The sequence below is a fragment of the Castanea sativa genome, chromosome 1, assembly GCF_040712315.1.
Source record: "Castanea sativa cultivar Marrone di Chiusa Pesio chromosome 1, ASM4071231v1".
Taxonomy (NCBI): domain Eukaryota; kingdom Viridiplantae; phylum Streptophyta; class Magnoliopsida; order Fagales; family Fagaceae; genus Castanea; species Castanea sativa.
This window is the reverse complement of record NC_134013.1, coordinates 61,782,225-61,843,172: the sequence shown is the minus strand read 5'-3', so window position 1 is coordinate 61,843,172 and position 60,948 is coordinate 61,782,225. Positions and strand designations below refer to the sequence as shown.

General features: G+C 33.5%; 4 protein-coding genes, 1 non-coding gene and 2 pseudogenes across 5 annotated transcripts; 6 read left to right on the top strand and 1 right to left on the bottom strand.

Moving 5' to 3' along the window:
- Positions 1-10,351: 10,351 nt before the first annotated feature.
- LOC142631562 (long chain base biosynthesis protein 2a-like) lies at positions 10,352-13,684 on the top strand (annotated as a pseudogene).
- A 1,047-nt stretch (positions 13,685-14,731) lies between these two features.
- LOC142622244 (long chain base biosynthesis protein 2a-like) lies at positions 14,732-19,688 on the top strand. Its single transcript, XM_075795690.1, has 11 exons — positions 14,732-15,062; positions 15,150-15,238; positions 15,354-15,499; positions 15,590-15,714; positions 15,813-15,906; positions 16,655-16,818; positions 16,938-17,099; positions 17,958-18,084; positions 18,197-18,363; positions 18,446-18,553; positions 19,242-19,688. Exons 1-11 carry the CDS (start codon positions 14,871-14,873, stop codon positions 19,335-19,337), a joined length of 1,470 nt encoding a protein of 489 aa, XP_075651805.1. The 5' UTR covers positions 14,732-14,870; the 3' UTR covers positions 19,338-19,688.
- Positions 19,689-29,311: 9,623 nt separating this feature from the next.
- On the top strand, positions 29,312-30,502 carry LOC142631557 (putative F-box protein At5g15660). The gene has a single exon (XM_075805738.1). It carries the CDS (start codon positions 29,312-29,314, stop codon positions 30,500-30,502), a length of 1,191 nt encoding a protein of 396 aa, XP_075661853.1.
- Positions 30,503-33,281: 2,779 nt separating this feature from the next.
- Positions 33,282-36,829, top strand: LOC142642894 (B3 domain-containing transcription factor FUS3). The gene is made up of 6 exons (XM_075817336.1): positions 33,282-33,611; positions 34,655-34,744; positions 34,960-35,060; positions 36,237-36,283; positions 36,367-36,443; positions 36,542-36,829. Exons 1-6 carry the CDS (start codon positions 33,282-33,284, stop codon positions 36,827-36,829), a joined length of 933 nt encoding a protein of 310 aa, XP_075673451.1.
- Positions 36,830-38,072: 1,243 nt separating this feature from the next.
- Positions 38,073-38,145, top strand: TRNAK-CUU (transfer RNA lysine (anticodon CUU)). Its single transcript has one exon. It is a non-coding gene; the product is annotated as a tRNA-Lys (tRNA).
- Positions 38,146-41,321: 3,176 nt separating this feature from the next.
- Positions 41,322-47,878, top strand: LOC142622219 (V-type proton ATPase subunit C-like; annotated as a pseudogene).
- A 683-nt stretch (positions 47,879-48,561) lies between these two features.
- Positions 48,562-54,733, bottom strand: LOC142621881 (mitochondrial phosphate carrier protein 3, mitochondrial-like). The gene is made up of 6 exons (XM_075795253.1): positions 54,198-54,733; positions 50,624-50,985; positions 50,495-50,538; positions 49,350-49,564; positions 49,140-49,264; positions 48,562-49,052 (listed from the first exon to the last, which is right to left on the bottom strand). The coding sequence occupies exons 1-6, from the start codon at positions 54,525-54,527 to the stop codon at positions 48,989-48,991; spliced, it is 1,140 nt and encodes a 379-aa protein (XP_075651368.1). The 5' UTR covers positions 54,528-54,733; the 3' UTR covers positions 48,562-48,988.
- Between the last annotated feature and the right edge of the window lie 6,215 nt (positions 54,734-60,948).

Here is a 60,948-nt window from a genome sequence, read left to right as displayed (position 1 = left end):
GATGGGCTTTGGCCCAACGGCCTTTGGGTGGTAATAATGCACACTATTTTCGACATTTTCACAAAAGGATGTGTTCGGATTCAAATCTTAATCGTCCATACCTATTTTTTAGGGATTTCTGATCTCTATAAATAGAGGTTGAACCTCATAATTCAGCACCTTTTTTGCTACGCTATGAGAGGTATACATTTTAGGCTCTCAAATCACCTATATTTTCTGATCATTTCTCTGAGTGTTGCTGCCTAAATTAGGGTTTTTAGGTTTCAAAGAGAATTGAACAAATTTATTTGAACCCTAAAACATCACTTCAAGAACAAAGTGTGCTCATGCAAGAGGTTGTTCTCTAACCCTTTTGTTCTTATATTTCTCTAATCATGATGATGTATGCTCTTTTTTTTTTAAACATTCATATTCTGACTTGTTAATGTAGATTGTGAAAATATGATCTTGTTTTTGTTGTTACTATAATCTGTTTCTTAGTTTTAAAGATTTTCATGCAATTAACTCTTTCTTTCTTTCTTTTTTTCAAAACAAAACAGATCTACATCTTTCTTGGATGTAGATTTGAATTCTTCTTCAAAATAAAATGGATCTACATCTTCCTTAGATGTAGATCTGAATTTCTTTTCCCTTAAAACAAAAATGGATTTTGTATCTTTTTAGATATAGATTTGACTTTTTTAATACACGTAGATTTTTGAAATAAAGAAGGAGATCATATATTGTTGTTTGTTTTGTTTGAATCATATAGCATGAAATAATTTTATGAATGAGATCCTCTCCATAAAAAAATATATCTTTTTCAAGTATAAAAACAAATCTGATTTTTCTGTTATAAAAACTATTTTTTTTTTATCATCATCAAAACAGATCTGATCTTTTACAAAACTCAAAACCACTTTTTTTTTATCTCTTAAAAAATAGATCTGAATTTTCTCTTCAAAAATCATTCTTTTTACATATACAAAAGCATATCTTAATTTTCTCTTCAAAAACCATTCATTTTACATATACAAAACAGATATGATTTTTTATATAAACCAAAATCAATTTTTTCCTTAATCATTAAAACAGATCTAAATTTTTAAACAAAAGAGGATACATCCATAAATGGTTTTGTGTTGTTTATTTTATTTCACATGTTCAACATATCATACATGACATGCAAAAAATAGTACATTGGTCATAAGAGTTTAGAAGACCAAATTTTGTCTGGGCGGAATGGGTGTCTAACACCTTCCCATTTCATAACCTAACTTCCAGATTTAGATTTTTAGTTAAGTAGACTTAGCTTTATCTTTTGTTTTTATTTTGGGTAGATTATAACTAGGATAAAAAAATCCATGTATATTTGATAGATTGTAACTAGGACCCAAAGCTATGTAGAGTTCAAATTTTTGAACTTTTATTTTTATTTATTCAATCAATGAATGAAACATTCAGTCATGAAAATTTATATTTAGTTTTTCTTATTTTTTGTACATAAAAAATAAGTGGCGACTCCACTTACCCAAAAAGAGAGGTGCCCTAAAAAGCACACAAAAATCTCTCTTTTTTGAGAGGCAATTTCCCTGGTCTCTCACAATATTAGCATTTTTTTTATTCCTATGCAACAAATCACATTTTAATAAAAATATTCCACCAATAAAAAAAATTCATTTAATTAATTTTAATTATTAACCAATCAAAATTAATTTCAATTAATCATATGTGATAGGTTTCACCAAAATGAATGCATGTAGGGCATTAAAACTTGATCTTGCAATATCTTTCGATCCGGCTGATTTGGAAATTGGATGTATCATTGTAATTGATGAAACCTAAATATCATTTTCATGATATGTGATGAATGACTTAATGACTAAAATGCAACCATGATTTTTGGGTACATAAAATGACCTTTTTGTCATCTCTCAAGGTTAAATTATGAATGCAAAATTGAGTGTCTACAATTCCAATGCAAATTACAAGGTTGCTGTTGATATTCATTGAAGGAGATTAATTTTCAAGAGAGGGGACCTTGTATGGGTGATTTTGACTAAAGAAATGTGTCCTCATGGCTCTTATTCCAAGTTGGGAGTAAGGAAAATAGGTTCATGCAAACTAAAATCAATGACATTGCCTGCACAGTCCAGCTACTCCCTCATTTAAACATTTCTAATGCCTTCAATGTGAAGCATTTGAAGCCTTATTTTCCAGCTGAAACCTAATGACAAGTTTCCTTTATAGAGGGGAGAATGATGTAGCCCCCCTTTACCCTTAAGGCAGCCAACCAACCCCTCATCTATTATTAGCTACTTTATTTCCTAGTAGTTAAAGATTATAAATAGGCTTGCCGTGTAAGAGTTGAATTAGTTTTTTGATGTAACTTTAACTTATTTCAGACTTTGACAAAAACTTTGTTTCTTTGTTTCTTTCGTCTTTCTCTGTAATTCCAATTTTGATTATTAACTCTAAGGCAATTCTAGTTCAAATTCTCAGTTATTTTATCTTGATTTTCACTAGGATTTTCTGATCCTTTCTCTCTCTCATCTGCAACTGCAATTGCAACTACAAAGCTTAAAGTTCCTAATTCCTTATACCCTGTTTTAGTAGAAGTTGGTCGAAAATGATAACTATTCCTTATGTACCTGCGTTGACCACATACTTATGCTATAGTTTGTTGTTCGTTTTTGGGAAAATTAGAGACCTCTTCTGAAAAATCATTGACTATTTTAGCTCCAACAACCTTCAGGTTAGACTTCGCTTAAAACTATTTTACCTATTACTATTTTTGTGTTCTTCCTTTTAGATTTGTGTGTGTGTGTGGGGGGGGGGGGGGGTTAATAGGCCATTCTATGTGATAGTGAAATGCTTTTGTGGATTAGGATTACGCTCCAATATGCTTAGGATTCGAGGATTTCTATTCACGTAGGTTATATCAACGAGTTTGGGTATGTTGATTTCTTACTCAACTACCTATACTCTGGCATTTGCGTTGCGTACTTTTTAGATTGCTTCACATTCACCTTGGATATATATTGTTCTCATCTAGCTGGGAGTGGGAGTCTTTTGGCTAAATATTGCTGAAATTTGAGTTTATTTTTGTAGATGCTCATTTTTTCTTAGAAGCCCAACAGGAGAAAAAGCCCAAAGACATGGGCAAAAGAGAGTGTGATGGAAATACCATTAAGCCCAAGTGGCAGGAATAATAGATCATGAGTCCATAAAGAAAATAAATGGGTCCTGAAGAAGTAAATGGGCCTAAGAAAGCCTGGAAGAAAGAAATAGCAAACCCATGGGTAGTATTGATGTAGAAAAATGAGAATGGGCCACAACTGTCACAGCAGGCCCAAAACAATGTAAGTAAAGAGAGTAAGGGGCAATGGAGAATCCATGAGCACCAAAGAGGAAGTATGAAGTACTTGGGTCAGGGAAGCCCAAGGAGTTAGTAAAGGCCCATGGGAAGCATAAGAATTGGAAAGGGCCAAGGATGCCCCAAGAAAGTAATCGGGCCAAGCATGCCCAAAGGAAAGTATGTGGGACGAGGGAGCTCGCAAGTAGTAGAGGGCCCAATGAGTTTATTGGGCTTTCAGAGAAGGAATGAACAAAAAAGCCTGAAGAGGCCCAGCAACCCTGGGTCAAGTAAAATTCATGGCAGGCATAACAGAATGATGTGGCAGGAAAGCAAATAACAAGGCTAGGAATAAAGCACGAAAAGCCCACGATTGGGCAAGACCCAGCCCGTAAAGAAGCAGGTCATAAATGAGAAGTTAGGGAAAGCAGCCCATGCCATTAGAAGTAAAAAACGAACGGCAGAATGGGCAGAGGGACCTTCAGACCGCAGCAAACACGTGAGCAGCGAGTAGAATTTGAACAAGCATGGAGGTAAGGCACGCGCAAGCAAGGAAGTCAATACCATACCAGAGGCTGTACTGACCAGAGGTACGATATATTTCAAATACCGGTCAATACTGGTGTACCATTTCGGATTTATCACTTTTTTTTTTATAGTATTTTATACAATATACAAAGTTATATTTCTAATAACTCAATATATCACTTTGGTAACTTTTTTTTTTTTTTTTTATGGAGTTATCAACATATAAATATATAATAATGAGAAGACACTTACCTCAAATAAAATAAAATATTTAAATCATCTAATAATTTAAAAATTAAAATATTTATTTAATAATTTATAATTATAAGTATAAGTATATCTATTTCCAAAAAAAAAAAAAACTTTAAATATTATAGCAATATTAGTATTATAATATTTCAAACAACTTTTACTACAACTTGTTATATGATAAGTTGTGAGAGGTGAAAAAATTGTGGGTGTATGTGGGTTCACATTTTCATCACTCACAATTCCTCACACGACAAATTATGACAAAAATTGTTTAAAATATTGTAACATTAGCATTGTTATAAATATAATTTTGTTGAAATACAAAGGCAATCCGGCAATACATGTTAATTATATCACATCACATTGGGCTGCCAAAGCTGAAAAGAAGTAATTTATGTCACATCACATTCGGTTGCCAAAGCTGAAAAGAAGTAATGGAATCAGCTCATCTTCTATTCAAAAATTAATAGTTTCCAATGCTTGTGTCAGTAGTCAATGGGGAGAGCTTAGGAAACTTAAAAAAGAAATACAAATTTTTTTAAAAAATATTTCTTTATCTCTCTTTTTTTTCATCCACATTTTTCTTTTCTTTTTTTTTTCCCTCTTTTTTCTCCTCCACAGCTTTCCCCTTATCTCTATCTTCACATCTTTACGTCTAGAGCTCTCTAGTCTTTTCATTTTTTTTTTCTTGTCTTCTCTAGCACTTCTTCTGAACTCTTTTCAATTCTCTTTTTCCGTTTATTCTCTAGCACTTCGTCTACTCCTAAGCATTGAAGAAGCTTTCTCTTCTTTTCACTTTCTCACATTGTTGGCAGATGACAAAGGCTAGAGGACAACATTTTTTTCCCCTCCCACTACTGCAGGTCCTCCTCCCCATCGAGGCTCCGATGGGTCAGTTTTGCTCTTTTATTTTTTTTTTCTTGTTCTTTTTGTTCTAATTTGATTAGTTTTAAAATTGTGATTTGAGTTTGTATTTTGATTGAGAGGTGCTTCATTGTTGTTTTCAGATGAGAAGCAAATAGAGAGTTTTGTTCTTCCTTTTCTCCTTTTTCTCTGTTTTCTTTCCTTACAAATGAGTTTTGTGTTTTGGCCGGTATCCATTTACTAGCTGAAACAGCCGGATTTCACTAGTATGACCGGTACGCAGTAGGTATTTTTTCCGATACGAAACAGGGGTGTACCTGTACCGGTGCCTTGGCCGGCACGGTATATTTCGGCCATACCAGCCGGTACGGTACGGTATCACCCACACTACGCGCAAGGCCCAAACCCCACTAGCTTGTACCCAGCCAATACAGGAAGTGATGGGTCATGTGTCAGAGGTAAGAGGGCATGGTGTGGCAGTGGGGAAGGGGAAAAACTCATTTTTGTGTTTCCTGCTCAAGCTCTTTTAGAGGCAATGTCCTTCTAGGATGACATACCACCAAAAAGAGGCAAAACTGAGTTGGAATCACTAGGTGCATGCCATGAGAGACGAAGAGAAGGAGAGTACTTACACCGTGGCAGGCAGGATTGCCACGGCAAGCAAACAGACAAAAGAGCATTCTTTGTTTGGTGAGGTGGAATGGTGCAGCCAGCGTAGATTAGTGGCACTGGCTGGGTGACTAGCCAGTCAGTAATGGTCAGCAAGGACACCTGCACCAGACAAAAATGGTTAAGGACTAAAATGGTAAAAGCACGCCATGACAAACACTATATAAGGAGCCTTTGTTGTGCACGAAGGGGAAGGAACCTCTGGGTGGATAATCGCAAGAATTAAAAACGACAGTAAGAGTAAAAAAAAAGCCAAGGGAAAAGAGAGAAAGAATTAGAGAGAATAGAAGGAAGAGTAAGAATGAAGAAGAAGAAAGAACTACGGAATAGAGAGAGGATAAAAGAAAGACAGAGAGAACAGAATGGTAGGCATGCACCAAATGAGTCGATCTCCCTCTCCCTTTCTAACCCATGTTCTCTGGTAATGGAAAAGGACCTCACTGAATACAAGTCATTCAGGCCCGCCCCTTCATAGCAATTAATTTCTCAATCAGAGAGGTTAATCGCGTTGAAGAAGTGATTCCCCTTCTTGACTTAGACTTGGCAACGTAGCTTATGCGGCAGACTAACATTTGTTTTCTTTTAATAAGCTTATTGTTGTTCATTCAATACGTACCATTTTGTTATTATTTCATAAAGCGGACATTCCTTATCAAAGCCTATTATTCACTTCTATCTGAATCGTAAAGGAATTCTCATTATTATCTTTATCGTATCTATCTGCCGTAGTTAATGTAACAGTCCTGCCTACCATGGGCATGTGACTAAAACCTGATAACTAGGGGTATCGTTTGCGCACAAGCCAGACCAAGGGGGGTTGCTCTTGGACCGGTCTCAACTCCATGATCCAGAAACCTTTGGGCCTAGTGTAGCAGCAGGCGGCCCAGCCCAACATTTGCAAAAAAGGCCCACACAATTTTCTTTAAGTGTATTGTGCAAAGTTTTTTTAGCTAAATAAGGAGAGATGAGAAATTGAGTACTAATATTGCTGAAATTCAAGAAAAAGGAAGAAAGAGAAACAGACAAGTTTTGAAATTTTGGTAACAGTATTGCCGAAATACGTTTCCTTGACACACAACTATTGTTAATTTCTTTTTAATTTTCGATAACAATATTGTCGAAATACACTTCGGCTAGCCCACAAAAATAGCTGCCCAACCCGTAAAGTTATTATGAAAAATTAAGAAAAAAAAAGTTGGCTGCCTCCAGGGATCAAATCCTTAGAAGGAAGGTCTTCACCTTGAGAACTGACCGATAAACTATTGCTTTGCACATAAAGTAGACTAGCCATGAACTCATGCAGTTGATAATTATTTTTATGGTGGTTTTATTATTATTATTTTTACAATTTAAACTAATTTAATAATGAGTAATGTATTTTGTAATCATATTTTTATTTATTATAAAAATAATCATAAATGTAATATAGGAACAATCATAAATCATAAATATAAATTTTATCGTACCAAAATGAAAATAATATAATTTTTTTCAGAAATTCAGAAAGCAAGTTAACGAAAATATTCATTTTTGAATAAAAGTTATTTATAACATTTTGTAAATCATTAAAAAATATATAAAATTTAGAAATTATTCTTTTAGTTTTAAATAAACTTTCTCAAACCTTTTTTTTTTTTTTGCCTACAATCCAAAACACTAAAAGACGTAACTAAAAAAATTAATAAAACTTAAAAATGATTAACTGGACCAATTAGGATAAAAATTTGTTGTTGATAATCTATTAAAGTTATTTTCTTTGCAGATATTGTAATTTTGTCCTCCTAATACATATTATCAAATAAAAAATTATTAGCATAATCTAAGAATTAAATTTCTATACATGCATTGTTATAAAATAATAATAATAATTAAAATACAATTGTAAAAGCTAAAATTTGTCACCCATCCGATTATTTTCATTTGGCTAACCTTTGGTTTTCTCTAGATAAATGACATTATAGGGTATTTCTAAAACAACTGTTAAGAGTACTTTGTCCACCACAAAGGATTTCAAAATAAACAAAAATTAGTAAAGTCTCATAGTTTAACATCTAAATTGAGCACTATAACAAATCATGCTATGTAATAGAATAAATATCAAATTATTCAAATCATGCTATGTAATAGAATAATATTATATTTTTATATGCTATATTTAATTCTTAAGAATGCAATAGGATAACATTTAACAATCAAAGAGGAAAAAAAAAAAAAAAAACAACAACAACAACAATTTAAAAAAAAAAATAAATTGCATTAACCCAAAGTAGAGTTTTAAAGAATATAAAAAATTATCAACCTAAAGCAGAGATGCAAGAAAATTTTTAAAAATCCACCAAAAAATTGAGAGAGAGAGAGAGAGAGAGAGAGAGAGAGAGAGAGAGAGAGAGAGAACCTTTTTTTGTGAAGGAAAATTATGCATAAAATGGAAAAGATAATGACAATTTTATAGTAAGAGTGTGTGAATAAGAAGAGTAAAAACTAAAGGAAAATGAAGGGAAAGAGGAAGAATGATATTAATATAGAGGGCAATGGGGAGATGAAAAGGTAAGGAAGAGAGAAAGGTAAGGAAGGGAGAAAGGTTGAAGAAGTAGTAAGGAGATGAGAAGGTGAGGGAGAGAGAAAAGTTGAGAAGTGTAAATATTAAAAAAATAAATGTTAAAAACAATTATAGGAGAATTGAAAAGAAAAAAAATAATGACGTGAACGTTGATGTGGCTCAACTAGAGTGTAGCAACAATAAATGCTACGTCTCAGCTTTTAGATATATATATATAGATGAGAAACTAAATCTATTTATTTTAAAACTAGTAGATATTTTAGGTTTTCCAAAGATATATAAAAAAACATACATTTTCTTTTATACTTTCCAAAAGTTGATAGCTATGACAATGAGGATGGTGGATTTGAACATTAGGCATCTTCTTTAGAAACATCATAAAGTGCTAATTAGCATAAATCAATAAAAGAAATTTTTTTTTAATTATAATTAATATATTTATAGATTTTTTATATGAGGTTTTTTTTTTTTTTTTCAAAAAGTATTTTTTTCATTAGTTAATTACATACTTAACGACAATTTTTAATAGAATTATACAAAAAGTCTGAATTGAATCAATTTTAATACTTAAAGAATTCAATTGAATGAAAGTAATGTTAGAGGACTAAAATGAATATTAGTCAAACTTAAAGAGTGTAACTTATTTTTCAGCCCAATATTAACAAAGTAAAAAAGATTAATTCTGTAAAAATTGTAACCTTAATTGAAAAAGTATCAACAAAAAAATTTGAATATGCTACAAAAATATTACATGAATTAAAAAAAGAAGAGATAATGTAGTTAATCTTTTATGTACATGTCATAAACAAAAGATAATTTCAAAATTTTGGGAAAAATATATTTTATTTTGAGAGTAGACTATTTACATTAAAAAAAAACTATAAATATATTAATTATAATTATAATAAACATTAAAAAAATCATATATATATATATATATATATATATATATATATTTCCTTTTATTGATTATGCTAGTTGTGGGCTAGGGAAAAGTATTTCGGTCATGGTTTTAAAAACCTGACAATGATAAATACCATTTTTGCCTCCGGTTCTTAGTTTAAGCCAGTTTTTGACCGATTTTGGAGAGTTTTTACTAGATTGAATTGGTGCTTGGTTGAACTAATCGGATTGGCCGGTCCGATCCAATTTTTAAAATCATGATTTTGGACAATATTGTTATCAAAATTTCAGAACTTGTCAGTTTCTCTTTCTTCCTTTTTCTTGTATTTCAACAATGTCAGTACCGAATTATACATCTCTCTTCATTTAGCTAAAAAACTATGCACAGTATACTTACAGCAAATAAACTCAAATTTTAGCAATATTTAGCCAAAGGACTCTGGGGAATGGAGCTTTGGTAACAGTTGTTTTATTTTGTTTTATTTTTATCTTTCTTTTTCTATGCAAATCCAGACCAATGGGTTTTGAACACACAATCGTACCATCACTGTGGGGGGAGGGGAGAAGAGGAGGAAGTGTCATTTGAATTTAGTACCAAATGTCTGATTTCTGTGTACTGTCATTGGTGTAAAGTTTCATATTCACAACGATATTTGACTTGTGAACATGACTGGGTTTATTTTATATGTTGGTGTGATTTATGTGTTTCTTTTGACAGGACTGTTTCGAGCGTCCAAAAGCAAGTGCTCCTGATACTTAGTTTGATGTGGTTGAACGCTACTCCAATGACAATAACAAGACCCTAAAGTAAGACTCCCCTTTTGTATTAAGTGATCCAAGCCTTCTTATATCAGGAGTAAAGAATTTTGGCCATGAGTTTTGTAGCTCAGTAACATAACCCGATTCTTCTATTAAGGATAACTTGGTTCAAATTCCCCTCCTCCACTCCTTGCAAACCAAAAAGGAGTATAGAGTATTGATGTAGTCTAGTTCTCCTGATGCAGACGAACCACAAGGATACGTAGATGCCTTAATTTGGGGTCATACAACTACCTTGGCTTTGCTGCATCAGATGAATACTGCACACACCGGGTAATTGATTCATTGAACAAATATTCACCAAGCACCTGTAGTAGCAGGGTAGATGGAGGTGGGTTATTGTGTCGCAAGATTTTTATTTTTATTTTTTGATTTTTTAGTCTTTCCTTCTTGGGTACTTGTCAATGAGAAGTTTCACTATTATGGTTTTGCCATCAGGCACTACTGTATTACATAAAGAATTGGAGAAGCAGGTTGCAAATTTTCTTGGGAAACAAGATGCAATAGTTTTTGGCATGGGGTATGTAACAATCTCTGCTATCCTCCCAGTCTTGATTGGGAAGGTACGTATGTGCAGTTAAAATAATTTAAACACCTTGTAGAAGAGTGTTTTTAATTTTTCTTGCATGTGGTTTTGAGCTGTTGACAATGTTCATTTGTAAAGAGGTTTGATCATCAGTGATTCTTTGAACCAAAATTCCATTGTCAATGGTGCACGAGGATCTGGAGCAAAAATTCATGTTTTCCAGCAGAACAGTAAGTATATATAGCATCTGTCTGTTTAATAATGTGCATTTTGAAAATAAGAGATGGTCTTTGTCATAGACAATTACTTATAACAGTTGGTAGTTTCATCCATATACATAGCCAAGAGTGTAATGATATAAAAACATAATTTACTTCCAAAAAAACTAAAAATGTTAAGCCAAAATAAATTTATACCAAAATCGTAAGTGAGAGAGAGGACTTGTGATGGGGAATCAAAACACCAAAACATATCAACTAAAAGTAGACCCGCAAGAAAGAAGTAGAAATCCACTGCAAAAAGAAGAAAATCAGAGAGAGAAAAATAGTAATCATCTTTGTTGTTCATAGAACATGAAATCAATGGAAGAAAGTTGTAGAGAGAGTAATAATAAATTTATAGAAATGAAGATAGAGAAAAAGAGTTAACAAAGGGAGAAGAAGGATTGGAGGAAGTGTAATGGTAAGGTGAGGGATTATTGGGAGAAGAAGAGTCAAGAAAGGTTATTGACATGGCACGACAACAGGTTAGCAAAACTCTTGCTAATCCTTCATTATTATAATTGTATAAATCATCAGTATGATGCTTCTTTTGGATGCAAATTATACTTCCAAGAATGTACTTTTGAGTATATTGCTTATGTTTCTCCTTCTCCAACTTGTGTAAAGCACCCTCTCACTTGGAGGAAGTTTTGAGAGAGCAAATTGCTGAGGGACAACCACGGACTCATAGACCCTGGAAGAAGATAAATGTTATTGTTGAGGGGATCTACAGCATGGAAGGGGAGCTCAGCAAACTTCCTGAGATTGTTGCAATCTGCAAAAAATATAAGGTTGTTCAAGCGGGAAGAGGTGTTTGTGAGCTCTTAGGTGTGGATCCTGCTGATGTAGATATAATGATGGGAACTTTTACCAAGTCCTTTGGATCATGCAGCAGCTACATTGCAGGATCCAAGGTTACTTTTGCACCATTTTAAGTATACTTTACATCTGGTGAACAGTGTGGATCACAATCTGGCCAAAATACATAGAAAGCACAATATATACCATCATTTGCAGTTATTGCAATCTTTTGCTTCCTGAATTGATATAAATCAAGGTCAGTTGATGACTTGAGAGACTTGACATTCATTTATACCATCCTTCATATAAATTGTATTTTACTTATATTTCTTGTTTATTGTCCAACAGTAAGTATAGAGCACAAAGTTGATGTATAGGAACCCCTGTTATGTTATTACATCTGTACGACTGACAACAGATTCAGAGAGCACCATCAAACTTAGTTGAGGTTGAGTGGTGTAGACCTTGTGTATTTTTAATGGCTTTCTTGGGTTAGCCAAATTACACATTGAAGGAAATTCAAACTTGAGATCATGTATTTTTTTATCAGTCATAAACTCTACATGAATTATGAGATTGCCCTTTAAGTACTTTACTGGATCCAATATTGAGAAAAATGTAGTAGTGATAGGAAAGCCACTGTATCTGTTAAATATACGATTGTCATGTTTTGGATGTTACATTTAGAACAGGCCTCAAGGAGTAAGCAAAAGTCTGTTATGTTTTCAATAAAATTGAAAACATTGGTGTTCAAATGTCAACTCTAATATAAAATTATTTTCTCTTAGAATTGTCAATATATAGTTGAGTAAAAAAAATTCGAAGTCTGAGTTGCATTTAGTGTAGTTGAAACTCGAATTTTTCTTCAGGAGCTTATTCAATACGTGAAATACACTTGCATGCTCATCTGTATGCAACCTCAATGTCACCACCAGCCGCAGAACAAATAATCTCTGCCATAAAGGTTATTCTTGGAGAGGATGGGAACAGTAGAGGTTTGAACTTTTTTTCTTTGGTATATTTCATTTTAACTTCTACTGCCTGGACTTCATTATTTATATGACTACAATTTAATGATCTTTTGTTTCCTTGTAGGTGCCCAAAAACTTGCTCGAGTACGGGAGAATAGCAACTTTTTCAGGTCGGAACTGCAGAAAATGGGTTTCGAGGTTCTTGGTGATAATGATTCTCCAGTAATGCCAATTATGCTTTACAATCCAGAAAAAATCGTAGCTTTCTCACGAGAGTGCCTTAAGCAGAATGTGAGTCCATCCATCCGGATATGTTCCCTGATTATAAATATATATATTTTAACTGTATTTGTTAAATGATGATGTTGCAGGTGGCTGTTGTGATAGTGGCATTTCCAGCAACCCCGCTGCTGTTGGGAAGAGCTCGTATATGCTTATCTGCTTCTCATACTAAGGAAGAGCTGATCATAGCCTTGGAGGTAAATTATAGTATAGCCTTTTCCTCATTTCTGGCTGTTATTTTGGTCATTTCAGTACTTATCCTCATTGATTCTTATTTCCTACGTGTGTATAGTTTTAAATGCATTCTTTTCCAGTATAGGCTTAGGCTATTAGTACATTCTTCTTGTATATATCCAAGCAAGTAAAGGTGGTGCAGGAACGACTATATATGTTATTAACCTATTAGTACATTCTTGATTTTAAAATTGTTTTCTTTTCCAGGTAATTAGTCAGGTTGGTGATCTGGTGGGTATAAAATACTTTGGTGCTGAACCAAAGAAGCAGCAACAAGAGGAAAAGATGCTGAAGTTGGAATGAGGGAAAGCCTTTTGCCTCAATTGTCAGTTATAAACAATAAGCAACCAGCAAGGGTTAAGGTTGGTGAAGCTGGAGTGTAAAATACAATCTTTTGCCTTGCTTGGTATTTTCCTTTAAGCTTACTTCTGTGGAATCACCTGCCCTTCTGTGTAATTGGTTGTATTTGCTGTAATATGGGTTATACCTTGCTCTAAATGGATCTAACTCTAAGAGATCCTCGTTGTTCACTTGTACAAGAGTAAATTGAGACTCATATTCTGCTAGGACTGAATCTGTTTGTTTAAATTAGATACTACATATATTCCTATAAAAATCTTATAAACTTGAAGTGATCAATTAAAAAAAAAAGATGAAGGTGACACAAATCTTATTTATTGCTATTCATGTTCCTTAAGTTATCCACTTCTGTCTTGTCTTTCAATGATTGATGCAGCTGTGAATGGATTTGGTTTTATGGGAACTTCTATCAATAATAGAAATGGCTAAACATGACAAATAAAAGTTATTCAGCAATCTGGCCCTACCTCTTGTTCAAATGGTCCAGCCTTGTTCTGTTCCCACCCTACCCGCCCAAACCGCACCGCATTCAGCAAAAACCAAAAAGTCTGTAAACCATAGAATTTTAGATCAAAAGAAAGGGAAAGCAATTTTTCTTGCATAGAAGTATAATATATACAAGGTGGTGCCTTTGGAGTTGGGACATTTGTTAATCAAATTTTTTTTTTTAAAATTTGATACCACTTTCATAAAAAATATAAAAAAGTTGCAAAGTCTTTAGACATTTATTAACTTTTCTCATAAATATAGAAAAAAAGTTAACTAATGCCTTAAGAATATTGATTTAGAAAATTTTTTTAAGAAATTATAAGAAAAGATAAAAAAAAATATATATATATATTTATAGCTATTTTTTATACTTTGGCTAAAATGTAAAATTTACTCTCTAATTTTCTTCAAAATTCATTTCAGTTCTTTAACTTTACTTTTGTTTATTTTAATCTTTTAACTTTACTTTCGTTTATCTCAGTCCTCTAAAGTTTTATATTTATTCAATTAAAGAATTGCTATCAATTTTTGTTAAAGTTTTTTGAAAAAAAAAACTAGAAAATACTTTTCAATCTTTAATTTAAAAAAAAAAGAAAAATTTTAAAAATTCAAAACTTAAACCCAACATATAATAAAAGTTAATGAAAAAGCCTAATTAAATAAACTTGAATGTCATAGGGTTGAAATGAATTTTGTTAAAACATAAAATATGAGTAATGCATTCTAACTTTATAATTTTTTTTTAATAAAAATTATATCAAAACTTTTTAAAATCGACCTCTTAACAAATACGCGAAAGTCAACTGTTAAATGGATTCATAATCTCGTCGTTTGCTAAATTAAAATTATCAATAAAGCCAGGTCCGGTAAATTCCGCCCGAGGCCGAGCCGGGCCACTGGTTCCCAAAATTGAGAGGCACCCAAAAACTCAAAGAAACACAAAGATTGGTCTCTCTCTCTCTCTCTCTCCTGAATCTGCAAGCCCAAAGCTCCCAAAACCTGAAAAAAAAAAAAAAAAATGATAGCGGTTCCGTATTTGACAGCATTAACCACATTCTTCAGCTACGTATTGCTGTTCGCTTTCGGCCAAATCAGAGATATCTTCCGCAAAATCGCCGACTGGTATAGCTCTAACAACCTTCAAGGCTATGCTCCAATTTGCTTAGGCCTCGAGGATTTCTATATTCGCAGGTTATATCTTCGAATTCAGGTATTACACGACGGTCGTTAAAGCTGGGAATAGAGCTGTCATATTATTACAACTATAAACTATGTGTTTCTTTGAAAATTTCACCAGGACTGTTTTGGTCGACCGATATCAAGTGCTCCTGATGCTTGGTTTGATGTGGTCGAACGTTACTCCAACGACAACAACAAGACTCTAATGTAAGATTCATGTTATGTTTTTTTTTTTGGTATTAAATGCTCAATCTATAGCCTGCCTGCCTTTGTTTTAATTTTAAGGATGTTGTGTTGAAAATTGTGTATAAACTGAATGCAGACGAACCTCAAAGATAAGTAGATGCCTTAACTTAGGATCATACAACTACCTTGGCTTCGCGGCGTCAGATGAATACTGCACGCCGCGGGTAATTGAGTCGATGAAGAAGTATTCGCCAAGCACTTGTAGTAGCCGCGTAGACGCGGGTGGGTTTTTTTTTTGTTATGTAAAGAATTGTTTAAAAATTAGGTACTTTGTCTACTAGAGTTGTCATTTAATGTGGTTTTTCCTATCAGGCACTACTTTATTGCATGAAGAATTGGAAAAGTATGTTGCAAACTTCGTTGGAAAACCAGCTGCAATAGTTTTCGGCATGGGGTATGTAACAAACTCCGCTATCCTTCCGGTCCTGATGGGAAAGGTATGTGCAGTTAATTGATTAAAAGCACTTTATAGAGATTGATTTTTGTGTTTTTTCTTGTATGTGATCTTGAGCTAGTTACATTGTTTTATTTACAGGGAGGTTTGATCATTAGTGATTCTTTGAATCATAACTCCATTGTCAATGGTGCACGAGGATCTGGAGCTACAGTTCGTGTTTTCCAGCACAATAGTAAGCATTTATAATCTAGGGAAAATTACAATTTATCTGTTGTGGTTTGGTCTTTATCAAACTTTCAGTTGCTACATTTGACCCCCCTAAAGGTTTGGAGTAAAATGAAATCTTTAAGGTTCTGTCCACATTAACAGATTTTGTATTTTGCGGAAAAACTTTCAATTACAACTTATCCCTTGTGATTGGGTCCTATCACAATTCAGTACCATATGCTTTTCACTTGCTTCATTTTGACCTCCTAAAATTTGGATTAAAATGAAATCATTAGCAGGTCTTTGGAGGGAACCATAATGATTTCATTTTCATCCAAATCTTAGGGGTCAAATGTAAAAGTTTGGATTAAATTGTGACAGGGCCAAACTGCCAGTGGATAAATTTTAATTTCCTCTGAAACATATGTAGAAAATTAAGGAAATATGAATGTAGAAAATCTGAAACATATGTAGGATTTCAGATGGTGACATGTCAGCTTTATTGACACTAGAAAAGGAGTAAAGATAGATAACTTATAGTTAATTGCAAGAGGATCACTTTGAAAAGTCTGTAACTGACTCTTGATGCCAGTAATGTACCTTTGTCCTAATCCACCTCCGTAATGTGGGCACACTACTTAGCTACTGCTGACTAGGATAGTGTATTATACATGTATGCTTATTATAATGCTTCCTTTGGATGCAAATTATATTCTCAAGAATATAGGTTTGAGCATTTTAACTCATGTTTCGCCTCACCAACTTGGTTACAGCACCCTCTCACTTGGAGGAAGTTTTGAGAGAGCAAATAGCTGAGGGACAACCACGGACTCATAGACCCTGGAAAAAGATAATCGTTATTGTTGAGGGGATCTACAGCATGGAAGGGGAGCTCTGCAAACTTCCTGAGATTATTGCAATCTGTAAAAAATATAAGGTTGTGCTACATGGTAGCTTTAATGGATGTTAATCAACTCATAATTTTTAAGCAGCTGTAGTGAGGTTAAGCTTTTTCACTTTTCTTGTTATTCTTATGGTCTTCATACTTCATCATAGGCATATACATATTTGGATGAGGCCCACAGTATTGGTGCGGTAGGGAAAACAGGAAGAGGTGTTTGTGAGCTCTTGGGTGTGGATCCTGTTGATGTAGATATAATGATGGGGACTTTTACCAAGTCATTTGGATCATGCGGCGGCTACATTGCAGGATCCAAGGTTGCTTTTGCACCATTTTTTTGAGTATAATTTACATGGTTAACAGTGTGGATGATGATATGGCCAGTATATATATATGAGGCACAATATATGTCGTCCTTTGCAGTTTGTTAATTTTTTTTTTTATCTCCTGCTTTGATAGAAATCAAGTTCAGTTGGCAACTTGAGAAACTTGTTATTCATACTATAGGACTTCCACTAAAATTTAATATGATCTTGATATTCTGCGCCATCTACATTGCAGTATAATCTGTAATCATATCATGAATATAAATTGTGTTCTACTTATATTTCTTGTTTATAGTCCAAGGCTAACTATGGAGCACAAAGTTGATGCATAGGAACCCCTGCTATGTTGACATATATATGGTTGACAAGATTTAATGAGCATCGTCAAATTTAGTTGTTGTTAAGTAGTGTGGCCTTGTGGACTTATGTCGGTTTTCTTGGGTTAGCCAAATTGCACATTGATGGAGCTTTTGAGATCAATGTTTTTGAACAGTGATAAACCCCACATGAATTCTAAGTTTGCTTTCTAAGTACTCTATTAGATCCAGCATTGGGGAGGATTTAGTAATGATAAAGCAGAAAAGCCACTGTATGTGTTACTGTTACAAAACATCATTGTCATGCTGCTGTTATTATGTTTATCATTTGGTTTAGCTTTTCTTCATTTGTAGAGTAGTCTTCAAGGAATAAGCAGCAGTTACATTTTAAATAGGATTAAATCTTTGGCGTATATATATTAATTTTTCTATATAAATTGTTTTCTTTTGGAAGTGTCGATATGTAGTTGAGCAGAACTAATTTTGAAGTCTGAGTTGCATTTAATGTCACTGAAACTTGCATTTATTTCAGGACCTTATTCAATACTTGAAATACACTTGCCCTGCTCATCTTTATGCAACCTCAATATCACCACCAGCTGCAGAACAAATAATATCTGCCATAAAGGTTATTCTCGGAGAGGATGGGACCAGTAGAGGTTTGATTTTTTATTTTTTTAAAAAAACTTTTGGTGTATGTACTTCATCAGTATCCAAAGCTTACTCCTGCTTTATAGGATGACAACTTAATGAGCTTTTGTTTCTTTGCAGGTGCCCAAAAACTTGCTAGGATACGGGAGAATAGTAATTTTTTCAGGTCAGAACTGCAGAAAATGGGTTTTGAGGTTCTTGGTGATAATGATTCTCCAGTAATGCCAATTATGCTTTACAATCCAGCAAAAATCCCTGCCTTCTCACGAGAGTGCCTCAAGCAGAATGTGAGTCCATCCATCCTGGATATGCTCCCTGATTATGGATTTTTCTAACTGTCTATGTTGATATTAAATGATGCTGTTGCAGGTTGCTGTTGTGACAGTGGCATTTCCAGCAACCCCACTACTGTTGGCAAGGGCTCGTATTTGCCTATCTGCTTCTCATACTAAGGAGGACCTCATCCAAGCATTGGAAGTAAATTTTAATATAAGTTTTTCCTCTTTTGTTTTTGTACTAGAGGTTATTTCAGTGTGTATTCTTGTCATTGATCCTCATTTCCTAGGTGTGTCACTTTCATATATGAGAGTTGCAAATGCATTCTTTTCAATGTGTGTGTGTGTGTGTGTGAGAGAGAGAGAGAGAGAGAGAGAGAGTTACATGGATGTGTAGCACCCTAGATGCATATTCAAGCTAAATATTTGGGCATCCTAAAGATTATTTAGACATATTTCAATGCCCAGTATACCACGGTATTAGACTATCAGCACATTCTTCCATGTCTTTACTACTTGCCCCAGGGAGTAAAAGTGATAGAAGAAGGATGATAATTGTTATATTACATAGGTACCTTGTCATTTTGTTCAATGAACTCTCAACCATTTGGACATCCTAAAGATTATTTAAACATAATTCTCTACCCAGTCGACCACAGTATTAGACCATCAGCACATTCTTCCATGTCTTTACTATTTAGTATTTACCCCAGGGAGTAAAAGTGATAGAAGAAGGATGATAACTGCTATATTACATATGAACCTCGTCATTTTTTATAATAGACTCTCCAAATTCAACGGACAACTTCTGTTGTTTATGAGAAATTATGATGCTTTTGTAATTCGTTTGTTGTTAACTCCTGTTGAGACTTTTTTTTTTTCTTTTCCAGGTTATCAGTCAGGTTGGTGATCTGGTGGGTATAAAATACTTCCCTGCTGAGCCCAAGAAGCAGCAGGAAGAGGGGAAGATGCTGAAGTTGGAATGAGAGAAATCTTTTTGCGTAGATTGTCAGCTACAGGCAGCAACAGGAAAGGTTGGTGAAGCTGGAGTGTGAGAAAAAATCTTTTTCCTTGATAATTGTTGTACTGTGAAATTTATTGTGTTTGCTGTAATAGGGTTTATTCCTTGCTCTAATTGTTCATATGTACAAAAGTAAATTGTGCCTCATGTCTTGGGCCTCCTGGCAGGGCTATCTTTTTGTTTAAATTTTCTACTTTGTCTGGTGACTTGTGTTTCAATGATATGTAAACCTTCGGCTGTAAGTTTGTGCTGTGATTCTGTGAAAATTGAATTTTTATTGTTGGTCATTCTATTAGCATGCATATATTTTATACTACTTCCTTATTGGGGTTTGGGGTTAATTTGATTCTTTTAACAGCACTTGATACAGGACTTACATAGACGGTAGGAAATTTTCCCATCCATGTGGTTTACCTTACTACTTTTTGACAGTTGTTTTGCTCCAAGCATTGAAAACTCTTGCCAATAGCAACGAACTCTTAAAGGATACATTCTCCCCTTTAAGTTTAGGTGAAGGATGAAGTCTGGGATTGTTTCCCCTGGTTGGAAAGTCATGGGATTAAAACTTGCTAAATGCTCCACAGGAATAATACTCTCTCTCTCTCTCCCTCTCTCTGGCCATAATTTTCTTTTTCAGTTTTGTTTTTCCCATACATTGTTGACTTCGTCATGCTGTGAGCTTTCCAATCCCTTATCACTGATTTGATTTTCGGCTGGTTCCTGCTTTCCATACCAAGCTGGTTAATCGTTGTCATATCAGCATGGTGGATTAATGCCATCTAATGGCAGGATTCACCATTCCTAACACGAATTCATGGAATCATGGAATGCAGCCTGATTAGATAGCTTTAAACTATATATGCTCTCATGCAAACTGGCGAAAAAAAGTATCTAGGTTGTGTGAAAATAATTCTTTGTGAAGCCCCAAATGGGATAACAGCTCTTGATTTTTCAAAATTGTAATGTGTTGATCTTATTGCCTGCCATGACTTTATTAGACACCTTTTCTTTAGAGGAGATTTACTGAATGAAGTCATGATATATCTTTTCTTTGTCTCGAGAATGATTCTCCCACATCCATTGCAATAAACAAAATGAAGTAATTGTGTTTGATATGGCTCCTTTTAGTGTCCGTTTTGGAATAGCTTATCTAATTTTTTGCTGAGAGCTTTGTTGATGCTCATTTTGACAAAAAGACCTAATAACAAGAAAAAACCCAACAATATAAAAGGAGCAAAAAAAACCTTTAAGCCCAAATGACAGGAATAATGGTCTAGACCTGTAAAATAGTATATATATATATAAAATAAAAAAATAAAAAGGGGCCACAAAGAAAGCAAACAGATTTAAGGGAGCCCAGAGAAGGAAGTAGTAAGCCCATAAGAATTATAAGCAGTGGAAAGCAAGCGAAAATGGGTCTGAGGAGCCCAAATGGGGTTGGTGCAAAGGCCAACAAACCTCGGAAATAAAAGATATCGCAATTGGGCCGAGAAAACCCAAAAGACTTAGCAAAAGCCTATGGAAATGTAAGAATGGAATGGGCCGAAGATGCCCAAAGGAATGAAATGGGTTGAGGATGTCCAAAGGAATAAAATGGGCTAAGGAAGCCCAAGATAGTATGGGAGTTAATACAACATAAATGCTAGACAACGTGAACTAAATAAAGGAAAGGTGCATGGAAGGCCCAAAGGAGGCCCAACAAGCACAAGTCAAGTGATAACATGGCAGAAGTAATGGAGTGATGGGACAGGAATACTAGTTGACCCACAAACTAGAAGGAGACAGTGGCTGAATTGAAGGAGGAAGGGCCTATGCCCAAGCAAAACCTAACCCAGAGAAGAAACGAGATATAAAGAACAAAGACCTAGTGACTGATCCATTCCACAAATGGTTAAAAATGAGCAGCAAAATGTGCAGCAAAGACCAGACAAACCCACAGACAATGGCAAATGCGTAAATAGCAAACAAGCCATGGACTTACATAAAAGTGGAGCACACACAAGACTCAGACACCACCCACTTGTACCTAGCTGTTGACATCCTATTTTTCAACTTGCATTTAACCAACCGGTAGATCTTCAGATTTGTGATACAAAACAAATCTTGATGCTCTAACGATCATAATGGTATGTCATGAGTTTTGATCAGACCACTTGATCAAAAGTTATCACACAATCAATTTTCAATGATCATGGTTCACCTACATGATGGGCCCAATCACGTTCTATCTTAAACACTTAATTTTGATTGGTTCCAATGAGAATTAATTTAAAATTAATTAAGTGTAAATTTTGATTAGATGTCATTTTATTTATTTATTTAAAAAATAAAAAATGTTGTCCTTTATGGCATCTTATCTGTTCTTTTGAAAAACAATTTGGAGAGAGAAAGATATGATCCATGAAAAATTTAAAAAAAAAAAAAAAGAAGAAGAAGAAGAAAAATGCTCAAAAAACGTTATTATCTTCGGCAGAAACTTGAATCGCATTTTTGGCTTGGAAAACATTGAAATTTGATTTTCTCTATTTTTGGAAAAGTTGTAGAAAATTAAATTTTATTTAAAAAAAACACCAATCCCGAATCAATTGGAGTTTTGTGCAGAAAGTTATGGCCAAAATACAAAACAAGTGCAGAAGATAACACAAATTTAGTATTATCTTCAATTTTTTTTCAAAATTTCAAATGAGGATCAACACCCAATCTAATCAAGCTTATCTAATAGGTTTATTCCTTCCTTTAGCTTCAGAAGAAAATTTTTGAAAAACAAGTTGGATAGGAAAACAGATACATTCTTTGAAAATTTTCAAAAAACAGAAAAACGCTCGAAAAACGTTACTATTTTCAGTGGCAACTTAAATCGCTTTTTTAGCTTGGAAAATGTTGAAAATTGGTTCTCTCTATTTCCGGAAAAGTTGTAGAGAATTGAATTTCCTTTTAGAAAACACTAATTTTGAATCAATTGGAATTTTGAGCAGAAAGTTTGAGCTAAAATACAAAACAGTTGCAGAAGATAACACAAGTTCAACATCATCTTCAACTTCCTTTCAAAATTCAAATGGGGATCAACACCAAATCCGTTCCAACTCATTCAAACAGGTTTATCTCCCCCACTAGCTTCAGAAGAAAGCTAATAACTTAGCTTTAAAGTTAAGTCATCCCTTCCCCTATAAATAGAGAAGACCTCTTCCATTTTCTGGACCCCGAATTCCCTCTGAGGAGCTAGTGAGAAAGTAGAAAAGAAAAGCTGTTGTTCAACCGTTGTGCAACCATTGTTCTTACTTTGGTTGTAGTTGAGTACTTCCTTACTTTCTCCCTAGCTCTTTAAGTATCACTTCTCCTTTTTAATTTATGTTCTATGTTGGTAAGTAGTTAATTATGTTCTTAACTTTCTACACATGCTTGAATAAATGTTTAACAAGTCATTGTTTGTTTCTTTCATGATATGCTTGGATGAACATGCCTTTATATCTCATTGATATTCCTTTTAAATGCTTAGATGAACACTTCTGGGCTAATACACAAATTTTCTCTTGAAATGTTTAGATGAACACTTTTAAGCTAAAATACAACTTTCTCTTGAATACTTAGATGAACATGTCTAGATAGTTGTTTTACTTTGTTAAATGCTTGAACAAACATGTTTAAGTATTTTGATTTTCTCTAGATGAACATGTCTAAAGGGATTTTCCTTTACTTCTTTTCATAATTGCTTGGATGATCAAATATGTTTAAATATATATTTTTTCTCTCTTTGCAATTATGTTGATGACAAATAACATGACAACTTTGTTTTTCTTTTTTTCACATGCTTAGATGAACATGTCTAGGTTAGGAATTCTTTATTTATATTAATTTCTTGGATGAACATGTCATTACCTTCAAAACACATATTTGCTTAGAATTCTTGCAAAATAACATGTTTGTATGACATATTGTTTGTATTTGTTTGACATTACATGATGTTGGCCACCTTAACCTAGGAGACCGGTTTTACCGAGTGAGATGGGTGCTTAATCCATTCTCATCTTGTAAATTAGCCTCCGAACCAAGATCAAGGGTTCTAGATCATGATTTTGTATATGCAATTTTACATTTCTTAGAATGTAACTAGGAAATAAAGCAATGTAATTTATTTTTCTTAGATTGTATCTAGGACAAAAATCATTGTAATTTTTTTGTTACACAATTAATGTAAATTGTCATAAATATTAATACAATATAAGCATTTTTATTAAAGGTTTTCTTATTTTTCTATTTAAATTAAATAAGTGGCGACTCCATGTAAAACTCTCGATTTAGGGGGAGTACATTTTACAGTGAATTTGTTCATTTTAAGCATCACAATCCCACCCGTTCACACGGGTTAGGCCCAGTTTGAGAAAAAATTGGCGGGCTAGGGTCGCGGTCTCTCACACCAGCCAATACAGAGGCAGTGGGCCATAGATCAAAAGGTAAGAGATGGTATGATCTGGCGGTGGAAAGAAGGGGAAAGTATATTCTGGGATTCATGCTCAAGCTCTTTTGGGAGGAAATATCCTGCTGGGATGACATACCACCCAAAAGAGGGAAAGCTAAGCTGGAATCACTAGGTGCATGCCATAAAAGTTAGTAAGAGAGAATATTCAACCCTTATCCAGATGGGAATGCCACGGAGAGTAAAAAGATAAAACAAAACTCTTTTGTTTGGAATTGGAACGTGGCGCGGCCAACACAGGGTAGTGGTGCTGGCTGAGCAGCCAACAGACCAGTGGGTGGCCTAGGAAGGACACTCATACCAGGCTAAAAGTAGTTGAGGGGTAAAACAGTAAAACTTATCATGACAGGCAGTACAAAAGGGCCTTAGCTATGCACAATAAAAGATGAGGCAAGCAGTAAGGAAGAACAAGTGAGAAAAAATAGCAAGACAGAAAATAATGGAAAAACAAGGAAGAATAGAGGAAATTTAGGAGTAAGAAAGAAAAAATAGAAAACAAAGAAAAAATAGAGAGGATAAAAAAGGTGAGAGTGTGATAAGACATGCACCAATAGGCTACTCCCTTCTTTCCCTCTCAATAGCCTACCCTCTGGTAAGTTAAAAGACTTAAGATTAAGTCATTTAGGCTCATTCTTCCAAAGTAAGCAATTTTCATGGCAGGATTTCCCTGTGAGATTGCCCATGTTGGAGTCCGGTTCCCTTCTTGGACCTAAATCTGCCAAGGAACCAAGCACAGTAAACTAATCCCCCTTTCCCCTATTTTATTGTGGTTGATTAAGCATTAGTATTACTCTTTTTTTTTTACTGTCGCTAACTTATTTCTGTCATACTCACATTACAGTGGTTTAAATATTATCTTTTGTTGGCAGCAAACATATTTCTCTTATCCTGTTATATTATGTGCCTCCTGCTATAACACTTATGTGAGATCTTCTACCGTGAACACGTGACCAAGATCTTAGCAGAGGGGCCCTAGTTTGAGCACAAGCTGGCTTGAGGTAAGCTTCAATCAAGCCAGCCCCGACTTTCCTACTCTAAACAATTAGACCACAACGTGGCAGGAAGCAGTCTAGCCCAATCCAGTCCAAAAAAAAAGACCCACCACAAGCTTTTTGATAAAAGTGTGCTAAAGTATATATGTTTCTTGAAAAAATTTAAAAAAGAGAGAAAAAGAGGGAAATAAATGACGTTTTAAAAAGTTATACATAAAAGTTAAAAGCTAAAAGCTAAAGCTTAAAATTGATGTCAAACTCACCCTTAAGTGTGTTTGGCTTGAGCTTACAAGTTTAGTTTTTAGCTTTTATTTATGGCTTTTTTAAACCGTTTTTTTTTTTTCCAAAATACAAAATATAATTTAGCATACTTTTAGTAACAAAATTTCAGTAGAAAGATAAGTTATTCTCAGATAAACATAAAACTGTTTCAGTACGATTTTTTGTTGCATATGCAATTGGAACCAGTATTTCAGTCCAGGATCCACTTAAATATATATAATGAAATTGGCTAAATTAGTTAAAATAAGTTAATAACACCTTATATAGGTGAACACACAATTTTTTTTTTTTTTTGTACTTATACAATTTTTATTAAATAAATTAATGTGATGAATTAAGATTACACTAAATGAAAGTGAGCGCATCCATTTTATTTATTGAAAACCTAACTTGTTAGATTAATTAAAATGTTTTAAAAATGTAATTTGTAATTTAATCAAAGTTGTCATTTTACCAATGTGTGCAACATTGTACACATTTTTTTACGTTGTTAGTACAATGTAAACTCATAAAAGTCCTTGATCAAAATGATACCTTATATGCATGAATAAATGCATCATTTATTTTCGTTCTCTAGCTATATAATTCTTGAGAAAAAAAAATGTTATTAACAAGTTTGGTTAAGATTTTTTTATCATAGGATTTAAAAAAAAAAAAAAAGTCAAGGGAGGGGGAATACAAACCATGGATGTCCCCTTTGAAATCACCAGGAGATGCCAATCAATTAAAATACAAGGCTCTTGGCTTTATTTTTATTTATTTTTATCATAGTTAAGGTATGTGTTATGACATATATGAAACTTGTTATGAATATATGTCATTTAGAATTGGCTAATTTTTTGAAAAAACACACTTTACTTGTATTTGGGTAAATCTAGGATGGTTTAAGTCTTCAAGCAATATTGTGTTCAAGTCAAAAGTTAAAGTCATGCAAGTCTATTCAAGAAATAAGTAAAGAAGTGTTGTATTTTAAAACTTGACAGATAACTCGACAAATAACTCGACAGATTGTATTTATCGAGTTTTAAAAGAAGCTTTTTGCCCGAAACTCGACAGCAGCTCGACAGATAGCTTATCTATCGAGAATTACGAAAATTAGATTTTCAAATTTGTTTTTCACGCATATCCAAGCTATTTGTGTAGAGTTTCTTTTCTCACAACCTTAGACATATATAAGGATTATTTTAAGGGCAGTCTAGGATGATGCAACTAGATGCAACTTGATGCAAAGTGATTATTCACTCAAATTGTAACCGGAGACAATTTGCCTTAGTTCATCTATCTCTTGAAAAAGCTGCTGTATTTGTATGTCGTAGAGTTTTGTAACCAATGAACTTCTTGATCTTCGTTGTGTGGATGAACTGAAGAACTTTACAGCCAACATCTTTGTCAAGTTGGTGAGTAAGCCGTGTACTGGGATCCACGCATCGATTAGTAAGTCACGTACTGAGAGCCATGCATTGGAAGGAAAGATTGTCACTACATTGTAAATCCAATTGTATATTGGGGTAAGGGTTCAACAGTAAGTTAGTATAAGGTACTGGGATTCCTTTACTTGTAACTGCTTATTTTGATAATAGTGGATTCTCAGAAAATTCACCTAGTGGGATTTTGTCTCGGTGGTTTTTCCTATTCGTAAACAAATCACATATGTCAAATTTATTTTCCGCTGCATTTAACTTAGTTGGTGATTTGTTTGTGTCATCACGTTTATTGCATGTAATTGAATTTAATTAATTAACTTAGTTAATTAATTGATTAATTTACCAAAGGGGTCAATACATTATTGGCCTATCAGTATGATTATACCTTGCAAAAGTGAATGCATCGTTTATTTATGTATCATAGGGAAAATATTTATTATATTATTTTTTGGACAAACTTTGGCTATAAACAAGTCTGCAGCTAATGACTACAAGTCTACTCAATATCTTTTGACTGAATGTAAATTTTGATAAATCCACAATTTGATTATATTTTCTTTTTATATATTTCATTGTTGCAAAATTTCTAAAAAATCAAAAATCAATAGTTATGTTATAAATCAACTATTTAATTTTTAAGTTTTTTTTTATTATATATATATATATAAGATTATGCATAAAAAATATGTTTATGGATCAAATAGTAATTAATGTCTGGTTTACACAAAACTTGACATGCGTTTTAAGAATATAAAAAACATTTAATTTAAAAATTAGGTTTTCAAAATATGTAACCATGTTAATTTTTGTGTGTTGAGGTTGTAGTCATTCACTACAAATTATCATATTTCTTATCCCTTTATTAAAAAAAATCATCAACTAGTCATCAAATTCAAATTATATCATATCAAAACATTAAGATAGTGAAATTTGCTCAAGACCTAAAATATTAATATTAGCTGAGTGGAACAAAAGAACTTAAAGAAAGATAATACCACAAATCATTAAATTAAACAATTAAAAATAATAATATTACTTTTTGTCATCTATACTTTTAATAAATCCTGATTTAAAATAGGTACTTTCAACCTAAACCTGCTTTTTCTCATTCCAAATTGAAGTGGACCGACTAGACTAAATGGACTAAAGTGACCAAAATGAACTGAAATGGACTGAATGAACCAAACTAGACCAAATCATCAACGAATTTACCACTTTTTTAAAATTAATTTATTCCTTTAATTTTTTGATAATATTAAATATATTAACTGATTGATTATACATTCATCTTGGAAAGTTTTGTTTCTAATAACACTTTGGATGGTTTTAACTACTTTAAATATACTTTATCTTTACATGTTCATCTACCTTAATTTATAAATAACTTCGTGTTCAAAAAAAGAAATTTATAAAGAACTTCTTCCACACTTTTATTTTTCTTCATTACTTTTACTTCAATTTATTACTCTTAATTTTTTTAATCCTATTAAAAAATTAATAAAACAAATCAATAAAAAAAAAATTAACGTTACTAATGGTGTGACTCAACAAGAGTGTAGCAATATTAAATACTATACTTATTATATATATATATTATTTTTTCAATATCCATTTAAAAAAAAATTAAAGTTGTTAAAATTAATTAACATCGCGCACCCTTAACGCGTGACAGTCATTCCTTAAGTATTAGTTCTTGTGAAGTGTGGGGTAGGGGGGACCGAGGGCCAAGGTCTAGTCTTCATGAGAGAATTTTACATACATATATACTTTGATTAAGCTAGAATAAAGTATTTATCTTAGATAAAAAAAATTCTAATTAACATAATAACTTATAAGTGAATGCATTATTTATTCATTAAAAAAATCATTTATTTTCTTCCCTTATCTATCTAGTTCTTAAGATAAGAATAATCTTTTTTTGTGTGTCAAAAATAACTTGATTAACTGATTTAGTTAAGATTTTCTTAGCATAATTAAATGAATATTATGCCTTTAAAAAGTGAATGCATTATTAATCTATTTATTACGGGTCTTCTAAAAAAATGTATTTTTTACAAGGAAAAGTACATAAAACCTCAATTTGGATTTTCCTAAAAGATGGACCTCCCCAAGGTTTTGACTTTAATACTTAATGCCCTTGTGGTATTATTTTATTTATAAATTGTGAGATATGTACAACCTCTTTCCCATATAATTGGTATTGCAACAGTTAAATACATATTTTTATTTTTTGGGAGGAGGAGGAACTACATAAAAGGGTTTTTTTCCCTAAAAAAAAAAAAAAACATAAGAGAGTTTTGAGTGTAACATCCTCCCTCAATATTGCTTTATGTAAAAATATAGTTGTACTTATTGACACATGTCATTACATGAGAAATAGAAGAATTTAGTACTACATTCAAAACTTTTTGGAATTCTGCAAGTAACCCTATTATACGTCCATAACATTTTTACAACAATTTTACAACAAATCATAGGTGGTTAGTTGTTATAGGTTCAAATTTGAATTTAATACTAAGATTACTTTTTTGTCCCAACAATAACAACCAGTAACAACTTGCCACTTAGGATTTGTTGTAAAAATATTGTAAAAATGTTGTAAACATATCATTTCTCATTATAATAATGTTTAATTTCTCCCTCATATTATGGCCGCCTTTCTTACACGTAACCCTAGTATATATATATGAACAAGAAGAGATCGATGGTGCACAATACGAGAGACTCACAACGCAACTAAAGAAAAAAGAAAAAGAAAAAAGCAGTGATGGGCGGAGGAAGCAGCCGCAGCAGTTTTAATTCTATGCCACCTGATATCATCCTCCACATACTCTCTCTGGCTTCGCTTCCATTACATAGTTTACTCAGATTAAGGTTTTTGTGCAAGTCCTTGTATGTGGCAGTCACTGAATTAGCGGAGGCAGACTTGAAGCGCTCAAGGGAAAACTCTCTTGGGATCACTTACTCTCGCAGTATAGGTATTCACATATATTCCTTACAAGAAGGAGGTGGCTTTAAGTCTTTGATGGGGCCTGAATACGTAGGTGCCGACAACATCGAGTTGCTACCACCCATAAATGGTTTGATCTGTTTCACTGCTCTTGTGGATTTTCATGTATGTAATCCCATCACGGGAGAGTTTGTTACTCTCCCACGCTGTCTCCAATGTGCACAAAGATTCATTACTGGGACTGGGTTTGGATATTGTCCTCAAACAAAGCAATATAAAGTGATTGAATCCTTCGAGAAGTTTCCCATGCGAAATTTAGCTTCTAAATTTAAAGCTGCAATAAAAACTATCGGCTCTTCTGATCAATGGAGAATTGTTGATTGCCCTATGCCCATACCTCGTTGGGGAACAATCTATATGGATGGCACTATATACTGGTTGAATGTGTTGAACACAATTACCATCAATATTACAGCGTTTGATGTTGACAGTGAAACATTCCGAAGAATCAATCCACTACCTCCAGATCTTTATAAATTCGATGATTCGAGGCGTTTGGGAGGATATGATTCGATGCGTTTGGGAGAATATGAAGGGAGGTTGTGTTTGGTTGACTACCAGCCTCACTATGAGAACTTTTTTTTAAGGATATATATCATGCTACGGGAACATCAATGGGTATTTGGATATAAAGTCCTTTTGAAGGATTTGCAACCATACTATGCTGTAGACCCATATTCTATCAATTTCTCATGCCTCAACAAAGGGAAATTAATACTGCGTATAATTGGAGAACGAAAACGGGTTCTTTTTTATAACATCAAAAGCAGAGATTTTGAAGCATTAGAAGTTGGTGATCAAGGTCTAAACACCACAGATTTTAAGGTAGCACTTAGTAATTTTGAGGGAAGCTTGACCCTTATGCCTAGGGAACCTGCTAGGGCTAGGTCGCCCGATAAGCAGGGCTGGCTCAGTATATTTTGGAAATATATTTTGGGCAACAACTAGGCCTTTTTTCTTGAATTTAAATATTAACATTTTTTTTTCTTCTTTTGAGACTCAAACATAATTTAAAACTTTCTTTGTAGTATTTTGGTTGCTTAGCCTAATAGATAGTATTTTTTTTAATTGAGTAATATAATGAATTTGCTTTTATTTATGGGTTGAGAATTAGATATTTTTATGGTTAAGCAAAGTTGTATATTTTATAATTTTACTAGTCACTAACCCGTGCTATGCAGGGGAACCTACCTATTTATGAGGTAAACTAAAATAATTTTATAAAATCTTAAATTGATTAAAAAACTACACTATTATATGATTTATTCTTGTATGATTTCAATTTGTGTTATAATTTGATAAAGAAGCTATTGGTTGAACATACAATGGCTTACAAAAAATTTGTTAAATAATTTCAAATACTGCAAAAAATAGCTTAAAAATTTAGATATTAAAACTTTTGAAAGACTAAAATGTATTAAAGAATCAAATGATTCATGACTTAAAAATTATTGAAACAAAACAAAATATATATAACTAAAAAATATTAAAATATTGGGTTACATTTAAAAAAAATAATCTATAGCTATAAGTTTACACTCTATCATAAAATATCATGTTAGTGAAATAGAGAGATAATAATAATAATAATAATAATTATTATTATTATTATTATTATCATCGTTTGAGTTTGAGTTTAATTAATTTTTTTATTATTTTTTATATTTTTCATAAGAATAATATTACAATCACAAATTATTTTATAATATTTTTACAAAATCTTGACGTGACTAATTACTTATTGATTTTTGTCTAAACCTACTATTAACATCACTTTTTCATTTACCAATAATCATTAACTATATCAGTAGTTTGTAAAAAACAAATAATAATAATTATATCTCTAACATTACTCTTCTCATAAAAGTATATTAAAATTTTTCTAAAATAGTTTATTAACAATTGTTATAAGAATACTCACTAACGGAAACCTTTGTTTATATAATATTCTTTCTACTTTCTTCTTTTCTTTTCTTTCTATTATTTTTTTATAAGAAAGAATTTATTAGCTTGCTTTATTATTTGGCCGTAGGGAATTGAATTGATGCCGGTGAAAGCAATTAGCACGTGGTTTTAATTGAGAGTAATTCATCCCTGCATTTATAAGAAAAATGCTATAACTAGTAACAAAACTTTTTACAAATTATAAATGTGGTAAGTAATTATTGTTTGATAAGTGAAAAATAATGTTAATGATAAGTCTAATAAGGATTAGTAGTAAATATGGGTCAAACCAACTATTTATAAATAAATAAATAAATAAAAATGTTGTAAAATGTTTATGACTATAGCCTCACTTTATTTATAATTATCTGCTAAGCAGCTTTGCATGTTTCCCACGTGGCTGTGCAAGCTGAGGTTTGGAATCCATAAAAATGGTAAATTGAACCAACATGGGCAAAAAAGGAAAAAAATTAAGAACCTAAAACCCATGAAGTTATATTCAAACCCGGGCATCACAGCTTTATACAGATCATTTCATCATATTCATACCATAAAAATTATGCAAATCAGAGGACACAGAAACCATCAATCAGATCAAACTTTCTGACCTAGAAGGCTAGAACTTTCGTATTATTTCTTACCCATAGAAAATCATCCACATCTTCAAATCTCCACCGTATACCAAAACTTTCTTCTGTGAGTTGTGAGCACTGAGCACCACACCCAAGATATCCCATAATTTCCTCTACGTAAACCTCTTGTTGTAGCATCAAATAGAACTGTTTCTGCAATTTCTCTTTTGTTCTCAAATTCAAAACTACGCTTCCCTCATAGAATCAAAAGCTTGAACAGAAATGGTAAGTAAGAAAAAAAAAAGGAAATTAAAGAAAGAGAAAGAGAGCCCAAGACGCCATGATTTCTGTTGAAGGTATCAGAACTTTTGCAACACCTGGACCTTCAATATAAACCCAACATTGCAACACCTCCACCGTCCATTCGTCACTCCTCTCTTGGCCATTCTCTAACCACTACTCTCTTTCTCACTTCACTCCACTCCACACTTTTCAACGCTAACCATAACCAACGCCTTAACCCTAACCACAGTTTCTGGTTTTCTGGTCTAGTTTATTATTATCATCATCAACCCCCCATTTTCACCAAAATATTTATAAAACAATAACAAACAAAAGGGTATATAAAATTCAACCATGAATGCATATTGTACATTTGTCACTCACACCTCAGGCCTTGTAATCACTATTACCCTAACCCTAGTTGGTATTCTCTCTGGTTTAGTTTATCATCAAAATCCCACTTCACAAAAAGATACAAAGTATCTAAAACCAAGCATGAATCCAGATTTCACATGTGTCACACATGCAGCAAAACTTTTAACCCTAGTTTGGTGCTTCCAAATCTGAATTAACCCAACACCACCCCTCCATTAATGAAAATAAAAAGGCTGTATTATGTATATAATGAGAACAAAAGATGTAAATGGAAACATGAATGCAGAATGCACAAATGTCACAAAAAACCAGAGGCAGCAATGTTAATCACCAAAATCCCTTGCTAAAAATAGCAAAAATAAGAAAAAGTTAGTGCACCCAATATTGAGAGAGAGATCTTTACTTTACCCACTACTCCTCAGTCTTACCCATTTCGTGATTGCCGAGCGTCCATCAGAAACCCACTGTGTGTTCTTACTCACAGAAACCCAAACCCACAACAACAACTACCAACCAACCAACCAAAAAAAAAAAAAAAAAAGAACCCTAAGAGCATGAATATGATGGACCAACTTCATGAGAAAACCGAGGTGGCCTCTGGTTTTGTGGCAGGTGGAGAGGCTGAGCTTGAGCTTGTCACTGTGCAGGGGGACAAGACCAAGGCCACCACCAATCATGGATCTGGGTCGGACCCGACCGGTATTACCCGTCATGACCTTGTTACTGCTGTTTCGGGTTTCGGTGTACTCCACAGGAAGAAAAGGATGGCTAGACAGAGGCGGTCATCATCTTCCACTATCAAACTTCTGTCCTTTGTTCCTTCTAGCTCTACCTCGCACGTACCATCATCCCCACTCCCTGTCCTTCCCACTCTTCCTGAACGTGTGAGCTTCAAATTTATCTTTTTTTAATTCCTTTCCCTTTTTTATTTTACACAAATTTTTTTTTTATGTGGGTTTTGTTGTAAGTCTTATTATTCTGTCTTTGATATTTGTTGCTCCTTATATATAAAATGGGTTTTTGACTTCTTTGCTTCTCTCTCGGTACTAGATGTTTGTGTTGACCTGACCAGGTGAGATTTGTTGAATTTATATATAATAACTCTATATCGATTTTGGAATTTATAATTTTAAGAAGAGTTTTTATTTTGATTTTGATTTTTATAGATTTATCAGGTGACAACAATTTGCTAGGATGAGCGTATTACTTAATTTTATTGTTTTATTATCTTAACGACGTGAAAAATCAGATCAATCATGCAATCGGTGGGGTTTATAAGGAATTTGTAATTAAAAGACGAAATTGGTAGGGCTGTTTGACTGAAATTTCAAAACTTGTGAATTGAATCTTGTTACCTTAACTTAAATATATATTTTCAGTAATATTACACGTATTTTTATATATTTTTTCACGCACAAGTATATTATTTAAACACGTTTAAACACATGTACCAGTACCAAACGGACCCTAACTATTTTGAAAAAATTACTAGAGTTTTTTTATTTATATTGAAATATTATATGAATTCTAATTTTTGCATACAGTGGATTGGTTTTCAAGTTCCAATCCCATTATTAGTCCAATTAATTAAGTTTTTATTTTTAAATGATAAATTTATGGAAAATAATTCAATTAAATGAAACATTTTTCACAAGGAGTTAGTTATCCTAATTAGTATATATAAAGCTGGATAGTTATTTTGGGTTGCAAGATATTTGCAACGTTAGATGATACACTGACAGTTGTGTTACTTTCAAACTTAAGGTCGTTGTGTTCTCCTCATTAGTCAAAGAGACTTGGTTAATTTTTTGGGTCAATTAAGCTTTTCAATTTTATTATCATTTTGCCTTGAAACATTTTGTTGAATTAGGGCTTTTGTTTAGCATTTCATTTAATAACTCAAACATCAAATGGTGTTATGTTTTAGGAAATTGATCCAAGGAGGTTGAGATTCCTATTCCAAAAGGAGCTTAGGAACAGTGATGTAAGCTCCCTTAGGAGAATGGTACTCCCAAAGGTTTGTGTTTTTACTTCTTTAACATACAATTGGAATTTAGTACTGTAGTGGTGCTAATAAAATCATGCTCTGAATGGACTTTGAACTGGTACTCTTTGTTAACCAATAAGAAAGGTTCACACATAATGCAATCTGTCTTAAAATACCTAAATATGCTAACATTTTGTTCATAAAACTAACCTAATGAATGTTATCATGAGACAACTTAATTTCAGAAAGCAGCAGAGGCTCACCTCCCCGTCCTTGACTCGAAGGAGGGAATTCTTATTAGCATGAACGACCTGGATGGCCTGCATGTATGGAGTTTCAAGTACAGGTCCGACTCCTCTGGCTCTCTTTGACCACCAAGTGCATTGGAACTTGTTGATATTGTATAAAGCATACATGTATTAATATGAATATATAGTATAAAATAATGTCCCTACGTATCTTAGCCTTTTCAATTTTTTACAATTATAAACACAGCAAGCCAAGATATGAGTCTTTTTCTTGAGAGAAGCTTTTTCAATTTAAATGTGTTAAGAGTCATTTGGATGCACTGCAAACAAAAAGTTTGTTATGAAGAAAGAAATCTTTGCAATAATATCAGAGTCATTGTAATAGTTGATACAAGGTATTATAATAAAATATAAAGTAATAGATTTATGTATCAAATAATTTTATTGCAATAAACTCTATATATTTTAATGAAAAAATTGATGCAATCATATATATGTTTTTGCACAAAAAAAAAAAAAAAAAAAAAAAAAACCTACTCCTTCAAATATTTTGTAACAATAGGCTTATTCACAAATTTTATTGCAAATAATTGAAAAAAAAAATTTGAGTTAAGTTATTATAATGATTTTTTTGTAATAAATAATTATTTCATATTTGTCATTGTAATAGATTGTAAAATAATTTATATTTATTATTGCTATGATATATTCATTGTAGTTTTATGTTTATCATTGCGACAAATTGTAAAATAATTGATATCCATTATTACAATGATATATCCATTGTAGTTTTATGTCTATCATTGTAATAGATTGTAAAATAATTGATATCAAATTATTTCAATAAAATCTTCATTGCAATGAGTTATCTATTCGAAATTTTCAAGGTAATAGATTGCAAAATTAATTGTTATCAAGGTATTGCAATAAATTTTTTTTCATTTTAAGTTATTGTAATAACTTTTTCTAATGCAATATGGTAATAAAGTCTCTATTGCAACTGAAAATTATAAATTATTGCAACTAATTATTGTTGATGTAATAATTTACCAATTTTAAGTTACTATTGCAACAATTTTTAACTTGAAAATGCAATATTGTGTTTAATACAACTTTATTAATTTTGTTATATTAAAAGTTGATATAATAGAAGTATTTTTTTTAATAAGCTTGTTGAGAAGTAAATGGTTGCATGTGAAACCAAAATAAAATAAAATATTTTATTTTCTTCTCTAGATATGTAATGGTCATCATCTTGGTTTTTTTCAAAGCAGGTATTGGCCAAATAACAATAGCAGAATGTATGTACTTGAAAATACTGGTATACTTTTTGCCTCTTAATTTTATCTCCTTTCTTTGTTGTTTTAAACCTTGGATCATCACTTATGCATATTGTTTTCTCAGGAGAATTTGTCAATGCACATGGCTTACAACTTGGAGACTTTATTATGATTTACCAAGACAATCAAAATCACAACTATGTATGCTAAACCAATTTACAGCCTTAGATATGTTATAAGTTTTTGGATTGAAATTTTCTTACCAAAAGTTTTTTGTTGACTTTTGGATATTGTTGCAGGTCATTCAAGCAAGAAAGGCCTCTGAACAAGATGTATATAGTGACATAACTAGGAATGATGCTAATGACCTCTTTCTTTATGATTATGAGCCTTACCGACCAAGTTCCTTGTTTGAGAATTATCCCACAGAGGATGCTACAAGCATGTCATTTATCTATGACACTACAACCTTCTCAAATGACTCACCGCTTGATTTTTTGGGTGGTTCAATGACCAGCTATTCAAGAATCGGATCTTTGGAAGGCTTTGGATCTGTAGACAACTTTTCTCTTGATGACTTCTATTAAGTTGATCATACTGGTGGTGTCACATTAAACAAGGAGGCACAATATAGAACCTATAACAATGGGGCTACTTCACTTTGGTACTGAAGCAATGTACTTTTGGGATATGCGCATATATTTGCAATAAAGAGTAGCAAGTGTAAAACTTTTGAAATGTCCTACATTTCATTTACTTGGACAAATTATATTTATAGAACTTCTAATTTCATTTTGCAGGACAAACATGAATGTAAGTTGTTACCACAAAATAAAAATATTGGAATTAGTAAGACAGCTCTAATTCCAAGTTAGAACCTTTAATTTTGGCTCAAATTGTATTATTCAATTGGGTGAGGATCAATTTGAGTTAGGGTTGTTCTTGTTTGTTGACTCATAAGAACTTGAACTTGAACTTGATAATTCTTTCTTTAGGCTCTCTCACCTAAATTCTAAATTCACAATTTACAAAAAGGGCCCACATTATTGTTATAAAAAAGCCCAAAATTGTAAAGTGGTGTTAAGAATATTATAAATTTTATTACATAGACATTACAAATTGATGTAATTATATAAAAATTCACGCATTTATTTATCAAGTAGTTGAAACTTACCAATTACATTCATTGCTGCATCAATTTATGTACTTTATGGAGTAAAATTTGCAATACTTTTAGCATTTTTTAATGTTTGATAATAAGTTGTTTAAAAATATATAAAATAATGGTTGTGTACCATTTTTCTCACCTCCAAAATACTGTACCAATAAAAACTCAACCCAATTGAAAACCATAAACTTTTGGGGGGGGGGGGGGGGATTGTTTCGATACTTTAATTTTTATAAACCAATTCAACACAATAGGTCGTCGACATTACCCATCTTTTTCTTTCTCATTTCCACGCACCTAACAATCTCTATCTATTTCTTAACACCAAAATGCATTCCCTTATCTAAAATAAAGTAAACTTAATTTGTAAAATAATAATAAATTTTATTTTTTTGTTAATTTTTTATTGTTAAACCATGATATTTGATTCTCTAATGAAATTAACTTTGTTTGGAAAGTATTAAAATATTAATTCATCAAATTATATATATATCTTATTAGCCTAATGCGGTCGATAATGGGGGTTGAGAGACAACTAAAGGGGGGAAAAATTAAAATAGTTTAAACAGAAAACATTCTAAAGATATGTCTGTTGTAAGAAAAAAAGGCACATCCAAAATACGTACGTAGATTAAGATTTATAGCGGAGCACATAACGGATAGCCCGTCTAGCTCAGTTGGTAGAGCGCAAGGCTCTTAACCTTGTGGTCGTGGGTTCGAGCCCCACGGTGGGCGTGTTTGTGGTTTCTATTTTTTTTTTGCAGTTTTCTAAATGTTTCATGATGAATTTATGTTGGTGAAGATAAAACAAATTTGGATCCAACTGAATTTTCAAAATTAAACCAAAATTTGGCAACCTTGTAAAAAAGTTAAGGTTACTTGTATAATTTTTCCTTTAATTTTTGTGGTGATTTAAAAAAAAAAAAAATTCTTCAATTTTGAATGGTTTGAAAATTTGAATACACTTTTTAAACGGATCACTATTGATTAAAAACAATAAATATTCACGTAACTTATAGTTAGAACCTATTTAGACATAATATTTCTGTGTCAAATTGCACATAGGGGTGGCAAAATTTGACACGACCCGCGAACCCGACACGACACGACACGAAATTAGTAGGTTATAGGTTGAGGCTTAACGGGTTCGTGTCATATTTGGGTTGACACGGCTAACCCGTTTAATAAATGGGTTGGGTTAGTGTTGAACACATAGAACCCGTTTGACCTGTCTGACCCGTTTAATTAAATGATATTTTACCAATATACCCTTCAAACTCTAGGTATATGAACTTATTAGTTGTTGTGATTTATATTCTTTGACATATTGTGATTGATTATTTGTGATATTGGGATATGCTTTAATTTTGAATGATTATTTGTGATGCAGTTACTCGTTAGTTCTGAATTTTATATTAAAAATATTTATTTGTTTGTTTTTTCATTAATTTTTATTTTTCATTTTGATAAAATCTGATAAACAGGTCGACACGACTGACCCGTTTAATAAATGGGTTGTGTTAGGGTTGATGAATCTTGACCCGTTTAATAAACATGTCGGGTTAGTGTTGACCTATGTAGTCGAATACTCATGACTTGACACGACACGAACCCGACACGCGAACACGAATTCCCACCCCTACTTGCACATGATATTTTACCATAAAAACACCTTATAAAATGACTTGAAAAATCATATCATTTAAATACAATTTAATGAAAATTATATCATTTTGAAGAAGAAAAATACACTAAAATATGACTTGGTGTTTTTATACACCAGGTTTTTTCTAGTGTCTATTCCAATAAGACTTAATTAGGGTTTTAGGACTATGGTTTGAGTGATAGTCCTATAATAATGACATCTTTGTAATACTTCATCTCATATCTATGATTCAAACCTCACATTCTTCACCATTTATCTATGTAAAAAATAATTCCCAAGTTTGATTGATTTTTTGTTATTTTTTGTTGATAGTGATCTAATTGAAATAATGCCCCCCCCCCCCCATTTGAACCCCTTATTTCTTATGCGACAACAATAGATTTTACCAATTAAACTAATTAAAACCCACTTAAAATATATTATTAATAACAACAATAGTATAAGGAAAGACAAAAGGTAAATTGTTAGATTTAAAATTTCCCATCAAATTCTAATCCCACTAACAAACTTACACAAACACACCAATATAAAAAGCACAGAGTTTACCTTTAGGGACAAAGTCAAGATTTTAAGCTAGAGGGGGTCATAGTATAAGGAAAAAAAAATTTTCAAATAGGCATCCATATAGTATTAATTAAATATAAATATACAAAATCGTTGTTTCTTAATATATTAAGATGCAATCATCTATAAAAATAAAATAAAATAAAAATTTAATGCTAGGTTGGCTAGGATTTTTTTTTTGAAGTTAAAGCATTCATGTGGTGCTAAAATTTTAAGTTTTTATGACCTCACTTTACAATACACCCAATATCAAATATTCTATTTTTTTTACCACTTCATTTAAATTAATATAAACAAATTAAAATAATAAAGGAATAGAGAGAATTTGCATTTTTTAATTGAAGAAAGAAAGATAATCTTAATAAAATATTATTTTTTTAACAACTTGCTATAATCAACTAGTATTTATACCAGTTTATCGTAGTTGTAAAAAAATTAGCTGTAGCTTTTCTAATAACACGGGATTTTTTTATTCTTTGGTGGTAAAATAGTTTTTTTTTTTATACAAAAATACAATCATCATTGTGAATGTTTTTATGTTTTTGTTAAGTTTTGGTTTAGATAGTTGCTAGTAGGACTAAGCTAACTAGACTTATTGGGGAGGAGAAGGGCCTAAGATTTTGGAAGGGAATCTAACTACAAAAATAAAATATATAATAAGTTTTTTAAAAAAAAAATTTGGGCCAGGGGTCTGCGCCCCAACTTGGTTTAGTTAAAAAAAATAACTCCTCAAACCTATTTCATGGCAACTAAAATGATCATTCACAAGTACTTTTAGCAGCATGAACTATTTCATAAGTTATATAGTTTGTTTAAATAATTTGATATTTCAAAATTATTGCTCTCTTGGTTTAGGAAGAAAACCACAGATCTTGATCCAAGTCTTTAAAACCCAAAAATCATTATTAATTAATTGAGGAAATCAGGAAATATGAAAGTAGGGCACACAAACAGGTTTGGGTTGGGTAAAACTATTGTGTAATTTTTTAAAATAAAAAATTAGATGTCACATCATTAAAAATATATCACCTCATTTTTCTGTTAGTCATGTACTGACGTACACAAAGAAACAAACAGAACTAGACCAAAAAAAAAGGAAAAACCAATAAACGTGTATTTTTTTTTTAAAAAAAAATTTAGTATGAGTTTACCTAGCACTGAAGTTGCGTTTGTGTTATCTTGACTGGTCTTATGACACTGTTTATAGACTAGCCAATGCACAAAAACACTGATACAATATTCGTGAATAGCTTTTTGGCTTTAAAAATTAATTTTACTACAATATTTTTAGTAATAAATTTTCAATTTTCAACAAATATTCAATATACAAACAAACTTTTAGCGACTAAAATTGCTCATTAGAAATATCAAAGTCTAAAAAGTGCTCTAAATGTAAATTTTAGAAATCAAGAATGTATTTTGGCCAATATTTTACATTGTGGATAAAAATTGCATTCATAAAAAAAATTAAAATTAAAAAAGCAGCAATGCAGCCCTTTATTTTTAAGGGATAAAACAATGCAGACCTTAGTGACACTGCGTGAGCTCATTGGTTTTTATTATGTCCATTGCCAGATATGATCTGCATTACCATACACAAACTTTCTATAATTTTGTGAAGCTTCGTCTCTCCACCATTTTGTAGAGCCTGCATAAATCTCTCTCTCTCTCTCTCTCTCTCTCTCTCTCTGTGTTTTTGTTATATTCACTTTTGGAAAGTGAAGGTTGAATGGCAACGAGATACTGGGTGGTCTCTCTTCCGGTTCAGAACTCCGCGTCTTCTCTGTGGAACCGATTACAAGACCAACTCTCTAAGCATTCTTTCGACACTCCTCTCTATAGAGTACTCACTCTCTCTCTCTCTTTCTCTCATTTCCTTGCAAGATCTGTTTTTCTTTGCTTCAATTTCATCTACTTACACGCACTATCTCACTCTCTCTTTTTGATAAATGATAAATCAGCAGATATTCTTGTTATTGAAAGCCAAAAAGTAGTTACAACCTGATCATGATTACACCATATCAACCTGGTCATGAATACAACAAATTAAACACCATTAGACACTGCAAAATTATAAACTTTTGAATGAAAACTGCTTCTCCTAATACTAACAGACATGGTTAATGAACTAGCTCACTCACTACAGTGTCGGGGATTGTATAATCATACAAACAAGGATATTCCCATTCCCCAATTCCAAGAAATCAAAGAACCCTCGTAAGAATTGACCAGTACTCACCAGTTACCACCAATGTTAGAGCTTACACATCCATGTTTATGCTATTAACTATTTGGGTCTTCATTTTTCAGTTCTTCTTAGCATTTCTTTGCAACCAAAGATGACAGAAAGAAACCCATCAAGCTAGTTTACAGAGAGTAGGCGAGTAGCTCTCAAATTTATTCATTTAAGATTCATGGTACCACAGCTTACAAGATCTGCCCAATTAGAAGGAGGGTTTGAAATCAGACATAGACTCATGATCTCATTCTAACTCTCTTATTCATTCAGCATTCAAAGAAAATATGCTCTTTAGTGCCAGCCAACCAATAAAAGAATGCTTTGAGATTGCTCCTCTTCTTGCTTTGTGTGCTGCACAACTAAAGTTTCCTGATTTTGAAGCAGAGCAGAGGGCTCTATTAGCTTCTTTCAGCTCCACCAAACACCAAATCCTCTGATCTTGCTGGTTTCCAGAACCAAGACTTATATTTTTAGGACGCTTTCCAACTTTGCATTAAAGCCACATAAATGGCCCCATAAGCATATTTCATCTACATAGAATTTCTCTTTTTTAAAATTTAATTTAATTTAATTTTTGCAGTTCAATATTCCTAATCTTCGTGTTGGAACCCTAGACTCACTCCTGTCTCTCAGCGATGATCTCTTGAAGGTAATTCCGCCAACATCAGAATCCAATTTCAAAAACTTTTTATTTATTCATGGATTGTTTTCCTTTAAAAAAAAAAAATACAAATTTATCATTTTTTTAATCAATATTTTACATATTATTTTGAATTATAGAATCCGCAATTTCTCAACTTAGTTCTATGGCAAATTGGCAATTCAATCACAAAATTTAGCATTCATCTGAATCCAATTTCGAAACTTTTTGATTCACAGAGTGTATTCCTGTTAATTTAAATTTGTATATGATAGTGACGTTTTTTACAAGCTATCAGTATATTAAGAAGGCTGACGAGAATATACAATCCGTCAGCCATTGTCATTGACGCCTTCTTTTGACGTTTGAGGCCACACCCCTTACGTGGCGACGTTAGGCTAAATGATCAAGCTAACGAAGTCAAGGCTGACGACCTTGATTGTGAAGGTCCTTAGCTGACGTTCTTTTTGGAGACGTACATAGGCTGACGACAGTGTAGGAGGCGCACGTTGGCTGACGACCTTGGCAGGTAAAAGCTGAAGGAGTAATCCAACCTTCATTCTTAGTCTATGCAAAGATCCACAAATTACTCTTCTAAAAGGAAAGTACTTCCTCACCAAGACGTTTATTTCGGCTCCATACCACTATATAAACCCCAAAAACCCTTATGACACAAAGGTACGCACAACTATCCCAACTCTGGCACTTTAGGGTTGTTTAAGACTCTAACTTGACCTTCGGAGGGTTTTTGGCTGGCACCACACCGGTGCTCTCTTTTAGGTCACTTTGTTTTCTCTTTGCAGGTGTTGACTCGAGTTGGAGAGTACTTGCAACTTACTGGTGATTTTTTCGACATCATCAGTATATTTTCTGTTTTTATCAATATTTTATGGAATTTTATGATTCATGGAACCTGTACTTTCATATGCACTGTAGTTTTGTTGCAATTTGATTGCAATGTTGACATTGATATGTTATTTCAGGGAATTTTTTAACAAAAAAATTTAAATTTTGGAGTTTTATTGTGGAAATGTGTAGTCAAACAGCTTTGTGGAAGGAGTGTCGCACAAGATCAGGCGTCAGATTGAGGAATTGGAGAGGGTATCAGGCGTGGAGAGCAATGCTCTCTCCGTTGATGGAGTACCAGTTGATTCATATCTCACTAGGTAAATGGCAATTCTATAAATCAATTAAGGTTTTTTGGACTTAGGATTTTGGTTTTTTTCCCCCTTAATTATTATTGCGAGTGATCAAGGTGTTATTAACAGAAAATTTTCTTTTCGTCTTTGTAATGGAAAAGGTTTGTTTGGGATGAAGCCAAGTACCCAACTATGTCGCCCTTGAGAGAGATTGTAGATGGCATTCAAAGTCAAATATCAAAGATTGAGGATGATCTTAAGGTAATACATGTTAAGGTTCTCTTGATTTTATTTGTTGGTTATTTGTTATTTGAAGGCAGATACAAGTAACAATTGCTTGTTAGTAAACCAGACATTGACAACAATGTATAGTTAAGCTTATTTGAGATTAGTGGAGAGAGAATTTCATGGACATATAAGTTGCTTTACAATGAGCTTTGCGATATGGTTAGGTGTTAATAATAAATCATCAGTTCACTGCACTGGACTACTGTATGTATTTTGTTTTCTGTTTAGCTTATGATATATGATTTGTGGCTTGTGGATATCTTTAGTGTGGGGTCTCCTTAGCTGGATGTATCACTACTTGTTCGTGATAAAGGAGGAGAAGAATGAACAATAAGGTGCCAAAAATTGGAAGGATAGATGTCTGTGAATGAAGCACAGGGATTTACAATTGTAAAACCAAGGATACATTAGAGAATAATGGGTATGATGAAATCCTGTAGTGTACATTGACATTAAAATTAAAAAAAGAAAAAAAAAAACCTCTACCTGAATTCTTCTAAAGTGTATTTTAGGGGGGGGGGGGGAGGGGTGGTAAGTTACTCACTCATCATGGGTCTTGAAGCACAGTTCAGCTTCCACTCTGTTCTTATTGGGGAAATTTCATTTGAGTTAAGAGCTTATTGGCTTTAGTGTGTAGGATCTTGCAGACATGGTTATGAAACTTAAGCGTGTATAAAATCTGCTTAAATGAAATGGTGGTGGTGGTGTCTAAGTGTTTGGCTAAATGGAGTTTATAGATGGATGGGAAAATAACTGACTTATTCGAGGATTCACCTCCAGAAATGAAGAAAAGAAATTGAAAGAGAATTGAGGAGACTTTGCATTTTTTTCATATATCCCCTGTTACAAGAGTGTCTAAGTATTATAGGAAGGCAAATACAACTCTTAATACATTGCCTCAGCCAAGAATGGCTTAGAGACTCCCAACCAACTAGTAACTACTCTTAACAGCCTCTAACTAACTGTAATACATGGACATCCTATCATTACACAACTAATCATGCACTAACTTCTGATCACTAATAACTAGAGATCAGGTGCATGACAAGGTGTTTTTATCACCTGCGTTCCTCAGGCTATGACAGTTATGCAATTAACTCAGCAATTGATTAGTGTTGCACAGACTTGGTCATGACTTGGAGGTAACAAAAAAGGAGCATAGAAATGTTGTTTCCCTGAAACCTTGTGATAAGTAGAGTGGAGTAAATTGCTGGATGAGTATTTATGTTTTTTTAATTTGATTATTATGAGAATAGTGTTTACTTTACTGTCCTCATGGTTTTCTATGCATGTATGTATTTTGCTTTTAACATGACTGGCTGCCACCTTATAATGAGGCAAAAGAATTTTTAAAACTTGTTCATATTGAATTAAATATTTTTGGCTTTTAAAGCTTTGTCTTTAATATTAGGTTCGTGTTGCTGAATACAACAACGTGCGCAGTCAGCTTAATGCTATAAACCGAAAGCAAAGTGGTAGGTATTAGTTTTTCTTTTTCTTCTTCGTAATCCTATTTTTTTCCAAGTCTAATTGCAGCATATGCTCAAAATATTCTAGTATCTTAGCTGACCTACCTTTCTGCATATTTCAGTATAGCTGTGCGGGATCTCTCAAATCTAGTGAAACCAGAGGATATAATTACCTCAGAACATCTAGTGACTCTACTTGCAATTGTTCCCAAGTATTCACAGAGAGACTGGTTGGCCAGCTATGAGACTTTAACTAGCTATGTGGTATTGATTTTTATTTCTGGTTATATATTCTATTTCCTGTTGTTTTGTCCTCGATGATATTGTGGTGGGTGGTGATCTTTAGTACGCTTCCTTTCTGACAATGTGATATGGGTGCACTACTGCACATTAATTGATCAACTTATCCATCACACATTTTAAATATGTGGAATAGATGTACTCATGTTGTTATATTTTTTTTTTATTGTAATCTTACTCAAAGTTTGATTAATCTAGCTATGTTCTTTCAGGTCCCCAGGTCATCCAAGAAGTTGTATGAGGATAATGAATATGCTCTTCATACTGTGACACTCTTTGGTCGTGTTGCAGACGATTTTAGAACAGCTGCACGCGAAAGAGGTTTTCAAGTGAGTATATTGTTCAAGTTGCATATGCTTCCTGAAGTGTTAATTAGATCCAGGGATGTTACAGTAGTGAATCTCCCTCATGCCATTTAAAATATATATCCTGGCATGTTCATGTGAACTATCTGCAAAGCAGAAATGCATATCAGCATATAGAAATTGTTGTACTAATTTCAGCAATTGACAAGGTGGAAGATATCTAATTAGTGATTTTGTTATTTTAATATGTGATTCAGATTTGTGATTTTAAAAATATAGTCCGGAAGCACAAGAGAGTCGGAAGCAGGAGTTAGAATAATTACTGCAAGATCAGGGAAGTTTGAGAAGTTCTCTTTTGCAGTGGTGTTATAACAGTTATGGGGAGGTATATTTCTTTTTTCTTTTTTTCAAATCTTTAATATTTTCTAAATTATGTGTCCATTACTGTAGTCTACCTGCCTCTTGCTCCTCATTTTTACTCACAATATTCCAAATTGCACTTTTGAATTACAATTTTTTAGTTTTGCTGTTATTTCAATTATAATTACTATTATTCTCATTGTATACATTGTTGCTGTACTTGTTCTCATAGGTGTTGTCTTGCCCGCTGCAATATTTCTTATATTTCTTTTATACTGAATAGATTTCCTTCCTGTAGCTGTAGGTTTTCAGTTCCTGGATGCACTTTTGTGCTGTACGTGTTTTTGCAGAGAGCATTCTGAGATATGGTCTGCCGCCGTCTTTCTTGGTATATTGGCTCTTATGTTTGTTTGTGGTTTTTCAATCAAGCATTTGCGTTTTTGACTGAGCATGGGTTGTTGAAATGATTTCAGGCATGTGTTTTAGCTCCATCAGTTAAAAGTGAGAAGAAAGTACGCTCAATCGTTGAAGGGTTGTGTGACAGTGCAAACAGGCAAGTCCATAAACCTTTGTGTATCTTTTATGGCATAGAATGAGTAATCTCAATAATCAACTAATGATGACGTAGTCTTCTTAGCCTGGGCCATTTGTCCTCGATGTAGATGCAGATGAACTCAAGATCCATTGTTTAATTAACTAATGAGATCATTTTATATGAAATGGTCACCTGTTTCAGTGTACCTAGGAGGTTCATTATACTGTATGGTCAAGGAAAATATGAAGGCTGTGAAGATGTTTAAAATTTAGTACTTCAGGAACTTTTTGTTGATAAAGCTAAACTCTAAACTCTCTTTGCAAGCACTTTATCATATTCTCCAATCTTCTATATGAACTTCCAACACTTCAGTCCTTTATGCTTTTTAAGTTCAAAAAATTGGGAGCACATCTGGCAACTCAATTATGATGTGTATGGTTTTTGTGCCCCCTGAACCTGGGATCTCACCAAATGCACCTATATAATAATACATAGGATGATACTGAATGCAATGTTGTATATCTGGAAGTCGGTTAATTTTGTTCATTTGTATATCTTAGTGGTAGTTGTTTAATCTGATTAATATTTCCTGAGATTTTTCCTTTAATGTTTGCGTGCAGCGGATATTGGAAAACTGAAGATGAAGCCGGAGGAGGGGTGGCTGGTCTGGCAGGTGATGCTGATGCCCATCCATATGTCTCCTTCACAATAAATCTCATATGATTAGTGCTGAATCTGAGTTTCTCGTCTATTTCAAAGTCCTAGTCCAAGCATTCCTTTAGGCAGCTATAACAATGCAAGTGTTCAGTGATACTGTAGAGTATATTAAATTTAGTTACAGAATTCTTTAATTGTTCATTTACAAAGCTTGACAATAATGCTCTTGGTGTATTATATAATCATATTGTATTAATGATTTGAAAATGCAATGCATTTATTTAACGTAATGCTGTTTTTTTTTTTTTTTTTCTCCTGAGCAAATGTACTACATTCACTTGCCTTTGAATTGTTTTGCTCACAGAACTACTCTATATGGTTGATTACCGTCACATATCTTCAGGGTGGAACTACTCAAGGGCTGAGGGGGCCATGGCGCCCTCCTGAGCAAATGTACTACATTCACTTGCCTTTGAATTGTTTTGCTCACAGAACTACTCTATATGGTTGATTACCGTCACATATCTTCAGGGTGGAACTACTCAAGGGCTGAGGGGGCCATGGCGCCCCCCCCCCCCCCACAATCTTTGAAAAAAAGAATACTAGCATGTATGTTAAAAAAAAGAATTTTAATTCTGGCTCTTAAATTTATACACTTGCCCCCCTTCCCAAAAAATTTACAAATTGTACCAAGAAATCCAACAAATAGATAACAAGAAAAAAGTGCACATATTTGGATAATAAGAAAATCTTTGGACAAATCATAAATTCGATCTAAGCAAAAACAATAACAACAAATCAATTACAAATCTTAGCAAAAAAAATCACAAAAACCCAATAAATTTTACCCAATTTCTTCCTCTCACTTGGAAACTCTATGCCCCTCTCAAATGACTCCACCCTCATAGCCATAGAGACAACTCTTATGCCACATATTGATCGCTCCATCCACAAATTAATTAGACCTTGAAAATATTAAAACATGTCAATTGACTTACAAAACTCTTGATTATAAAATCCTACTATTAAATTTTTTTTTCAAAAGAAATAATACAAATAATAATTAATAAATTAATGCTAATAAAGCAACTTTGTCAACCTCTAGTATTAATATTCCTTTTTTTTTTTTTTTTAATCTTTGAACAAAGAACTTTGACCCCCTAAGTTTGAATCCTGGTTCTGTCCCTGCATCTCTCGACCGTTTAGTTGTTTCGTATGGAGTATGGACCATGACAATGCGAGCTGGAGCTTGGCAAGGTTTGGTGAAGACTAGTGAGATAGGTCTGGATTCAGAGCCATCCACCAAACAACTTCAACAATCCTATTGTTTATTTAAAGAATTTAAAATTTAAACCCAATAATAATCTTTCCTACGTTCAACAAAATGACAAAAAGTTGTGCTGATCATCTGAAATTCTATGCCTCTGCAAGCTCAGTAGCAGCAGGGGAAGCAGCAGGAGCAACACCACCAGTTGTTGGACTGAAGATAAAACCAAATCCCATTAGCAATTAAACTCAATAACATGAAAAATCATATTTACTCAAAACACCTATAAGAAGGACTTACAATCCCACAAAAACTTTGAAGGAATCATAGATTCCCCACTGAGCTGCTGTAAGAGTTCCAATCATGAAAATACGGAGAGGAAGCCCACGGGTAAAGAGACCCATAACACCTAGCTTATTCACGGCCTGAACAAACCAAAACAAGTAGGGTCAAAGATATTGTAAAGAAGTAGAAAGGCAAATGCGAACCATGCTAAGGAGAACCACTCACATCACTAACAGTTGCCCCCTTGGCATTGTTGAGGAAAGAAACAAGATTGTCAGCAGGATGAGACACAAGGGCACAGAATACACCAGCCACATATCCACCAGCAAAACTCACACCAAGCTGCAGAGTATTGCTACACTGGTCCTTCGGTATGGGGATGACATGCGTATAGATTTTCTCCACAATTGTCTCAAAAGATGTAAACTTCATCATTGTGTCTGCAAGAATGAACATGATCTTTCAAAACTGAGTGAAAATTTATGAAGATAAGAAGGCATAAATAATAACTTAAAGGGAACTGAGCACTTGCCATATTCTTTTATCAAACCCTGGAGAAAGTTTTTGAAGTCAATTAATAGATATAGCACCATTGAACAAATTTAGAGAGAGATTTTTCTTTTATAGGTAAACAATTTCATTAAAAATCGCAAGAGATGAAGCCAAAGAACATCATCCGAACATTAGAAAAGGAAAATGTGCATTGTTTTAAAAATCGGACCAGACTGGCCGGTTGAACTAGGAACTGAACATGGAACCGGTCCAATAAACCTGGCTATTCAACTGGAAAAACAGAGAACCGGACCCATTTTTAGTTCTTTGACCATTCCAATTTTTAAAACCATGGAAATGTGGACTATTTCATGGGATGAAGGGAGCATAGACTTCATTTTGCTTCTACAATAGATGTTCACAATTGAAGAATGAGAACCAATGTAACTTAGGGGGTGTTTGGTTTGTATTTTCAAACAACAATTTTCAGTTTTTAAACACGTACCAAACGGGCTCTTAGTTTGTGGAGGTAAAAAACAGGTACTCACAATATAATCACATGTTCAGTACTATTAATGTGGATTGCATTCTTGACAGCCTCTTGAAAAACAGAAAATGAACATAGTATTCACCAGAATGCAATTTTCTTTACAGGAAATTTATTACTTATAAAAATGAAAACAAATATGGTTTAATAGAGATTCATCTCAAAACATTAATCTTGTTGTGCAATTTTGGGAGGTATGTTCTGGCATTTGAAATTATGTTACTTTTATTTATTTGTATATTGTTTTTTGGTGCTCCAAAACCACTGGATTGCATTTTTTTTGTTAGTAACAGAGTATTAACACTCGAATTCTCTCCCCACCCCAACTTACATGGAATCTGACGTCCCCAGAGAGGAACCAGTCCCTTGTATAGCCTGCAATGATTGGACAAATCAGTTAGAAATACTTCAATAGCATAAAAGGTCGTATATATTTAAAGAATCACATTGATTTGCATACCCTCTATAGCCTTCAGATTTAACAAATTTAGGAAGCCCATCTGATAGACCTTTAGCAAAACCAGGCTGTGTTTGAACCCGGACCTTCACTGCCTCAAAAGGGCAAAGTGCAACATCAGCAATGATCTCAGCAGATGCAGAACCAGCAAGATAGATCAACGTCTTGTACTTGGCTGCATTCTCAGGTCCAGCAAGGTCAGAGTAGTACTTCTTAAAGAACTCATAGAATCCATACTTGCAGGCACCCTGAGCACTGTAACCAAGCAAGGTTGGTACCCAACCCCTGAAGAAGCCTTTGAAACCCTGATCCTTATACAACACTCCAAAACCAGATGAGATGCTTTTGTACTTTGCAGGGTCAATCTGAAACCAAAAATTTCAACGTTAATTGAATACCATTCCTGTACATATCATATTAGACAACCACCTCTTGATTGTTGAAAGATTAACATAAACGCTACGTCAAATTATCCCATTCGTAAGACTGAACATACTCTCGCATCTGAGGGGATGCAAAATTTTGAACCCCAAATTCAGCCTCACCCAGCATCCAAAGGTCATTGGCAATGGACTTCATTCATGTTAGGTGATATTTGAGGAAACAAATAAAGTATGGACCATGTTTCTACATATTATTCGTACCACAATTCGAACGAAGTCGAAACAAAATATCAACTTACAGCTAATACTAAGGTTTATTCTTTAAGAAGAGCACATGATATGATATGACCCATCGAGGTTCATTATTAGGACCAAGAAACAAAGTAATTGGAATATTAATACATTCCACAAAGAAAATCGTCTTGAAATGTAACACTGTTAACTATAAATAACTGAGTTACTGAGTACAATATCAACATAGATAAAATCTTAGATAATTAATTTAGGAGCTAAGAATATGAACTAAATTGAGAAAAAAAAAATCCAATCGCAAACTCTATTCACAGATCTGAAAATTTTTCCATAAGGAAATCAAAATTTTTCCATGAAAGGAATTTCGGAAAACAAATCAATAAACCCCTACCTCAGTAGTGATCTATCCAAAGAAATTAGAACATGAAAATGAAATCTCAAATCTATGAAAATGGAGAAAAGCTTTAACACGATGTAAACACTCAAATAAATATTGATACACACAAATCTAGCGTCCGTTTGGATACCGCTTATTTTGCTAAAAATTGAAAACTTATTGCTGAAAATAATAAAAAAATAATTTTTGAGTTACTGTTTACTGCCAAAAACACAGTAGCTTTGCCTTAAGCCACTATTCATGGGACATGAACAGTGCAAGAGGTGCTGGTCACAAAAAAAAAAAAAAAAGGCAAAAACGCAGAACGTGGACACTAGACATAGGATCCAAACGGGTACCTAATCTAAGTAGAGAATCGTTAGGTAAAACACTAAAGTTTCATTTCAGAATTCATAAGGGAATAAAATGATCACAAGGGAATAGAAAGATATAGAATGTATTTAAGAAAGGAAAATGAATGAAATGGAGTTAAGTGTCCTTATTTGGATCCATTAAAATAAAGAAATGGAAATGAATCAAATGTAAGTAACTTTATTTGAGAGTAAGGTTAAGAAAAATGAATGAAATCATTTTATGACAATATTACTATGAGACCCTTGTTTTAAAATAAATAGTTGAATATTACGAGTATATTGAGAGTTTTAGTAAAAAATTCATTAAATTTAATTTCATTCCCCGTCAACCCGGATATTATGCCTGGCAAAGTATTCTAAAGGCTCGTAGGTTGGTTGAGAATGGGATGAGGTGAAGGATTGGGGATGAAAAAAATGTCCGTATCTACAAAGATTGTTGGTTAATTGCCTGGGAACTAAGCATCCAAGATAGTTTCTCCGGGTGGTGTACTCCCAGATGATGTTCCTGTGTCTTATCTGATACAAACGGGTGGAGGTTCCTGGAATTCATCTCTAGTTGGAACTCTGTTTTATCCTTTCGTGGCCTAGAAGATTTTAGCTCTTCCATTATGTATGACTGTGCAGGAGGATATGCTAGTGTGGCCAAGAGAAAAATTGGGATGTTACTCTGTCAAAACGGGGTATCAAGTTCTCAGTGATTTCATTCTCAAAAATAGTTCTCAGTGATTTTTTTTGGTAAACAGTTCTCAGTGAGTTGGATGATAGAGAGAGAGGGCAACCAGTTCAGGTAATGAAGCATCGAAGAAATTCTAGAATGAAATATGGAAGATGGATACGCCAAGCGATGCAAGGTGAAAACCTTCATGTGGCTTATCCATACATGCTCTTTGGGAGTGTGAAACTATCCACTGTATCTGGGACCAATCTTTTGGTGGAGTACGAAGTGATTTTCCACGAGTTGCATCTTTTTCGGACCTGATAAGTCTAATCAGTACACAACCACGGAAACTGGAACTATTTGCAGGTTCAGAAGGAACAAGCTCCGATGTAATGAACAAAGCCTCCCAACTCGGAAAGCGTTCGAAGCTGCTTCAGCTCTGCCCTCAGAATTCCAGAATCGGGCCCCTGATCTGCCTAAACCGCAGAACTACTTGGAATCCACCGGCTAGAGATGTTACCATGACGATGCAATGTTTGAAGAGTCACTGGAAGCTGGACTCGCCGTAGTCGATCAGAGATAGCAAGCATGGACGGAGGTATACATGGATTAGGGGGCTGAAAACTTATTGCGGTAAACCATTAAAAAAATTAATTTTTGGCTTATTATTCACGGCGGAAAATACTTAACTTTTCTTTAATATACTGTTGATACGTGATACAAACGGTAATTAAGTATATTAATAAGTACTCAATTTAGTAATTTAGTTTAATAAAATTACACTTTATCCTCTTAGTAATGTCATTAATTTAGGAAAAAAAAAATATTATAACCACAAATGTTTTATAATATTTTTACAAATAATTAAAATAACAAATTTTTATTAGTTTGCATTTTTTCATAATTTTTTATTTATCAATAACTAACCACCATATTTACAATTTATAAAAATTTTATAGTATTAACATTTTGTACATTTTAAAAGCCATAAAAAATAATAAATTAAATCTAAAACAAAATTTTACGGCATAAAAAAATTAGTCCCATAAAAAAATTACCAATAATTAAGTTAAAAAAAATTAAGTTGAATCAATTTATTTTTCCCAAACAAAGTCAACGCCGGAAGTGGACAGTGTTGGCTGGGCTTTCAGAGAAAATTACAATGGCCTCATCCGTGGAAGTGGTGGAGAGTTTAGCCGCGAGGAGAGCTGCCCAATTGGCAAGGGAGCTTGGCTTCGATCAGGATTCAGGCAATCTTTGAGAAGTGGTTTTCAAAGCTTTTTCTAGAGGGGAGGTGATCTCTCGCTCACTGGGAAATTTTATAAAAGACTTTTCAAGTATATTGCGGATTCGCTAAGAGCCTATTCCTTCTATCATACTAGAAAGCAGTTCCATGATTTAGCGAGGAGAGAGAGATCTTACTTTCCATTATCGTGTTCTTTAGCATATTTTGCCGTTACTTAGTCTTTTTAATAATATTGCTAGATAAAGGAGCTGGAAATGGAAGAGAGTGAGGGATGTAGAAGAATCGGACCTGCATATTGCACTTGACGAGATCGAGAGGAGTGACGGCCATGTGAGTGGGACCGGTGCTGATACCACCGCCGAAGAAACAGGCGGCGTAGAAGGCCGGCGAGTACAATTCGATCTTGCCAGGCTCGCTCGGTGCCGGAACGACGAAGTTCCTGGTCGGAGACGAGACGCCGTTGTTGGAGCTTGCTGCTGCTGCTGCTGGTGGCGCAGCAGCACCGAGCATGGCTCTGTCAAGACCAAAGGATTTGTGTGAGGTGGAGACAGTGGAGGAAGAGGAGTAGAGGAAGCTTGGGATCAGAGACTGACGCGAAGATTTATCTGAGAAAGCCATCGGAGGAAGGGTCAGAGAGAGACTCAGGCGTCAATTGTTGGCTGTAGTAACCACTCACAGCGGTCTTTGTTAGAATCTTTTTCAAATTAGAAAAGCCCTATTTATACTTTCCTTATATGATAATTTTGACTAGTCCGCTTACCAATAGCATTTTTTATCTGAGAGAGCCATCGGAGAAAGAGTCAGGGCTCAATTGTTGACTGTATAGTTCCAATTTTATCGGATGTTGTTGACTTTAGTAACCACACACAGCAGCCTTTGTTGGAATCTTTTTCAAATTATAATAATAAAAAAAAAGGCCTATTCATACTCTCCTTTTATATATATATATATATATATATATATATATATATATGCCAAAATGGCAAATGCCCATTTTTCACAAAAAAAATTTAGTATTTTGTCATTTTTTTAAAACTTATTAGGAAAACATCTCTTTATTGAAACTCAATTGTAGAAAATCGAGTATGGGGCGATCAAACTAAAAAAAAAAAAACACGAAACTCGAGTACATAGAGCTCGAGTTTCATGCAAAAACACTACTATAGAGTTTTAAAATGTCGCTATAGGACTCCCTTAACGCAGCTATAAATATGGGGCGATCAAACTTAAAAAAAACTTGGATGGATAAAGTTGAGTTTCATCTAAAACTTCACTATAGGGCTTTAAAAAAGCTATAGGTATGGAGCGATCAAACTTGCAATTTTTTTTTTTTTTTTTTAATTTTGATAATATGGCTGCATTCATGGAGCCCTATAGCGGCGTTTTTGCATAGAACTCGAGCTCTATGAACTCGAGTTTCATGCAATTTTTTTTTTTATTTTTAGTTTGATTGCCCCATACTCGATTTTCTACAAATCGAGTTTTACATTGAAAATTGAGTTTCAAAATAGATGCATTTCCCTAATTAGTTTGGGAAAGGGGACACAACGCTGGTTTTTTTGCACAAAAAGGGCATTTGCCCATTTTTGGCCTATATATATATATATATATATATATATATATATATATATATAAATATACATATATATATATATTTTTTAATGATAATTTTGACTAATCCACTTACAAATTACATTTTTTTTAACTCTCTTTATATATTTTTATTAGATGTTAAATTTTACAAATCAATAATTAAATTATATTTTTAATATATTTTCTATACTTGAAAAATATTTAAGAAAATTGAATATTAATAGTTATATCAACAATTAAATATTTAAATTTCAAAAGTTTTTAGTTTTAAATTATGCATAAAAAATATGTTTATGAATTAAATACTAATTATATTCAATTTGAATTAAATTTGGTATGCATATTAAGAACACCAAAAATATAAGAGTACAATTTAACAATTTAATTTCAAAATATATATTTTTTAAAATTAAAATATGATATACAGGATATAAATTAAAATGGTGCAAGAAATATTATATTTATCATCATAATTTGAAATTTTATTTTTTGGACAATTGAATTGGAAAGTAAAATTTGATTACAAGTTGCGACTTAACGACTTCGACTATATAATGGGTTAGGTCACTTTTTTTGATAATCACATATTAGGTTACGTAACTTTTTTTATTTTTTGATAATCATAGAATGGGTTACGTAATTTACCGTACAAGTTGAGGAATAATCTCTAGCATGAACTTTATATTCGTTATGCATATACATGCCCAGCAAATGGTCAATGATAGCATAGGTGTTAAACTTAGACTGCTTGTAAGAATTGAGTTGATCATGAAATATATATGCTTTTATATTGCAAGAATTGAAAAGTCCTATAAAAATAAATAAAGGATTGAAAAGTAATAGTCCGTCAAAAGAGAATTGAAAAGTAAAAGGTCTTAAATATAGGAATAGTAAGAGCAGATTTTATTTTTTATTTTTTATTTTTTGAAAGAGGGAGTGGAAGACTTGAACTCATATTCTCCGTACTGGAGGTGGAAAGATTGAAGAATTTTGGTTAAAATGTAAAATTTACTTTTTAAGTTTTATTTTTTGTTATTTCAATCCTCTAAATTTTAATTATATTTAATTCAGTCATCTATTTACTCTCCGTTAAATTGCACCGTTAAATTGGTCAAAACGACGCTGTTTTACACTTTAGTTAATATTTAATTTAAAATTTTGAATTTGATAAATAAAAAAAACTTTTATTTAAAAACAAAAAACACACACACACACAAATGGTAGAGACAGGGAGGAAGCGGCTCTAGCCACTACTACTTGCTGCCTTCTTGTCATCATAATCCATTCCTAGTGCCTTAGCTATCAAATACGTGCTCCCAATTCTACTAGTTTTGCCTTTGCCAACTTTGCTTCTGAAACGTGAGGCTAGTCGAAAGGTTCTTGGTTCAAATCAAGAATGAATACATCTTCCATCATGTAGCTCCCCATAAAAAATAATTAAAAAAAAAGTATAACAGCAATAGAAACTGATAATGCCAAAATTGGCAATTGGGTCATTCATCCAACCCGGAGGCCTTGACGATCTTGTAGGACTCGCAAAATAATGGAGGGACTAATTGAAGAGACTACTAGATTATGCCCGGTGGGAGAGCCTCTAATGCTTAAGTTAGTATTAACTCATATCTGTTGTATATAAACAGTGTTTTGTAGCAAAATAATGGAGGGACTAATTGAAGAGACCATCGGATTATGCCCGGTGGGAGAGCCTCTAATGCTTAAGTTAGTATCAATTCATATTTATTGTATATAAATAGTGTTTTGTAGTAGTTTTTGACATACCTCAGCTAGTGAGACAGATTGTCCCTTTTATAGGTGACTTGTACATAAATTAGGATGATTATTACCTTAATTGTAACGTTCTTTGTCTTGATAAAAGTTTATGACATTTGATGGTCATTATTGAATGTGTTGAGCGGTTATCTTTGATGGCCTACTAATGATGCAAGGTCATCCATAATAATAGACAACCTTAATGATTTTTCTGGATTCATCAGTTGCCCTCCATTCCCAAGTCTAATTTTGCTTTATGCTGGTCAGACTTAGGGAATATTCTTGACTTGTTTAGATTTAGGCTTTTTTATCTTCAACTACTTTCTTCTTCAAGAATGTTAGTATTTCCGTGGCGACTTCTTAGTATCTACTTTTTGAAGGTCTTTATGGATGTTCGAGAGATCATAGCTTGATCTTGAAAGTGAGCTAATTTCCTTGGACGATCATTTTTTATCACTACTGAAGAGCAAGTTAATTTTTTTGGACGACCATTTTTTATCACTACTGAAGGGCAAGGTGATTTCTTTGGACGACCATTTTTTATCACTTCGATGCTTCTTCATTTATTCATTTTCTAGTTGTCACGATTGATATTCTTGATTTGCATGTGACTTGCGTTTGTGTGAGAATCCTTGTCTGCTTACACTCGTCTAAGGGTATTTAGTTACCTAGCCACTTTTGGGTGACTTACATCCAGTTACGAGGCTTCGTCATTTAGACTTCATCAGCGATTTACATCGGTTTAGCGAAATCTTGTCAATTTTTTTTTCTTTGATGACTTACATCCATTTAGGGAATCTTGTCACTTAGGCTTTGTCAGTGATGTACATTTGTCTTGGCAGAATCTTATCACTTAGCCATTTTTTGGTGACTTGCATCCATTTAAGGAATCTTGTCACTTAGGTTTCATCAGTGATTTATATTCGTCTTGGCGAAATCTTATCACTTAACCATTTTTTGGTGACTTACATCCATTTAAGGAATCTTATCACTTAGGCTTCATCAGTGATGTACATCCGCCTTGGCAGAATCTTATCACTTAGCCATTTTTTGGTGACTTACATCCATTTAAAGAATCTTGTCACTTGTTACTAGAAAGATTCCTTGACGCTATGTCGTTTTGGACCTTCTTGAGGCCATGTTGATATTTGCATTAAGTAGCACATGCACTTGCCAAGACTTGGTTAGAAAAGAATGTTAGAACAATTCATTTATGAATAATAAGTTACCAATGGCCTAGGTAGGCCTTTTTCTTATTTTCTTGTAATCCTAGAGTTTTACCTCTTTTGTGATCTGTCTAGTGTACATACATTTTTGCATGAGACCTTACTAGGTGTAAATTTCTATAGACGAATATAAAAGAGACAGATAAATGTGTTACCTTAAATGACGACATCATTTTGTCACATACCTCAATCTTTTTATTGCTGGGATCTTCTTGACAAGCTTTTCCCTTTTTAAGATGATGAGCTCTTCTCTTTTCAAGATTTTTTTTTTTTAAAGCTCAACATGATACTTCATGTCTAAGGCCTAGATTTCTTTTGCTTCAATTTTTTGAAGGTGTAAAAACTAGGCCATGTTGTTGCCCCTGTTCAAACATGAAAAGTGGCAATTCTCATTTATTGACGACTATAGGTGTGGTCTATCATGATTGGAACCCTTTTTCTTTTTTTTTTGCGTGCTTTGACAACTATGGTCATTGCCGTTTGTAATAGCAATTTCCTCTTTCTTCTTCTTTAATTGTATGCTTAAGTCACTTCACTAATGCTAGTGTGGGGTCTTGGGCTTCGGCCAAGAGCATGGGGCTTTAGCCGAGATCGTGAGTAGTCCGAGTCTGAGGAGGAATATCTCCTTGGATAAGCTAAAAGCATATTAGATATAGATCCTAATGATCAAAGTGACCTTTCAAGAAGTTCTAATGATAGGGACAAGCATCATGAACATACAAGAGGGAGGACTCAAAAATATCTAAGGGAAAGTTGCTACACCACATTGAATGCCCTGCAGCTAACTTTTTGACCACATTTATGTGAAAAAGACCCCGAACAGTGCTACCTCGGCAACCACAACTCACAAAAGGCTAGAAAGGGTGTCTAATGGGATAAGCACTCAAGTGGTGGCTCAAAGGATCAACAAGTGTAGGATAAAGATCATCCAAAAGGAACTATATAATGGAAGAGGCCCTTCATGAAAAGGGGATGAAAAAATGATAAGAGAAAGCACTGTAGCAATCTTAACAACTCTTGTAACCATTGTCATCCAATATATATTAGAACAGAGCTCCTCGGGCTGTGTTGAGGACAAACTTTCTTGCACAAACCGGGTTTAATTCTTGTTAGCTCATCATCCAAAATCATATTAACTGTTATCCATGCACTAAAGCCTAGCTCTTTGACTCACTCTCTACAAATTTATTGTACTGGGTTCATTGGCCCAAGATCCCTTATATTTTAGGCTTGGTCTAAAAATCGTGTCTCTACAATTGGCGCCGTCTGTGGGGAGAGCTTGTGTGATAGTGAGTGCAACAGTTAAGTATGGTAGGATAAGGCCCCCATTAGCAAGAGTCCCTGGGGAAAGCCATTATGGTGGCCAGTTTACTATGTGAGCAAGTCACTACACTAGGCACACACAATTGTTGTCCTAACTTAGCTTCCGCTCAGGTCTATACTACGAAGTGCTAATTATATGGGGAGGATTGCTGAATGGGACACAGTTCTAGGGGCTTCTGACATCAAGTACATGCCTCGTACCTCTGTCAAGGGCCAGGTCCTTGCGAATCCAGTGGCCAAGTTTGCTGAACCTTCATTAAAGGAAGTGGCAACAATACATGAGCAATTCAAAGGGGCTCTACGGCGGGGCTAGTTCTTGAAGGTATATATTAATATCTTCTAATCTATTGAAGTGGTTAAATAGAACCTTAACTATGTCAGGTCCTCAGACCTTCTACTTTGAAGAAATTAACACATCTTTGGAAGTGGTTAAACAAAACCTTAGCTATGCCGGGTCCTCGGACCTCCTGCTTTTGAAAAATTAACACACACTAGCATCTTTAGAAGTGGTTAAACAGAATCTTAGCTATGTCAAGTCCCCAGACCTCCTGCCTTGGGAAAATTAACACATACGGGCATGTTTAGAAGTGGTTAAACAGAACCTTAGCTATACCAGATCCTCAGACCTCCTGTTTTGGGGAAATTAACACATCTTTAGAAGTGGTTAAACAGAACCTTAGCTATGCCGAGTCCTCGGACCTCCTACTTTGGAGAAATTAACACACACTGACATCTTTAGAAGTGGTTAAACAGAACCTTAGCTATGTCGGGTCCTCAGACCTCTTGCTTTGGAGAAATTAACATATACTGGCATGTTTAGAAGTGGTTAAACAGAACCTTAATAATGTCAGGTCCTCAGACCTCATGCTTTGGGGAAATTAACACATCTTTGGAAGTAGTTAAACAAAACCTTAGCTATGCCGGGTTCTCGGACCTCCTACTTTGGAGAAATTAACACACATTAGCATCTTTAGAAGTGGTTAAACAGAACCTTAGCTATGTTGGGTCCTCAGACCTCCTGCTTTAGGGAAATTAACACATACTGGCATGTTTAGAAGTGGTTAAACAGAACCTTAGCTATGCTGGGTCCTCAGATCTCCTGCTTTGGAGAAATTAACACATCTTTA

Bases quoted from the DNA above. Each gene is read 5' to 3' on its own strand.
- LOC142631557 (XM_075805738.1), top strand. From the start codon at position 29,312: ATGGGCGGAGGAAGCAGCCGCAGCAGTTTTAATTCTATGCCACCTGAT.
- LOC142642894 (XM_075817336.1), top strand. From the start codon at position 33,282: ATGAATATGATGGACCAACTTCATGAGAAAACCGAGGTGGCCTCTGGT. The intron at 34,745-34,959 runs GTTTGTGTTTTT...ACTTAATTTCAG, and splicing joins GGAGAATGGTACTCCCAAAG to AAAGCAGCAGAGGCTCACCT. The intron at 35,061-36,236 runs GTCCGACTCCTC...TTTTCAAAGCAG, and splicing joins GTATGGAGTTTCAAGTACAG to GTATTGGCCAAATAACAATA.
- LOC142621881 (XM_075795253.1), bottom strand. From the start codon at position 54,527: ATGGCTTTCTCAGATAAATCTTCGCGTCAGTCTCTGATCCCAAGCTTC. The intron at 50,539-50,623 runs GTATGCAAATCA...CAATCATTGCAG, and splicing joins AAATCTGAAGGCTATAGAGG to GCTATACAAGGGACTGGTTC. The intron at 49,565-50,494 runs GTAAGTTGGGGT...TCATTCTTGCAG, and splicing joins CTGGGGACGTCAGATTCCAT to ACACAATGATGAAGTTTACA.
- LOC142622244 (XM_075795690.1), top strand. From the start codon at position 14,871: ATGATAGCGGTTCCGTATTTGACAGCATTAACCACATTCTTCAGCTAC. The intron at 15,715-15,812 runs GTATGTGCAGTT...TTTTATTTACAG, and splicing joins TTCCGGTCCTGATGGGAAAG to GGAGGTTTGATCATTAGTGA. The intron at 18,554-19,241 runs GTAAATTTTAAT...TTTCTTTTCCAG, and splicing joins ACCTCATCCAAGCATTGGAA to GTTATCAGTCAGGTTGGTGA.